Raw genomic sequence first — 72089 nt, 5'->3', positions numbered from 1 at the left:
AGTTATTGTTTTGAAACTAGAAAAATCCTTATTTTTGCCCCTTTTGGGCCCTACTTCCTAACATTTTGAGGCAATTACCCCAAAATCAATCCCAGTCTTCCCTTTGTGGTATGGTACCTTGCAGTATAATTTCAGAGAGATCCATACACTTGAACACAAGTATTTGTCTGGAAACTAGAAAAATGCTTATTTTTAGCCCCCTTTTGGTCCCTTCTTCCTAAATGTTTCGGGCAACTACCCCCAAACTCAGTTCCAGCTTTACATTTGTAATATGGAACCTTGTAGTACAATTTCAGAAAGATCCATACACTTACACACAAGTTATTGTCATATAACTAGAAAAAATCTTGTTTTTGGGACCCTAATTTCTAAAATTTTGATGCAATTACCCCCAAAATCAATCCCAGCATTCCCTTTGTGATATGGAACCTTGTGGTACAATGTCAGAGAGATCCATACACTAACACACAAGTTATTGTCTGGAAGTTACAAAAATGCTTATTTTTGGCCTCTTATTCCTTAACTGTTGGTACCATAACCCCTAAAACCAATCCCATGGATTTTTCTAGCATTCCACTGAGTCCGGTATTCGGACCCATTCCCAATGGCAAAACCCCTATATTTTTCCCAATTTCAGGTGTAAAAATTCCCAAACGTAGTCAAAAAGTCCGGATTGAAATCTGCAATTTAACCTTTCCAAAACTACGCTCTTCATTTTAAAGGTAAAACAAGCGGGAAATCCTTGTCACATGTGCGCTTTAAGAAGCCCCGAATTTTGATAATAAAATAAAATATTTTTTAACTTCTTTCCTTTTGTAAACATGTCGTCTCACAATAGTAAATACTATGTGAAGAAATTGAAAAACACCGACCGCAACAAATCCCGTAAAATCTTTTCTTTTTTTCAAACCAAGAGCTGTTATTGACGATGCCGCAACTGCATGTAATGAGTCAGAGGCAGCATTATCTGAGACTGAATCAATTGAAAATGTTACCGATGTTGTTGATGTTTCTTCCAATGACAATTTAATTTCAAATGATGATCAAAGTCAAACCAATACCGATTCGCTACTGATACAACCTGAGGAAACGATCCACGGTACCCGTAAAGCGAGTAGTTTCCCGAAGACTAGTGTTCTTGAAATTCGAAAAGAAAAAGGATTATGTTATAAATATTCTATAGGAGAAAGGAGAACAAAGAACGCAGAAAGGAGTAAGGAGAACAAAGAACGCAGAAAGAAGTACAGAGAAAGAATTACGGAGAAAGGAGAATCGATAAAGGAAAATGAAGAAAGGAGACAGGAGAATAGAGATGGAGCATTTAAAACGGAGAAAGGAGAACAAAGAACGGAGACAGGAGAATCGATAAAGGAAAATGGAGAAAGGAAACAGGAAAATGGAAATGGGGCATGCAGAACGGAGAAAGGAGAAAGAAGTACGCAGAATGGAGAACGTAGAAATATGGAACATTACGGAGCTTAATTTTGACATTGATTCTGAACAGTTAAATTTAAAATGAACTATATTGTTGCATTTTTTGTGTATATATTGTATATATGTTCTATGGTTAAAAATTGAGTGTTAAATAGCAAGTAAGTTAAAGTTAATGTTAAAAATAGATAGAATAGCAAATAAGTTTAAGTTAACTAAAAGTTAGAATAAATTAAATAATGAGTAGGTAAAAAACTAGAGGCTCTAAAGAGCCTGTGTCGCTCACCTTGGTCTATGTGCATATTAAACAAAGGACACAAATGGATTCATGACAAAATTGTATTTTGGTGATGGTGATGTGTTTGAAGTTCTTACTTTACTGAACGATTTTGCTTCTTACAATTATATCTATAATGAACTTTGCCCATTAGTAACAGAGAACTATATTTGGTAAAAATTTACATAAATTTACCAAATTAATGAAAATTGTTAAAAATTGACTATAAAGGGCAATAACTCCTAAACAGGTCAACTGACCATTTTGGTCATGTTGACTTATTTGTAGATCTTACTTTGCTGAACATTATTGCTGTTACAGTTTATCTCTATCTATAATAATATTCAAGATAATAACCAAAAACAGCAAAATTTCCTCAAAATTACCAATTCAGGGGCAGCAACCCAACAACCGATTGACCGATTCATCTGAAAATTTCAGGGGAGATAGATCTTGACCTGATAAACATTTTTACCCCGTCAGATTTGCTCTAAATGCTTTGGTTTTTGAGTTATAAGCCAAAAACTGCATTTTACCCCTATGTTCTATTTTTAGCCTTGGCGGCCATCTTGGTCGGTTGACCGGGTCACGCCACACATTTTTTAAACTAGATACCCCAATGATGATTGTGGCCAAGTTTGGTTTGATTTGGCCCAGTAGTTTCAGAGGAGAAGATTTTTGTAAAAGTTAACGACGACGGACGACGGACGACGACGGACGACGACGACGGACGCCGGACGCCAAGTGATGAGAAAAGCTCACTTGGCCCTTCGGGCCAGGTGAGCTAAAAAAACATACTGCCCTTGAATGAAGGTTTTAGGGTGATTAACGTACTCGGTGAAAAAATATCAACCGCGACTTCGTCTTGGGTGATATTTTTTCCCCCTAGTTAGTTAATCTACCCCAACACCTTCATCCAAGGGCAGTATGTTTATAATATCAGAACGCATTTACAACAGAAAATTTAACCAGAAAGTGGACCACTTTGCAGGAATTCAAGATATGACTTCTATTTCCTCATTAAATTAAAAGCTTTCAAAATCTAATAAACATATTTTTTTGGTAAATTAAGTGATATAGTTTTATATTTTATCAATATGTCTGAAAAAGAAAATTGAAAAGTAAAAAAAAAAATGGATATTTTTTCTGTATGTGATTAACCCCACCTAACCCAGGGGCGGGTTCAGGTGAGGGCGTAATGGGCGTACGTCCCCCTCCCCCTTCAAAAAACAACAAAAAACGATCGTAATCTACTAATATTGTAAAGAATATGGCAATTTATCAATTTTTAGCAAAAAAAAGTCCAATTTTTTTCATTCTAGAGGCCCCTCATGGGGGGTCCTAGTAATCACATAATCACCATTTTTTGCCAATATAATCACATAATCATTAAATATTTGCTTATTTTTAGTAATCAAATAATCATAAACTAAAAATACAGTCCTAGGTAATCAAATAATCATGAAATATTTGGCTTAATAATCAAATAATCATTAAAAAAACGGCCAAGTAATCACATAATCAAAAACCCCATGAGGGCCCTCATTCTACGCCCCCTCTTTCAAATATCTTAGAAACGCCCAGTGGTGTTACAGCTCAACATTATAGTAGAAACTGTAAACACCAGGTGGAAAGGGTTTGTCTTGTCCACACAGGATTTTATCGCATTACTGCGACAGTTAATTTCTTCTATCGCCTTTTTACAAGCCTTTTCATGATTTTTCATCTGGTCTTTCATCAGCAAAAGTGAATTACGACTTCCCTCATGTATCTCTTTCGAATAACTCTCTAATTTTTCCGACACTTCGACTTGCAATTCTGATATTTTGGCAATGTTTATATCCTCCAATCCGTGACCTTTATGGTTCTCAATTATGCATGTCTTACATGCGAGTGAATTACATTTCTCACAGTATAAAATATATCCCAGATTATGTTGGTCACACAAGTTTAATTTAACTTCCTCATGATCTACATTTTTAAAAGTATGATTTCGCGATATTTTCATCCTTAGGTGCATCAACTTGCAATGATTGCAAAATGTTTGTTCGCATTCCTCACAAAAATCAATACCCAATGCTTGGTTGCATATTTCGCATGTTTCTACAACAGATTGAGCCATCATTTCTGTACGTTTGTAAAGAGCAGTTTACCTTTAATTTATCAATACCTTTATCGTACAACGGATATACGTCAGTTCATGTGACCACATTATCTATAAGGTTTTAAGCGTAATTTTCGAATAAATACAAACATTAAGATAACTATATTTAAAAAGAATCTTTGGGCCATGCCAATGCCAAAATATCCTACATATGTCTAAGGACGTTATTAGTGATTGTCTTAGGACGCGTCTGAGACATGCCTTAAGATGTAAAAAGCAAAATAACAAAAATATCAAAGTCCGAGGAAAATGCTAAACGAAAAGTCCGTAGTCACGTGTACTTTGATTGGTCAATGAATATTAAACTTGTTTCCAATATAATATTTATTGTCCAATCAACTTTTTTTTTATATAATATACAAACTGTTACTCCGCCTCTCCGTTGAATTTAGGTGTCAATCTTAATTACAATGCATGAGCAAACAACCAAACAAAGTTGGTAAGCAAGGCATTTAAACTCTTGGATTGCATGCTTTAATATTTTAACTGTAAAAGTTCTGCAATATAGTTGCTTAATTATATGATTCGTGTTTATATCCAGTTTCTCCTATACCATTATTCTCATTGGTATTTATAACAACATTTCTATTGTTGCACATTTAAGTGGCTAGCTCAGTTATTTCAAAGTACAAATGTAGTTGTTTCCAAATCACAAATTGTGTGCAAAAACGATCCATTTCTAGTTTAAACATATTTATTTATAGTGGATTGGGAAACACGTTTTGCAACTTATATTAATCCATTTCCCCTTTGCGGGTGCGAGTGCTGCCTTGTAGCGGCATTAGCATGCTCTTTTTCGAAATCTATAAGGGTGTCTTTAACGTGCAAGAGATATGGCTCTCTCTTAACATGGGTCAGCCATTTATTGTCCCCTTACGACGGACTATCATCGTTTCCTCCAGACCATACTCGCAAATGGTGTCAAGGGAGATTTCAGTCCCTGAAATGTTCATCCCGGAACGGGAATCGAACCAAGAACCTTTGTGTTAGTAGTCCGATGCCCTAACCACTACACCACGGCTGTCATGTCTTTACTTAATGAATGTCGAAGCGGATTGTGTTAAATATGAAGAGTCAACAATTAATGTTATGGTTCAATAAATTATTGCCATTCATTATCAACGAATTTCTATCAAAAATAAGGCTTACAGAACTTTTCATATTGTTTATATTAACCATTACAACGTACATACATGTTGGCGTATGAATACACCATGTCAGAGTGAGAGTAAAAGTACGCGTGTCGCCATAAAATTGACAATATGGAAAATAAAAGTAATGCTATTAACGAATCAGAAGTTAAAAAGGCCAAATAAAGTACGAAGTTGAAGAGCATTGTATTACAGTCTAAAAATAATTTTTTGTTATTTTGTTTATCAAATTATTTTTAAGTATTTATCCATTTGAACATTTTGTAAAATGCCAGTCAGAATCTTGTCACAACAGGCAGTAAATGATTAAATTGAATTATGTTAATAAAAGTACTTGGTTCTTACTATATATTGAAGCATATCTGAAGAGCAAATCTTTCCGTCATTTTTTTATAACAAAATTGTAAAAAAAACAAACTCCGAGAAAAATTCAAAACTGAAAAAAGAGACAAAATGTACAGGTAAGTTTTCATAAGGCAAGCAGAATTTGTATCATAATCTGAAACCTGCCACAGGGACATTCACAACAATCCTCATTCTATACTAACCACCTGAATCAAAGTGATTTTTTGTTCAACTTGTACAGACATAATTCGCCTTTTCAGAATCTAAAGGACTATGGGTAATCTCATTGTTCGTACACCAAAATCAAAATAGTGATTAGATAACGCATTTGCATTTCAAGTATAGGAAAGACACAATCGTTTTGAAAGTGTTGTTCCTTTTAAAAGGTAGTGTATGCTTACTCTATGCTTTACAGAACAGTGTGAATGTTAACATTTCTGGATACTCAACTGCCTATAAAAATTAAGTTAAATGATCGGGCTGCTTTCAATGTGGAACACACATTATAAGAATTTATTTGCATGTGTAATAGAACTAGACGCATTTTTACAGTTTTTTTTTAGATGTTTCATACTTGAGACTGTCGTACAAGTGAGAGGTTTAGCGCTATAAAACCAGGCTCAATCCCCCATTTTCTACATTTGAAAATGCCTGTACCAAGTCAGGAATATGAAAGTTGTTGTTCATTCGTTAGATGTGTTTTGTCATTTGATTAGGGACTTTTCCTCTGAGTTCAGTATTTTTTTCTCATACAGCTCCCAAGAGCATCCCAACTTTTTGTCTGAATTGTTTTCTCTCAAGACCATAGAGAAAGGTAGATCTCTTTGTAATGACATATGTGGAAGAATAAAGCTGGTGAAAAAATATTCAAATTTCTGTCTCTATGAAAGCCTTTTTGATATCTTGACTTATATTGTTTACATAAACTTTAAGTATATTGTGTTGTATAACGCAATAATAACTATCGAAAACAAAATACTAATATGTGGGTTAAATAATTAGCCAAATTGTATGATAGAAACATACGTTTTTGAATTTTTTTAAATACTAAGGCTTTTCTACCTCAGACATAGATTACCTTAGCTGTCTTTGGCAAAACTTTTAGGAAGTTTGGTCCTCATTGCTCTTCAACTTCGTACTTTATTTGGCCTTTTTAACTTTTTTGGATTCGAGCGCACTGATGAGTCTTTTGTAGACGAAACGCGCGTCTGGCGTATATTCTAAATTTAGTCCTGGTATCTATGATGAGTTTTATTTATATACGTACAATAAATGTGGTCTGTTAATATTAGATTACTTGATTTATAATGATTTAAAAATACGAAAACGTCAGTAAAAACACATTGTGATTGTTTGCATTTTATTTAAATGGATATTATGAGAACACCGAACAATTATATGTTTTTGTCAGGATTGATTTATCAAATTTAAAGTTCACAGGTGAAATACTATAAATATCCATATCAGTAGTGACATAATCAGGAAGTTTAAGGTACAGGAGTATAATATATATAGCCGTATCAAAACGTTTTGGTTTATTTTTGTTATCCAGTGTGTTCTAAACCGCTAACATCGTCCAATGAACTGCCATCATTACATAAATTGTGTGAGCAATGTTTTAACGAATTTTGTCTACAGTTCGGAACAAGGACATTTTACAAAAGGATTTCGATTGTCTCGTGCGTAAAATAGTGTTCAAACCAAAGATGTTGAAGCTAAACTAGTACAAGGGTTCCATCGCTATTTGATAACTATATCATGGACACCGCGTTAACCATGGATAATGGCAATGATAAATCATTTCAATGCAATCCTTGCAAGAGACATGAACAAAAATCCGAGGCGAAATTCTGGTGTGAACAGTGTTCTGAGGCTTTTTGTGAGAAATGCAATTCAATGCATAGTTGGATGAAACTTCTAATGACTCATGATGTTGTTTCTTTTGAGGACGTTGGGTGTAAAACAGATGGGTTAGATCTAAGGGAAGTTTCAGAATACTGCCGTATGCATCCATTGAAAATGGTCGAAGTTTTTTGTTTTCAACATAAAACTCCATGTTGCGGGTTATGTGCAGGCATTGATCATAGAAAATGCGATAATGTGAAGCAAATCGAAGAAATTGTTCACAGTAGCGAAATGTATACCGGTAACTCATTGCTTGGATCACTAAATGATATTAAAGAGTCAACGAAAACTGTTTTGCAGGCAAAAGAACAGGAAATGGCCAATATCAATGTAATAGCAGAAAACACAGAAGAGGATGCAACAAATTTTATCCATGGGATAAGATCTAAGTTGGATATTTGCTTTGAAGTATTTAAGAAACAATTAACAGTGTTTCGTGATGAACAAAATACTAGACTAAACAAGCGTATACGGTTACTAGAACAACTTATTCAAAGCATCGAACAATGGATTAAAGTTATCGAAGTTGTCCAAACATCGGGTAGCATAATACAACTTTTCGTACATGTGGAAACAGTTAAACAACAAATCGAGGCAAGCGTCAAAGAGATGGAACATCTATGCAGCAGTGACACCGACATTCTTGTTCATTTCAAGAAAAACGAGACACTTCAGAAGTTGGAGAGTGTTGATCAAATTGGTTCTTTCAGTATGGAAGAAAAGGAAATAGAGATTAATCAGCTTGGTGACGTTTTTAAAATGTGCTCAAAAATAGGGATATGCGTCCCCAAATTTGAAGACATACGCATTCAGCATAGCAGAACAATGCACTTCCCTCGGTCAAAATTAACGTGTGGCGTATGTATCGCTGATAAATTCATTTTGTTGGGTGACGCTACTACCAATCAAAAAATGCTTCATTTGGTTGACAGAACAACAGGTTTGACCATAAGTAAAACAGGGATAACTGGAGATGTTAAACGACTATATTTCGATAAAGACCTCAATCGAATTTTTACATCATGCTATAGTAAGGGACTATTTTATGCTGATTTGAAAGGCGAAACCATTGCTAAGATAATTAAAATGTCGTTCAACACGGATTTTGTCGGAGCTTTATGTAGATTCGACAAGCATATCTATATAACGGTAAATAATGCAATAAAGAAATTCATTCCATCAGATTCACCCAAGGAAATGACGAAATGTTTTCTGACCAACACCAATTCAACAGAACTGAATGGTGTGACCATTTGGAAGGAGAAAGTATTTTACACTACAGTTGATAAAGAAATAAAATGTGCTTCCTTGGATGGCCGTGAAATATTCACATATAAGAGTGACAAGATGAGACAACCAGTTAGTATTGCTATGTTGTCTGCCGACGTGCTCTTAATTCTTGACAGAAATTGTACTTTACATGCTTTATCTAGCGATGGAAAGAAACATTCTATTCTATTGCAAAAATTCCAAAAGGTGGCTGATCCTTGTGATATGTGGATTAATATTGACGATAACACAGTGTATATAGCTGGGGGAGAGCATATAGATGTATATAAGATAGAACTAAATGTGAAATTCTAAAACAATAATTCGAACTTTTAAAAGAGTTTGTCCATTCTTTTGTCAAAGTTATCTGATTATAAGATGAGTTATCTGATTATAAGATGAGTTATCTGACTATAAGATGAGTTATCTGATTATAAGATGAGTTATCTGTTATTATAACCATTTGAGTCAAGTCTTTGAGATAGGATCTCTTGCTCTATAACTGTACAATATATATGTTACAGGTCTTTTCGTAATTTATGCACTTTGAAAACTGACTAAATTTTCGTCCAAAATTATAAAAATGCTGAACCTTTACAATCATTAATAAAATGTGTAAAATACCTTGTCATTACTTTCGTTTTAATGAAACTATATTACGAATTTCCCCATTGTATTACAGATAGTAATTGTATAATGATATAAATGACAGAAAGAATTGAAACAATATTCTTGAAAAGAACAAAATTGACAAACCAATTTTTCAAATATCAGATTAAAAATATAAGTGTGTAATATGAAGCAGAGATAGAAGACTTTCTTTTTTGTTTGACTTATTATTGATTGTTTACGTTTAGTATCGCAACATCATGCATAACTAGGACAGGAAAAAAATGATAACAAATCAAAAAGGAATATTCTGCAGTTGATCGACCCGGCTAAAGGACAGTAGTTTCAACCGTCGTTTGAATGAAGGTATGTAGGGTATGGATAGAAAGGTTACCTAGCGGCGGAGTTTTAGAAGCACACAACAATACGTACAGTAAAACTAAGTTTAAAAGACGTATTGTCTTAATTATATTGTAAAAGTAAATTTACAAAACAATTCCCAGTTTAAGTTTTAAAAAGGCAGTAAACATTGCACCAAGGTCATGACAATATCCAATAGATGCATACATTTGTGTGTAAAAGTACTTAAAACTAATGAACATTATGAACCTGATGTTCATTAGTTGTCGTTTGTGGATGTGGTTCATAAGCATTTCTCGTTGATATATATATATATATAATAGATCGTTGGTTTTCCCGTTGTAATGGATTTACACTAGTCATTTTGTGGACCTTTATTATAGCTTGCTGTTCGATGTGCGCCAAGGCTCCTTGCTGAAGACCGAAATTTGATCTATAATGGCTTTCTTTTACAAATTGTGACTTGGATTGAGAGTTGTCTAATTGGCATTCATGCGGTAGTCATACCACATCTTCTTATATATACTAAATATACAGCAAGAATATCTCTCATGAATTTAAAGTCAAATGGTACTTCAAATTTAAAAAAAAAAAGGAAGATGTTGTACATACTTGAAAGTCATTAGATACATTGGACAATTTTATTAAAAAGTAGATGTTTTTGTACGCTTAATAGTTATATGATACTTTACATTTAAGGAGGATGACTATGTTTTAGATACTTGAATGGCTAAGTGTAACCATAAAACACGTGTACAACGACTTTCTTTTTAAAGAAACTTATTTTTCATCACAATCTTCAGAAATATACTGCTTTTGAATTGTTGTCTTCCGTACTCAAATTTACCAACAGATTCTTCGTATGCAGTGACCTTAACCATGATACCTTAGAAATTCGACCATCTCAGCGCAAGTGCGAAGGGGAAATGCAAAGGAAGAAAGAGTTAGTAATCGTAGAAGAAATTTAGTACTATCCGATAAGACAGAATTTAGAACAAGGACTTAACATTTGACCTTTACCTCATTTTCAAAGTAAGGACCCATGGACCTCTATTATAAATCCCCATGTCTATACGGCTTAACATACCGACAATTAAAGTAGTTAATTTAATTAATAAATTTTATTAAATATATCAAATATAGGATTAAGACTGGTATTATCCTTAAACTTTTAAAGGGGTTGGTAAAGGGTATACAAATATTGTTCTCACTGGTTTTTGTCTGCCGGTAGTATTGTATTCTAGAATGACAGCTTATGGTCAAACTAAATAAAAAAAAATCCATAGTTAGGTCTGTAATGAATTCTAATAAATAGAAAACACTAATAACACTATGAATTTAATTCGTTGATTATCTCGCTTTAAATAATATATGATTTTCTCTCAGTGGTTAATTGTATTGGTTCATAAAATTACATGCATAAGATTTAACGTCCCCATCAAAACTGATCATGATTATGTAGTTATACACCTGGAACAAACAAGTTGACGGTCTTCTTTCCCTTGGGGTTTACAATACAGAATACGAAGTATCATGAGAACCTGCAAGTTCATGATTCGGCTCTGAGTGTCCGTATTGTACAAAGAAGAGTTTGTAATCAGAGGTAAATAGACGCACCTTGTGAATCAATATTATGCAGATATCCAAACGGTTATTTAATTTATAATACGAATTTTTAATCAAAAGTGCTCTGGTGAATTTCTATAAATATCCATATATTAATAGTGGATGACACAAACAGGAAGTGATATGAACAAGCGTACAATGGCTTTATCAAAAAGTTCTGATTCATTTTCTTGTCCAGTCTGTTCAGAAACGTTAAAATCGCCAAAAATATTGCCATGCTTACATGTAAACAGTGCTATGAAGCTTTTTGTGAGAAATGCATTTCAATGCATAATAGGATGACACTTCTCATGACACACGATGTTGTTCCCATTGAAGACGTTGGGTGTAAAACAGGTTGGTTAGACCTTAGGGCAGTTTCAGAATACTGAAAATGGTCGAAGTGTTTTGTTTTCATCATAAAACTCCATGTTGCGGGTTATGTGCAGGCATCAATCATAGAAAATGCGATAATGTGAATTCAATCGAAAAAATTGTTCACAGCAGTGGAATTTATAAGACACTACTTGAAAAACTTAATGATATAAGGGAATCAACAACAACGCTTTTGCAGGCAAAACAACAGGAAAAGGCCAATATCAAAGTGATAGCAGAAAACACAGAAGAGAATGCTACAAATTTCATCCAAGGGATTAGATCTAAGTTAGATATTTGCTTCGAACCATTCAAGAAACAATTGACAGTGTTTCATGATGAACAAAATACCAGACTCAACATACGAATACGGTTATTAGAACAACTGATTCAAAGCATCGAACACTGGGCAAGAGTAACCGAAGTTGTTCAAACATCAGGAAGCATAACACAGCTTTTCTTACACGTGGAAACAGTTAAAAAACAAATCGAGAACAGCACCACAGAGCTAGAACAAATTTGCGGTAGTGATATCGACATTTACCTAAGTTTCAAGAAAAATGAGACACTTCAGAAGGTTGAGAGTGTTGATCAAATTGGATCTTTAAGTATTGAAGAAAGAGAGAAAGATACTAATCAGATGGGTGATCTATTCAAAATGTGTTCGAACTTTGAGATATGTATCCCGAGAATTGAAGGCATAAGAATTGAGTATATAAGAACAATGCACATGCCTGGGACAAATTTAATATGTGGCGTATGCATTGCTGATAAATACATTTTGCTGGGTGACACTTCTACTAACCCAAAAATACTTCATTTTGTTGACAAAACAACAGGGTTGACGATAAATAAAACAGTGATAACAGGAAATGAAAAACGGCTATATTTCGATAAAGACCTCAGTCGAATTTTTATATCCTGCTTTACTAAAGAACTATTTTCTGCTGATTTCAAAGACCCAATCCTTGCTCAGATAAATAGATTATCATTCAATACGGACTATGTCGGAGCTTTATGTAGATTCGATAAATATATCTATATAATAGTCGATGATTCAGTAAATAAATTCATTCCATCTGATCCGCCAATGGAAATGGCAAGAAGTTTTCCGACCAACACCAATTCCAGAGGACTGAATGGTATGACCATTTCCAAGGAGAAAATATTTTACACTACAGTTGATCAAGAAATAAAATGTTCCTCCCTTGATGGTCAACATATATTCACACACAAGAATGACAAGATAAGAGATCCAGTTAGTATTGCTATGTTGTCCGTCAATGTCCTCATAATTCTTGACAGGAACGGCGCTTTACATGCTTTATCTAACGATGGCAAAAAGCAAGCTACTCTGTTGAAAAAGTTCGAAAAAGTCGTTGATCCTTGGGACATGTGGGTTAGCACTGACGACAACACAGTGTATATAGCTGGAGGAGAGTATATTGATGTTTTTAAAATAAAATTTGACTAAAAGTGAATCTTTAAAACAATAATTCGAACTATTGTCAGAAAGTATCCAGTTTTCTGTCAAAGTGATCTGATAACAATATGAGTAATTATACGAGTCAAGTCTTTGAGATAAGATTTTCTACTCTAAAACTGTACAGTCTATGTGTACCTTTTGCAGGGGCGGTCCAGGTAAGGGCGTAATAGGCGTACGCCCCCCCCCCCCTTTTAAAAAAAAAAAAAAAAAAAAAAAAAAAATATCGTTATAATCTGCTAGTATTGTATTGAATGATGGCAATTTATAATATTCATTAATTAAACACATACTCTGATTTCTTCTTATATTTACCCAATTTGATGGGTCATCATCAACCGTAAAATTTCGTTTCTCGGAGTCCGGCGTGTTCGACTCTGCGATTAGTATCCATTGTTGTTGATGTGATAAAGAATTCGCAAAGATGTCGATGTCAAAAACAAAACGTCAAAAGACCTTAAAATCGTATCAAGGTGTCTGGGACACCTTTTTTAAACAACCAAAACGGTAAGTAAATCAGTATAATACATGAATTTAAAACCCGAACTTAATCAAAAATAGAGGGATTACTTCATAATTTGATGCTAAATTGTTGAAATTCAGGAGCTTCTGAGCTTCCCCATGGACCCTCAACCGTAATCACGCCTCTCGTTCATAAAATTCTGGCCTAGGTATTGAAATGTTAAGTTACTCCTTATACCCTTGAGTTTTGAATTTCTCGTTATTTGTCTACTGCTGTTAAGATCCATCCAATCATTTTAATATACCATAGACAATTAATGAAGAAAACTCGGCATAAAAAATGTCACACCCTGACTCTTTAACTATAAAATATACATGCTCCAAGTCAGGAACCGTTACATTAGTGCAATTCTCTATTATTTTATTTTTTTGAGCCAAAAAAGGTCCAAAAAAATTTTCGCATCGCTTCGCTCGGCGAATTATTTTATTCTACGCCCCCCCCCCCTTTTCAAATATCCTGGACACGCCCCTGTTTTGTAATTATTTGTACTCTGTAAAATAATTGAACTTTCGTGCAATTTATAAAATGCTTAACCTTGAAAAGCATTTATAAAATTATAAAAATACTAGTCACTGCTTCATTTCATATAGTTATTGCATGATATTCTTGTCATTATAACAGAAAAACGAAATGTTCTTGATTTTTACAAATTTACAACCCAAATTTTTCAAATATCTTGATTCGTAAGTTAAATGTATTATGAGGCAGAGATAGAGGATGACGTTGTTTTTTTTGTTGTTTTTTTTGCTTAACATGTTGTTGTTTGTTTGCGTTCAGTCGTAAAAATGTCATGCATACTAAGAACTAGAAACAATTATAACATATCAAAAAGGTATGTTCTGCAATTGATTCACCCAGATAAAGGACATGAGTTTCAAATGCCGCTTGAATGTAGGTATGTTGGAAATGGATAGAAAGGTTGCCTTCCAACAAGCTTCCTACGGAACTGTCAAAGGGGTCTGACCGTGCAGTGACCGTGGCTGTCTCCTTTAGCGAGGCATTACATCTAGACAATAGAAGGTTTTTCACCATACAGAAGTTTTTCACTGACTCAAGAGAATTCTTTTGTTCATTTAATCTGATACATTAAGGCAATAGTAGTTATAAAATGGAGAATGTTTCAAAGAGACAGCAAACCAGACCAACAAACAGACACCAACCGAAGACAACCAATGAGTCTTTAACATAGCAAGAAAATTCCGCAACCGGAGGCGGCCTTTTGTAGTACCTAAACAACAATGTGTACTAGTGCAGTGAAAATGGATGTCAAATAAACTCCAAAACATAAATGAACTCAAACTTAAAATCATACAAGACTAACAAAGGAAAAAGGCTTCTGACTTGGGATAGGCACAACAATGTGGCTGGGTTAAACATGTTTACTGAGATTTCAACCCTCCCTCTATACCTCTAACCAATATAGTAAAACAAACACAAAGCAACACACACAGTAAAACTCAGTTAAAAATAATTCCGATTCCGATGTCAGAATATGTACCAAAAGAAACTTCTGTAAATTGAAAAATATTTTGATATGAGCGTCACTGATGAGTCTTCTCTATACGAAACGCGCGTCTGGCGTACTACAATATAATCCTGATACCTTTGATAACTATTCTTATTGCTATTTTGTAATTTTTTACTAAAATGCGGTTTTAATTTTTTCGACATTTAGAGAAAATCCTGTTTGATTCATATAAAAATTATAACCCTGTCGCATTTTTCGCAATAATAAAACATTGTAATAATTTCTGCATTTACAGTAAGCAAAATGACTATGTTACTAATACATAACATAAATAAAGGACAAAGGACAACTAGCAGTAAACTTTCAAAATATGGAGAACCGATTAAAGAAACTAAATCAAGGTATGATAATTATGTATGATGGTATCGCACTAACATTACACGAAAAAAGACCGGGTGTATAAACATGGAAAGTGCTTCATGCATTGTATGCACCATCCGCGTTACGTAGATCTGTGTCAGGCAACATGCATACATTCAAGCGGCGGAATGAACAAATATACAGCAATACGCACAGTAAATAGAACAGTAGTATACCGCTGTTCAATAGTAAAAAAAAATCCGGGTCAAAAACCAAAACTGAGTTTTAAACCGATTATAAAAATCTGGGAAATCGATCAAGAAAACACAAATCAAGGTGAAACTTTTGAGTGAACTTAAGAGAATATCATGAACTCCATGAGATCCAAGACCACGTGCGTTGAAAGGATTGGCGTCTCTTGCAATGCATGCATTGCTTGCCCTGCGAAGATCTGAATCAGGCATCATACCTTCAATTGAGCGGCGGAATAAACTAGCATACAGCAATAAACACTATAAAACTCTGTTTAAAAAAAGTATTGTGTTTATTTCATTGAAAACGTACATTTAAATTTGCAAAACAATTCTATATTTAAGTAAAAACAACACCAGTTAACATTGCAGCAAGGTCAGCGTAAGGACAGTATCCAATAGACGTATGTAAAAGTTTAAGTATTCAAATGTATAACAAGAATATTTTACATTCAATTTAGATTTAAAGTCATTAGATATTCAAAATTTCATATATAAAAGAGGAAAATGTTGTATATACTTGAAAGTAACTTGATATAAATTGAATTAAAAAAAAGAAGGAATATGATACCTTAAATCAAAGAAGGGTGAATATGTTTTAGATACTTATTAAACACTTGAACAAAATATTTTTCTGGAAAATCGGTAATTTTATCGAAATCTTTAGAAAAGAATTTGCTCTTGAATTATTGTCTTCCCGAATTCAAATTCACCAACAGGTTTTCCGTATGCAGTGTCCTTAACCATGCCACCTTAGAAATCTGAAGAACCTTTTGAATATATACACATGGAAAAAAGTATTGCAACACCTTGATTTGTTAAAACTTGAAAAATCAGCCTCTTTTTTTGGATGAAATATCATAAAATATGTGTATAATATTATTGAAACATAGTTTATGATAACATTGGCATTGAAACGAACAAAAAATGTTTGAAAAAAAAAAGATTTATATAACCACAATTTTAATAACAAAATGAAGTGTTTTTTGTACAAAAAAAAATGCATTTTACAACTTTTACTGTAGTCGAACTTTACAATGTCAGACATTTCAAAATTAATTTTCAGATGACTGTTCACATCATGGTTGATCGTTATATGCCAAAGAATTAATACTTTGTGCGCAGCCTCCATTCAAACGGATAACCGCATCTTAACATCTTCTGATTCCTGCCATAAATCGTCTAATTTGTTGCTAAGGAAGCAGCAACCATTTATGATGAAGGGCATTGTTTATTTCATGATGTGTTTGAACTGGGGTGTCCTTTCGCGCACTTTCCGCCAAATAGTGGCCCATATATGCTCGATATGGTTCAAAGTCGGGCTACGATCGGGCCAAGGAAGATGAACCAAATTCCATTTGAACATTGGATCTTCCTCCACGATGCTAATTTCCAACCTCTGCACTACATTAGATACGGAAAACTGTGTGTCTGTTCGTTAGCAAAGGTCTCCAAAATGGTCTTATCGCACGATAACCAGTAGCGATGAGTTGATCTCGAACAGGTCTTGTTAAAAGGCTCCTGTATGGCCACCACTCTTTTTTTTAGGATTGTCTTGTATGCAATGGGTTACCTTCTGACCAACATTATGCTTGATTTTCTCTAGCAAATGGTATAGGGGGTCTTCATTATCTCGGAAGGTCTTTAACAGCGTTTATTGCCTGATTTTTATTCTCAAAAAGACTTATAGTGGAATGGTGATGACCAACAATACGCGCAGTTGTTACAGCGACATCCCTGCTTCTCTTATGCTGATAATCTGCCATCTTGCTGCAGTTAAGAGTTGTCAGGGACCCATTACAAGGTGTCAATCACATAACTTTAAAAACTTGGTTATTTAAAGTGTTGAAAACAATGAGGGTAAAAACATCTGTTTTGCTGTTTACGGGTACAGTAGCTGCATGTGCAGATAAAAACTTATCGAGTCGATATTTATTGATTAAACTCAGGTGATACTTAAATAATGTTTAACTAGTTCTATTTTACCAAATTATATCACAAAAAAATAAAGAGTGTTTTTTTAATTTCAATTTCAATTTGGTGTTGCAATACTTTTTTCCATGTGTATATATATTGCAAGACTTACTTTTCATTCCAAAATGTACAAACGATCAACTAAGATTTACGATCCTGAAAATAACTAAAAAAAAAAGCATTCAATTCTTGTAATCACATTTATGTTATATGCAATTAAAATTTATATCAAGCTTTTCTTCTATTATTACTAGACTCTTGTGCTAAAAAGAATTCATCTTATTGGAAATCTTTGAACATGTTTGTGTGGGTTTAATCCAATTCATTGAATGGTTAAAACGTTATCTTAAATAGGTAAAAAGATTCAATATACCACTATACATTTAAATTGTTTAAATGTGTAATGGCTTGATCGATAAAATCAATAGTATATTGTGTATAATTTGAGTACGTATAAACAAATTGGAAGGGAGATAACTATAAAAACTTTAAAAGGAGTTTTCTGTTTGTCAGACATATTCAATACAAACATGAAGCGTGTTAAAACTCTTCCATTTATTGTAAGCTCACAACCAACAAAAGTTGAAATTCGTTGTTGTGGATGCAAATCCTTTATCAATTCAGATCAACTCCGACTTGGTGTACGGGAATATAAATCTAGTTCCTGGTTTCATTATGTTTGTTTCTGGACAAATTGTTACTATAGAAACCATTTGCGGGGTGTTGATGGAAATACACTTGCTGAACTAGTGGACGGTTTCATTGGTATTTCTCCGAGTGATAAAAGTAGACTTCTCACCGATGCCAGCTCGGCACCCTCCATTGGTCGACGAAAATCTGGATCTAAATTAGAAATTCCTTATGAGGGTTCAGAAGCGGATGGTGATTATGAACTTGATGACAACACTTTCGATTTGACGAATTTAGTGTGTTGCTCTGTAACCAAAGTGCAGACGAACCTGCACGTGAGCATCCGGAAGTACTTTATTCCTAGAGGACGCACATGCGCGAAACCAACGAAGTACGGAATCAGTCTAAACTGTGAACAATGGAATAAATTAGAATTACAGGTAGCTGATATCAATAATGCCATTGCTACTACACAGAAAACATTGAAAGATAAAGAAAAGGAGAAAGATAAAAAAGATTGCAAAGATAAAAATAAATTACCGGGAAAAGAAGAATTTCCAGGTAATGATTTTGTTTGTCGTGCTTACTTCTAATTGTACTGAATATGCTCACCCTTACTGCCTATAAGTTTTTAATTTAACAAAAAGTAAAATAAAAAACCTCAAAAAATAAAATATAAAATGCGAAAAAAACAAACAAACATTACTCAAAATTCAATGGAAGAACCATTCCAGTTCTAGGCAACAGAAGATGAATCAGTGACGCTTGAACCAAAAAAGTTTAAACGACCAAATTAAGTACGAATTAAGAGACTATTGAGAACCCAAAATTCCAAAAGGTTTTGCCAAATACAGCTAAGTTTCATCTATACCTTAGTATTTCGAAAAAATCGTAGTTTTGGATACAGATAATATATTATAATTATTGTAACTAATGATAATTCATGTCAACATTGAAGTATTTGTTGTCTTTTTACAGTTTTCTATATATTTAGTGTTTGTTGTCTTTTTACAGTTTTCTATATATTTAGTGTTTGTTGTCTTTTTACAGTTTTTTTGATATATTTAGTGTTTGTTGTCTTTTTACAGTCTAAATATTTCAAAGTAACGTTCATGGTTTAAAGTATATTTTCTCTGATTATAAAAGTTTCTTTTTTCTTTTTTGTAGACTGGATATTGTTTTCACTGTCATGGAAACGTCGTGTTGGTGTCTTCGCCTCCGGAGAAGTTGTGGTCGTTGATATTCGCGAGTTTTCGGAAGAAAAAGCCTTTTCCGAGTCGGACCGAGGTATTAGACTTAAACCAGATCAATGGAAACAACTACAGGAAAATATAAACAATATAAACAAGTCATTACGCAAGTTGTCTTGATGGTAAAAAACTTCGACACTATTTAAACGTAATTGATTAATGACGACTGATGCTATCGTCATCTGAATGTAAAGTGTGGATTTTATGCTTGAATCGGGAACTTTGTTTGTTTAGAAAGCCCAGGACAGCTTTGAATCGAGATACGCTATTAGCACTGTAGCTAAATGTCTTTACCAATAGACCACACTAACCGTTGGACCATCGAACCGTAGGACAAAAAAATCGTCGGACTATTTAACCGTCGGACTATCGAACCGTTGGACCATTGAACCGTCATACTATTGAAACGTCGGACTACCACTACGTCCCACCATTATACAATGTACTTAACATTTATGACAGTCACGATCACCGTTACTTCGAATTCCTGGTAGTGTGACCGGATTCTTATAAGACAATGTATAAAAAAGAAGATGTGGTATGATTGCCAATGAGACAACTATCAACAAAAGACCAAAATGACACAGACATTAACAACTATAGGTCACCGTACGGCCTTCAACAATGAGCAAAGCCCGTACCGCATAGTCAGCTATAATAGGCCCCGATAAGACAAATTGAATGGAAAACAATTCAAACGAGAAAACTAACGGCCTTATTTATGTAACAAAATGAACGAAAAACAAATATGTAACACATAAACAAACGACAACCACTGAATTACAGGCTAATGACTTTGGACAGGCACATACATAAATAATGTGGCGGGGTTAAACATGTAAGCGGGATCCCAACCCTCCCCTAACCTGGGACAGTGATATACTGAACAGTACAACATAAGAACGAACTATAAAAATCAGTTGAAAAAGGCTTAACTCACCAGAGTGACAAAAATATGTCGTTTCAAGAATCGTCATGTGTTGCTAAATATGAAATAAAATGTTGAAACTCAAGTCTGTTTCCCTTTAGTCTGTAGAAATGATATCTCTTGTAGTTTCTTTTACAAAACCGGTTTTATTAGAGCATTAAAAAGGAACAAAGCCTAATTAAAAAAAGAAAAGAAAAACTACAATCAATCCTCATTTTCAAAACACAGAAATTCGGTGCACTGGAATGTATAGGGTTCTTTCTCAAATGAAGGGTGGTCGGTATGTCATTTCGGGAGTTGTGGGTTTGATATGTTACAAATCTACCGTGACAGTTAAAACGTATTACTCTGTAATCTTTGTCAAATGAAACAATTTACACAAAGGTTTTCGATATCACAAACTGGTAAACCTATTTACAAAATTTCATCATTCTTTATTTATTGTCCATTTGAAAATCGATTTCTCTCTTCGAGATATACTCTCGCTTATTTTTCTTAACATCTTATTTTGGTGTCAATGGTGTCTCCTGGAACACGTCGTTCGAGGATTTCATCAAAACAGAACTCAGTTCAGTTTAAATCTTGGGGAAAGGTGTTTTACTGTGATTTTCAGAGTCTTCAATATCAGTTTCGCTTATCATGTCACCCGAAGTTTCATCAAGAAACGAAACATGTTCTCCATTTTCAATGTGATTATCTTACAAGACAACAGAAGATATCTGAAACTGTCCGCACATCAATAATGCATTTAAAGCATTATAAATGAGGAAATGACCACGTCCTGCTCTTGCAATTGGCTTTCCGGCTAACATATGCGAAACAGCGTTAGATGCGTAGACAGTTTCCATGAGCTCAGCTAGTCCAGATCCGCTCATAATGTTACCAATCGATCACAGGAATCTCACCTCGAGGTGAAAAACTCCTACTCTGGGAACTATAGATTTCAAATCCACGGCCGACACTCGGCTAACCGAGAGATAGTCGGTTAATCTATATTGAGTATGCGGCTATATCAGCGGTGGGTCTGTTAATCGGGTTGGCTAAAGTCTGTTAATCAGGTGTTATCGTGAAAATCAGTGCAAGGTCAGCATGTTTCATTGTATTACTTTTTAATTATATTTATATCATAAAAACTATTCATGTCTGACAAAATGATTTGGAGTACTGAATACAGTGGTGTCATTATTTTTTTTCTAGCTTCAATAAACGATCTATAAAATGAAAAGGCGAGTTACTCATCAATAAATTTATACACATTTTACACGCACAAAATGTACACAAAAATGACAAGTTGGTTGAGTTTACTTGCATGCAATCTTTTGAACATCGAAAAAAGACTGACATTATGTTTGTTTACCATATTAACATCAATATGTGAAAAATCTACACGAAAAACTGTATTTTGGTGACATAAATCAATTTTTGATAAAAATATGGTCTGTTAATGGGTCGGATGTATAAAACTCGGTCTGTTAATTGGTCTGTTAAGAGTTATGAATGACATTACAAGTATAATTTAATTGCTATATGTGATGTTATCTGAATAAAGAGATAGGCCAAAGATTAGTGGCTAGAATAAATGGAAACAACACAAGAACAATGAAACATAAGTTTAGACAATGGAATCTGAAAATTGATAGAAATGATTTTAAAAAGTGTAAAATCAAAGTACTATTAATTTCATCAAAGAATGGTCGCATATATCATGTGGATTCTGTTTCATTGATATAAATGGCACCAATTTGTCATTTACATAGTTAACAAGTACATACATCAGAGATAAACTTCGTAATGTTTTGATTTTTTTATCAAAAGAACTGAAATATGTTTATAATGCAAACAAATATAGACAAACCTTTCAACATCAACCTTTCTCTACACCACCTTGAAGGTCACTCGATAGAAAAACAAGCACGTTTGCGGACTGCGAGTCGGCTAAATGACTTACGATATCATAGGAATACATCATTACTCGAAAAATAAAATTAATATTATGCATTTATTGTGATTTACAGGAATATAAAATTGTCTTGTTGTTACACATTAAATCAGCACCCAACACTAATATGAAAAAAAACTTACTAATGTCTATTTCTTGTTTAGAACCACGGTTTAGAACTTGGTACAGACATTTCCTTAGGCGGCAGAAAATGAGAATGATGACTCGGTACAAAGGAAAATACATACCGGAAATAAACTTCTCATAGATACCAGGATTGAAATTTGATATTCGCGCCTTATATTTACGCCAGACACGCGTTTATCTGGCGTTCAAGAAACGTATATTGGCGTATGTTGTATGTTTTTTATGCTGCATACACATTTCCTCGGGTTGTAGCGTTCATCAAGAGTATTTACTTTCCTTCAGTGGCTAGAGGTATAGGGGGAGGGTTGATATCTCATAAACATGTTTATCCCCTCCGCAATTTTGCGCCTGTCCCAAGTCAGGGGCCTCTGGCCTTTGTTAGTCTTATATGATTTTTAATTTTAGTTTCTTGTGTATAATTCGGAGTTTATTATGACGTCCAATATCATTGTACTAGTATGCATATTTTTTAAGGGGCCAGCTGAAGGACACCTACGGGTGCGGGAGTTTCTCTCTACATTGAAGACCCATTGGTGGCCTTTGTCTGTTGCCTGTTCTATGGTCGGGTTGTTGTCGCTTTGACACGGTCCACATTTTCTTTCTCAATGTTACCTTTGTTTTTCGACGTACTTCAAACTTATGCAACGCGCTTTGAACGATTGCTAAACGTTCCTATGGCGTGCAACTAACGTATACCGACTTTGTCAGTTTTCTCTGTACGTTTGATGCACGCTGGTCTATCCGCCAATGTGTGACGCCGGCATAGGGTAATCTATTCCTAAGGTAGAAAAGCCTAAGTATTCCAAATAAAACGCATGGAATTTAACCAGCTGAATTGCAACACATGACAGATTCATAGATGTTACAGACTTTGAAAAGACAAAAAAATAAGGCTGATTGATAACTTGGCGTAAATGATAAATTCATGCGAATTCGAGCGGCCAATCAGTCCATATAACGCTAATTTGAAATGACACACCCTTTTAATGAAATGCAGAGATTTTTTTTTTTTTAAAAGTGCTCTTTCTATAAGGATACTGTTGCACCGTATTGTAATTTTTTCGTTATAAGTACATCTCAATTTTTTTTCAATGTGAAAATGTAAACTCAAGGTAGTAAGACTATTGTCGTGGCTAAATAACTCTTAACTGACACGATTTAAATTGTCCAACCCATTAACAGACTGTATTCCCCTAATATTCATTAAAATGAGGTATAACTCAACTTATATAACAATTATGAAATATTTATCAATGACAATTGATTTTTTAGAACCAAAGTACTACTTTGTGTCCTTTAAATCATATATAAAAATGGTTTTTGGCCTTTTATCTAAAATATTGCTATGCGTACAAGCATAAAAACCACATACTTGCGCGACGCCTTTTCGTTTTACTTAAAATTGCGCAGACTATGCATTTTTGTTAATGGTGGAAAATGTTCTATGATAGATATCATTTTGTCAGACACTTTTCTTTTTTTTATGTGATTCTCATAATGTGCCAAAAAATCTGTATATTTAACAGAGTTTAACATTAAATTGTGAGTTTTACTCTTAACAGACGTATAACCAACCCGATTAACAGACCCACCGCCGATATAGCCGCATACTCAATATAGATTAACCGACCTATCTCTCGGTTAGCCGAGTGTCGGCCGTGAAATCGATAATCGTGAGTGCATGCTTTCCAGTAACGCGGTTGGTCAAATGTAAACATTGTATAGGAACTATTTAAAAAAAATCAGTTGTTGGCATGACACGGGTTATGTTCTTCTCATATATTTTTATGATAGTATGATACTTTACCCCTAGCGGGAGGGATTGTGCCTGATATTCATATGATGAAGACATAATCTTTCAATCAGTTCAATTGAAGTCTAGATCTGGAGCTGGCATGTCAGTTTACTGCTAGTAGTATTTATGTATTATTGTCATTTTGTTTATTTTCTTTTGTTACATCTTCTGACATCGGACTCGGACTTCTCTTGAACTGAATTTTAATGTGCGTATTGTAATGCGTTTAGTTTTCTACATTGGCTAGAGGTATAGGGGGAGGGTTGAGATCTAATAAACATGTTTAACCCCGCCGCAATTTGTGCGCCTGTCCCAAGTCATGAGCCTCTGACCTTTGTTAGTCTTGTATGATTTTGAATTTTAGTTTCTTGTGTATTGTTCGGTGTTTAGTATGATGTCCTTTATCACTGAACTAGTATACATATTTTTAAGGGGCCAACTGAAGGACGCCTCCGGGTGTGGGAGTTTCTCGCTACATTGAAGACCCATTGGTGACCTTCGACTGTTGTCTGCTCTATGGTCGGGTTGTTGTCGATTTAACACATTCCCCATAAATTTCCTTTCTCAATTTTATTGGATCAGCTCTGTACTCAAACACTTCTTTGCATACGAACTTCATGATCGAAAAGATACATGAAAGGTTTCCGGGATCAATTTCAAATATAGGCAAAAATGCAATTGTCGATTAACCAGGGTATGCTCCATCGTGCGCTTAATTACACATTGCTGACCACCTATTTTTTTTTTCTTTGGCCAAAGAGTACTACAGAGAAGACTGAGGTTATCGGGTAACGAATCCGAATGATTTGTTGCAAGTGATTCGAATTTTAAACTAAGTTTTGCTGTTCGGTAAAAGTATTGATGAAGATAGATTTTCCCTATTTGTTTTATATCGACATTCGTCAAGCGAAACATCCAATCTCTGAACAATATTTTTTGTGGTTATAACCAGGTGTGAATCGTGCTTTTATCCCCATGACCGTCAAGTATTCTGATATTATAGTCGACATTATCTGTCACGTATTGAATACATCGCCCTTTAAGTTCTAGAGGTGAATTATTACCCTGGAGAGCAGAGTTCACGACTTGTTTTTGAACTTCCTTAACAGATGACGAAAAGCCAAGTTGGTATAAGGTTTTGAGGAGGAATTTTGATCCAAAATGGCGATGCATTTGAACTCCTATACCTAGCTGCAAAGGGGCAATCAGAAATCTTGGTCTTGTCGCTTGCATGATAGACTGGCAATGGCAGCCACTTTATGATCGAAATCTTTTTTCAAAAAATATTCCACCAAGTAACTGTTTGAGACTTTCAGGTAAGTATGAGATGTTTAAATTTCCTAACACGATGCTATTGTAGCTGGTGATGAATACACCGACCTTGAAAATTCCATTGATTTGATATAAGATTTGATAAGATTTGCTGCTGTTTTGAATTTTCTCTTTTTTTCTGTTTCAGGATCGGAAGTTTTTTACTTTAATGAAATTCTTGCAGAAGAGCAGATGCAGTTTTACGAAGAGTGACCGTATTTGGTTTTCCATAGACGTACGCGTCGGTAATAAAAGCTTCATCACCAAAATGTGTTTCGATCTTTGAGTTCATTTGTACTGTTGTGTATGCCAGATCTCCACACAAATGTGTCATTTGAAGAACGAAGTCTTTCACGGTCAATTGGTCCTCTTCATTTTTCTTTCAAATAATCCAAGGTCTTCAGAAAAGCTGTATTTGACTCATTGTGATTTAGTCTACCTTGCTTTTTTTGTTTTTGATCTGGTTTTCCAAAAGGTATATTTTCCCTGTCCTGAAGTTAACACAACATTTCTGATGATAAATAACATCTAGTGCAGGTAAGTCTTGTGCATACTCAAGTCTTGCAAAAACGTCAGCAGTCTATGAATCCTTTTGGTCTTTGCATATTGCCTCAATTTTCTGTTAGAATTCAAAATTTCGAACTGGATATACTTCTATTCCATATTTTCTATCAGACATTAGAGTTTACTGTCCCAAAATAAACAATGCTCTGTAAAATTAAATACTGTGATGACCGCGTGCCTCGATTAAATCTGTCGTTGTCAGCATTTTCTTTACCAATTTTCTGAATCTCTGTACATAACATTCATGATTTGTATATTTTTTTCAACATTCAAAATTTAAATCATTTTAGAAATGGTTTTCGATTTGACATATTTAAGATGTCAGTCACCAGTACAAAAGATGTTGTTCGACGTTAGCCGAGACATTCACCTCAATGTGAATACGACTAAGAACTATAAAAAAAATGTTTTTATCTCCATTATTTTTTTGTCGGCCCCCTCTAACATGTCTAACTGCCTTCATGTCTCTCATGATTTGAAGCCCTGGATTTCCAAAAGAATAGAGGGTATTTGCTTTGACGACCAGCATCCCCAAGGAATTTTTACATCTGCTAGGACGATCAAATATCTATTGACAATATTTGATTCAACTATACAAAGTACACGACACTTCATTTAAAAGTTATATATAAGCATGCTATGTGTGCATGCACATCATTAAATCTATAAATATATTATGGTACTACATAAAACAGATAAGTTAATTCGTAAATTATAATTAATTGCTTCTTCATATAAAACTTTCGGAGAATATTTCAAAACACTCTTGCAATATGGAAATAATATATTAATATCTTTAAAATAGTCCGGAAAGCTTGTTCGGCTCCGTGTTGACATACTATTTTATAAACTTGACCTATTTTATTAGATATACATATTGACCTAGATAAACAGCTGATTTACGAAAGGTAAACATGGTGCAAGCGTGGTTGATGGACTCCTCTGAAGAGGATCAAAGAGCCCCTCATCACAGGGTCCCTCCGCAGTACCTCACACTAGATGACTTGAAAAGTTTAGGAGTTTTATATTGGAAGGTAAGTCGTAGTGAAAGTTTGACAATTGATGATTTCAAACTATTCAAAACATGATTGCCAATCAAGGACAATTTAATACAGTACACATTAGTTGTTACCTCAAAGTTGTATCCAAAACTTAGTTTATTTTTACACCTTCTGCAGGAAACGCAAAAAATGTCCATTAAAAAAAAAATTAAAAAAATATCTTTCTTAAATGCAATATGCATATATATATAACCTTTATATATCTAGTAGATGTCAGGCCTTAATTAAGACTTTCCCAAATGGACAGGTAAGTTTGTCATGTTTGTAGTATTTGAGGTTTAAATATTGTATCATAGTATGTAAATATAACTTTGAGACTAAACAAATTGATAAAACGACCTTGACATTCTTGTACACACTATTATTATAACATGACTGATTTTGACATGCTATGCTTATTTTTTTAACAATATATTTTCAAAATTGATGTTGAGAAAATTAAACTGAATTGGTCTTTTTTATGTTATTTGTGAATTTAACACCTTTGTTGTGTGTATTGACTTAAATTCGCTTACGTTGCCATGGTTGGCATTGGTTGCCGCCAGTGGAGTTTTTCGTTTGTTTGTCAAACAATGTCAAAGTGAATTTATCGCATAAAAAAAAGAAAGTTATAGAGGACACTTTACGACTTATTGCAGTGACGGATCTATAAATTTTCATAAGTGGGGGTCCACTGATGACTGCCCAGCTAAGAGGGGGGCCACTCCGGTCATGCTTCAGTGATTCTCTATTAATCAACCAATTTTTTCCCAGAGTCCCTTACCCTCCCCTCTAAATCCGCCTCTGTATTGTATAAACTATAGACGGTTGTTTGTTCGTTAGTCACTTTTAGAATGTGTTCATGTTGAGAGCTAATTTTCAGTGTTCTGTACTTATTCTGAATATTCAATTTGAATAAAATGAAGTTGGAAAAATTGCTCTCGAGATGTCAGCCTTTCCAGTTGCATACATTTAAACTTTGATAACCTTAAAAACTCTAAAGCGTAAAGGTCACCGATACGGTTTCTTGGTTGAGCGTTGTCGATTGATAGTTCAAATTCACAGGCACTTGTTTCAGAAAAAAAATTCCTATTATATACCTTATTATAACAAGATATATAGGAATTTTTTTTCTGAGACAAGTGCCTGTGTTCAAATTCCGGTAAGACCAAACCAGACTATGTTAAGCATATATATGAAATTTGGTGTTGAAGGAAGGATGCTATAGTATGCTGAAAATTTGACAGCATTGGGTCCCAGTCGGTTTGCTGCAGTACAGCAACTATGTGTGTTTCTAAATTAACCCCGAACTTAGTGCTGGATAGTAGGCGACTTGATAAGTTAAACATTTAACGTTAGAGTAATCGACCAAATTTAAAAAAAAAAAAAATTTTATCTCATCTTTCAGATACCAGTTCAAAATGTTGACGAATTAGACAAATTCCGAAAAGAAAGAGGATACTCCTATGAAGATCTTATTGAGTGTAGCAGAGAAAAATTGCCGAACTATGACGAAAAGGTAGGAGAAAATGATTTTGACAACTTTAACTTACTAATCTGAAGATGCCGAACTCAGACTAAATGGTAGGGAAAAGAAACAAGAACTATCTTTAAAAAAGATATCCGACGTATTTAAATTTGAGTATTATGTTTAAAACTATCTTTTCGATAACCTTCAGAAGCACAAAGATACCATTTAAATAACGTTTTCTCTGATTGTGTTCAGTATTCTCGGTCCTCGTATCTCTCTGTTTACATTCACCAAAACCCCGCGGAAATCTCACATGCGTAGGTGCGTTCTAAAAGAAATGTACGTTCGCACAACAAAGTTTACATTAAAAATTATATAATTGTCCTGAATAAACAGCTGTCACGGATGCAAAGAGCTATTGGAGAAACAATTATTTTAATAAAAATATAAATCTTTGTAAGATCTAGTCAAATATTTATAGTTTTTCACTGGCTTTCCATCACGATATAATTAACGAGACGTTTTTTCAAACACAACCAAATCACCCACCGTGACAGCATTTTGTCCAATCACAGAAAGGATTTTCGAGCATGCTTATTCTGTTGCCATAGTTAAGCGTCCTTAAGTTCAAAGGGCACAAACCGAAACTATCAGTGGCGAATCCAGAAATTTTCATGTGGGGGCCCACTGACTGACCTAAGAGGGGGCCCGCTCCAGTCACGCTTCAGTGATTCCCTATATAAGCAACAAAATTTTTTCCCAAAAAAGGGGGGACCCGGGCCCCCTGCCCCCCCCCCCCCCCTAAATCCGCCTCTGACTATACCGACTACGTCGGAAAAAACAACATTAACTTACTCATGTGAAGATGTTATTGTTGTCTAGAAAAGTTGCCGAACTACGACGAAAAGGTAGGCAAAAGTAAACTACAACGTAAACTAAAAGATTAAGAAAAGAAAAGACAAAACTAACTTACTAATGTGAAGATGTTATTTTAATATAATTGTCTAGAAAACTACGACGAAAAGGTAGGCAAAAAGAAGTTTAACAAATTTAATAACTTACTCATGTAAAGATGTAATTGAGGTTGTTTTTTTTTGATAAATTACAATTGCCGAACCACGATAAAACAGGTAGGCAAAAAGAAAAGATAACATTAATTTTCTGTATTGAAAATGTCGAGAAAAGTTGCCAAACTACAACGAAAGTATAAGCACAAGTAAAAGACAACATTAACTTACTCATGAGAAAATATTATTAAGTGTAGACGAGAAAAGTTGCCTAAGTTCGTCGGAAAGGTAGGCAAAAGTAAAATACAACACAACCCCACTCATCTGAAGATTTTATTTAGTGTTGTCAAGAAAAGTTGAAGAACTACGACGAAAAGGTAGGCAAAAGTAAAAGACGTTCCTAAGTGTAGACGAGAAAAATTCTTCGGAGAGGTACCCTAATATAACAGACTACGTTTTACTTACTATTGTGAAGCAATAACAGTTCTCTAACTGCGAATAAAAGGCAGACACAAAAATAGAAAACAAGCCCCGAAATGACAAATTTACAAAAAAAGAACGAAAAACAAATATAAAACACATCAACAAACGACAACCACTGATTTACAGGCTTTAATACCAATAAAAACAATATTCATCCCGTAAATGTTTTGTTTTTGTTGGGTTGCTGTCTCATTGGCTTAAACTCTACGTCTACTGTTATTCAAACAGACTGTCTTTAACTACTATATATCAGCAATCATAGTTTAAAATAGTTCTAATATTATAAAATGAAGTGCAAAATATAAGTGGCCATGTATTTAATAACTTTGTTCAATAGCACGACATATTTTTTAAGGGATGCTTAGGAGATATATCACTACATAACTTATATTCAGCGTTACATTACCTGATCTTGTTCAAGTTTTTCTACTTGAAGGAAACTTGGTCAATTTTTATAAGACTGGTATTTTATATAGTCTACTGTTTCAGTTGAAACACGCCATTTTTTTTTTTGACTGACGCACATTATGTTTTATATATATAAAAAAAAGAAGATGTGGTATAATTGCCAATGAGACAACTCCCCACAAGAGACCAAATGAAACAGAAATTAACAACTATAGGTCACCGTACGTTGTTGAATTTTCAGCCGAAAATCATTGTTTTGTTTTGATCTTTTAGTTGAAGGACTTCTTTCGGGAGCACCTCCATTCTGACGAAGAGATCCGATACATTGTAGACGGAAGTGGATATTTTGACGTCCGGAACAAAAAGGACGAGTGGATCCGAATTAGCTTGGCACCAGCAGATCTTCTCATATTACCTGCCGGTATTTACCACCGCTTTACACTTGATCAAAATGTAAGAAGACATAGGATAGTACCGAGTAATTTAAACTAATAGACAGAAGGGGGGGTTTAGGGGTTGTATAGGGAATCACTAAAGCCTGACTGTCTGGAGCGGGTACCTCTCAGGCAGCCGGGCAATGCATTTCTGGATCCGTAGCTGAAATGGGACTTCAGGAAGCCATAAACCCCAAATATTTGATGTGGTCTCTGTCTGCCAATTAATTGATTCTTCTTTGATTACTTAACCTTGAGTGGCGAACATGTCATGCATTTTCAGGACAATGACCGGGCTCTCGGTGATGAAGTTTTCGTAATTATCGAAGAACCTTGATCGACTCATTCGGATAAGATGATAAAATAAATCATTCAATATCTAAAATTTCTACAAATCACGATGGGGTGGAATCCTATGACGAGAGTTGGTTACTTAACGTTGCTTTACATTATAATGATGGAGTTAAGTTTGAAAAGTAAATGCTTTGCCCAATATATCATGAATGATAAAGAAACACGCCCTCATCCCTTAAAAAACTTTCATTTCTTTTTTGTAGAGTTCGAATGTTACTTTTAATATGGTAGATCATTGGCGGATCCAAAGGGGGGGGGGGGGTCCGGGGGTTGGACCCCCCCCACCTTTTTTTTGTTTGGACGTACAATGCATTTGAATGGGAGTATATAGTTTGAACCCCCCCCCCTTTTTTGCTCGAGGTTGGGAAACCCCCTTTTTTAAAATGGCTGGATCCGCCCCTGTACATCTAGACAGGTTATATGTTCATTTTCCTCAGACTGTTTTAGGTTTTAGTTACTAGTAATTAAAATAATCCTATTTAAACAGTTGAGTTTATAAAGTTTAAATAAAAAAATGGGGTATGATTGTCAATGAAATGACTCCTTCTGAGACCAACTGATATAGAAGTTAGCAACCTTCATAATTCGTTGTATCATGTTGTTCTCATCATGAATATACGTGTAATATTTGTCACTAGCCATGAACCAATGAAACAACATTAACATGATTAAATTCATATCATTGTTACTTGGCAAAAACATTAAGAGTTATTGCCCTTTTCCCAATTTTCCTTGTTTAAATTTCTTGTTTAAAGTCGTTTTTTTCCATCAGAAACCAAAACAGGTATTCAGGGAACCGTTTTCAGTAGCAATTCTTATACAGTCTTCAAAGGAACCAGCAGAACATATTTGATTTACCATGTCTTTCCGGAAGTCCTGATTTTAGTTGTTTTACTTCCGGAAAACTGATGTTACTATATCAAGGGCTATTCATCAAGATAGTGCTCGTGAATATTCGTCAGAATTTTTGTCATTTTTATCAACGAAAAACTGTTTGCCAATAACTGGGTTGCTATGACCTATTTTTTTTGGTGCCAGTTACTGTGTGTATGTTTTGTATTTCTAAGAAAAACCTGTTGTAATTTGACATGAAAACGGCAATTGTCAGTAATCTTTATAAGTCAATTAATTTGATATGACCTAGACCTCTACTGTGGATTCATTTATTTTCGTTGCTACCAATTTTCGTGGATTGAGGAAAACTTGCATATTCGTGTATATTTGTCGCTAGTAAAGAGTTTTCTCATTGGTAATCGTACCACATCTCATATTAACTCGACGACTGAAATAACCACACTTAATAGCTGAGGTACCGCAAATATATTACTACTAGTAAGCATATTTACGTCATGTGACAACATTTTCACTTTGTTGTTCTAGTGGCTCATCTTTTTCTTGTTCACTCCTCGTTCAAGGTCTGCATTTGTTTTGGAAATGAATTCGATTATAACTTTATTTTTTATTTCATAACGTTTCAGAACTACATCAAGGCAAGACGATTTTTTGTTGGAGAGCCCGTGTGGACCCCTATTAATAGACCAGCAGACGAGCATCCTGCCAGGAAGGAGTATATGACCGCCTTGACAGTTGAATCATAGTACTGAAATCAATCATCCATGAAGTTATATTAATCATCCCCTAGAGAAACATTTCAGCTTTTTTTAAAAGCTGCCTTTTGTATTGAAATCGTTGTGATCATTGATTTAACTAAGGACATTGCAATAAAGATTTATGATGTTGATTTATATTCTAATTTTACACGCTAGCATATCGTTGTGAATAATCAATAATCGATTAATCCGAAACAAATTCGGGTCTCAAACGGAAACGGAGAGTAGCACATAAACTGTTAGATGAAAATAAGCCCAAACCAAAAACTAAAGAAGTAATGGCAAAATTAAATTCTCTTAGCTAGAACGAGATATGAAATTGGGAACATGTCTCGGACAGAAAACAATATTTATTATTAAGTACAGATTAAAATTGATATATGGGTATTCAAGACCAACTCCGATACCCGATAAATGAATAGCATCATTTTCAAAAATGCTTAATCCCCCATCCCTGTTATTTTTTTTGTAAAATTTTTGTTCCTTGATTTTTGTGTATGTATTTGTTGTGAGCTGTGTTGTGCATTACTCGTGATTTTTCATTTAACTATAATAAAGTGTGACTTTCTGCGACTTCTGGGTTTAGACGGTTCCATTGGCATCTGTTTTCGTGTTGCTTATTCTTTAATTTTCTATGTTGAGTCATGTGTACTATTGTTTGTCTGTTTGTCTTTTTCATTTTTAGCCATGGTGTTGTCAGTTCATTTTCGATTAATGAGTTTGAATGTCCCTCAAGTATCTTCCGTCCCTCATTTTTCGTAACAACAAAAACTGCCGCGTTTTCAGAAATTGTTTTACGCAGCATTAATCAATTCACTTAAAAAACTTAACATTTTATTTCAGATAAATTAATGGCTATCATGTTCGTATAAGAGGTTTAGATGTAAACCTTGTAGATTGTGTTTGTCGTCTGCATGACAGACGCGCACCTTCCGGTATTTCTAAATTTATAATTGATTGTCTCTGTGGTACCTGTTGTGTCGACATGCCTCGAGAAAATTGTTTATGTGATGATACTTGTTTTGTCGACATGCTCTGAGAAAATTGAGGCGTTGTTGGCCTTCCGTTTCCCAAATTTGTAAAATAGTCAATTCGCTCCAGCTTTCTCGATATTGAATTTAAAATTATGCCATTTCCTTGGTTTATTTTACTCTTATATCCTGACAGTACGCGTCCTAACGGTAAAACGCTTTTATAACCATGATGATGATGTGCTAATCCCGGTCGTTCAATACTACCTGTATCTATAGTGACACTTTTTGCTAAATCGACAATTTTCATTTCCCCGCCGAAATTACTTCTCGGTGAATTTAAGTCGTAGTTTTTCCCGTACACAATGTTTAATTTTTCGGCTTCTCTATACGTCATAGCAGTCTGTGGTCTTTTTAACAACATTCGTAAAGAGGTCTGTTGTGATGAAAAATTCGTGTTTGATAACACAGCGTTTTTACTATTATATCTTGGGTTCATTTTTGGTTTAGGAGATTTCTGACTCTCTTCTTTTTCAACGTTCAAATCAAGACTTATGTGCGTACAATAAAGTCCATTCGTGTTTGTGTTTTGTTGTTTTGTCTTTTGTTCTCGCACAAATCTCTCGTTAGCTGCTTTTATGTGTTCAACATTCATTCTAGGATCTGTGTTTTGTCGGACTAAAATGGCCTTTTGAATTTTCTTGAATGTTCTCAAACGTGTAGCAGATCTACTTCGTTCTAGAATTGGGACTGCCTTTTTATGTTTTGATTTTAAAAGAGATAAATTCACTCGCGGAGTAATTTCATTTGGGTCATACTGACTTACTGATTCCAAATCTAAAGAATCCTCATCACTACTAAAGTTACGTGGTTCAATATTTTCTACCTTTCTTTCAATCCCCAGTTGACAATATATTTGTTGTTCTTCCCTTTGCTTTAAAAACACTAGTTGCCTTTCCGTCAATGGAGTATCAAACTCACAGTCATCTGCGATTGCACTTTCTTCGTCGGACTCGTTTTCGACATCTGCAATAGTGCTCCGAGAAGATCTGCGTCCTAACTGATCACTTCCGTTTGGAAAAAGTTCATTACTTTGTTCACTATCCTGAAAACTTTCTTCAGCAATACTTTTAGCTGTGGACGGCCTGCTAGAATAATGGCTTTTAGCAGACGATATTCGGCTTTTATCGTGTGTTAATCTGGATCTTGCCGATGTGGCTCGGGAACAAAATCCGTCGTCGGTAACGCTTTCTGACTGGTCATTTATATGTGACTGTATGTCTTCTGCATCCATAGCATCGAATCCCGAATCCACACTTGTCATAGCTGAAAATGACTGTCTTCGTAATGCGGCATTAGGTTGATTCTGATTGGTTCTTGCGTGTTCGACAGTGTCCGTTTCTTTCACTGATTCTAAATAATTTACAGTGACTGATGTCACGGGTTTTGGTTCGGATGCAATTTCGCTGTCATTATCAACGTCCTTCTTGTCATCCTCTTCAACTATATCGGGTTTCTTTTCTTTTTTAATTTCCTTTATTATATCTGGTATTTTAGTTTCTACTGGTTTTTCGTATTTCTGAGAGGCAAATGCCCACAACAAACTTTTACGTTTCGTCACTTCCTTCTGCGCACGCATCTCCTCCTCCTCTTTTGTTAATTCCTCGGGCTTTTCCTCTTCTTCGGGTTCCTCAGGTTTCACTTCATCAGCTTTATTGTCGTCTTCAACTTCAACTTCCGGTTCGACGTTTTCAGTTTCATCGTCAACATCTTCATTTCCTGGTTCAATGTCCTCTTCTAGTACTTCGCCAGTCAAGAAAAAACGAAAATCTGAAAAGTAAAATTATAACACTTCCATTGGTCTGGTTTAAAAAAAACATGTTCGTTTAACCAAAGTGTAAAATTACCTTTTCTCGAGTGTTAGATTACATCACAGATTGCAGAATTTAGTCAAATTAAAAAGAAGCTACGTACCAAAAGTAGAGATGAAGAAGGGAAAGGGCATTATAGATCTAAATGTTAAACAGAGGACTAGCTAGCTATACTATATACGTTTAGACGGTATAAGTTTATTTATCGTATTATTGCTAGATATTATTCTGATTTTACATGTGCTTTTTGCTATTTAATACAACGCAATTTTATAGTAAAGTGACGTGCCTTTCCTGATTTTATAGAGATATTTTTTTTTCTTATGTGTCCATTTATCGTTATAAAAAAGTAAAAGGATGAAAATCTTTTTAAAAAATGCGCATATAAGGCAAACTCGATATTGGATGTCTGACTGCTGTCAAGTCAAGGAATTTGGAATAGATTGATGATTTTATTCTGTATATATTAAATTATCAAATATGTATATGTTTTCTGATCTTTGGTCGGGTTGTTGTCTCAATTGACACATTCCCCATTTCCATTCTCAATTTTATGTAGCCATTAATTACTTCTATAAATATTTTCCGCACACCTGTCAAAGTACTGATTGTAATTGTCAAATGAGCATACTCCGATTCATGCACCACCACCTGGCGTATTATCGAACACTATTATATGTAATGGTAAGCAACTCTTCTTTGTTTTAAAAGGAGGTTAAAAAAAACACCGGATGTATTACCTTTGTAACTAACTTCTCCATCTCCGTCAGCATCGGCCCCTTTGAGGAGTTCCGAAAGTTCGTCGTCTGTTAACATTTCACCAATACCCATCATTAGTTGGTACAAATCCTGAACCGAGATGATACCATCACCATCTACGTCAATCAATCTGAAGGCGGACCTAAAGTCATCGTCAAACTCCTCCCCTGTCGCACGCTTCCTTTGTTCCATTATAGTTTCGTCAAATTCATTTATATTGATGTTTCCAAAACCTGTAAAAATAGCACTTTTTCGTGAATTTATGGTAAAATCTTAATTAAACCCAGAAACTTTTTCCATGTCAACAGTCGTAAAAAAATAGTTTGAAACTTTCATATGGAGAGGCTAGCTGGTATAGTGTATTTTAAAAGGGATGGGTTATCATAATTAGGACGGACATTCAAGTTATATCTGATTGGGGAGTAAACTTTTATTTCGTATAGGGATATATGCAATCTATAAACGGAGAGAACATAACATTGAACTCGAACCTGCAAAAAGATAAGACGAAAAACCAACATAAGAGTTATCTCAAATTTGATACAGCAGATTAAATTAAATGGTAGCTTCTTTATATTACAATGGCTATCTGTATCGTGGACAAAAAATATTCTGTACACGTTTTAAATAGCAACAGGGGACACAGATCATATTCATGATATATGAACATTGTCGGAAAAATATTAATTCATTTGTACGAGCTTTAGAAACGAGAGAAAACTTTATCCATACAAGAAGGGTTCTAGAGACGCCTATGTGTGCCAGATCAGGGGCGGATGCAGGAATTTTCGAAAGGGGGGGTGCTAACCCAGGGCAAAAGGAGGGGGTGCAAAGGGTGCAAAACATATGTCCCAATACAAATGCATTGATCGGCAAAAATAAAGGGGGGGTGCGCTACCCCGGAACCCCCCCCCCCCCCCCCCTGGATCCGCCACTGCAGATTTCTCCCGATGTGTTGAAGACCCATTGTAGGTGTTGAACTATGTTTTTCTCTTTGGTTCAAGATTTTAAGATTTTATTTATAACCTCAGACACATGCTTGTGTACAAGAGGACAATATATACAAACATATTAAGATAATACATAGCGAGACAGGACAAACGAAACACAAATACATAGTATATTATAAAAGACAATTGGTATAATTAGATTAAGTATTTTATTGATAATTTCCTTTAAACTTGTACGTTACATAATTATAGACAGCAAGCCAGTATTTGTTCTTGCTTGGATTCATTACATAGTAATTTGGTATAAACTTTGACCTAAGAGCAGAAACATCAGCATTTTTACCGATAAACAATTGCAATATATGAAACTCATCCCCTATTCCCTCATTACATAATGTACATATTCTATTATCCCTCGCGATCCCCTCCCATCTCCCCGTCCCAATACGTAACTTCAAATTCGATATGTAATATCTGTCCTATTGCTCGATTTGTTGTCTCTTTGACACATTCCCCGATTGAATTCTTAATTTTATAAAGTGTGCACCTGTTGACCTCTACATGCCAGATTGTAGATTATCTGTACCAAACATTTATTATAGTGGTCATTTATTAAATCCTAAATTAAATAGAGTAAATGAGACTTAATCCTTCAATGGGGGATATTGTCTGTCCAATTGAAATTTCAAATATTAAATATATCGGTCAGTAAAAAAGCCTGAGAGATCAGATGTACTTAAACGCGAGTTTTATAATAAATTGGATTGCACTTAGATTTATTATTTGCCTAATAACCACTGGTCAATTTTATAAAATATACTTGACCAGACCTTTGTTCGGACGGAGCAAAAAAAGGAGGGAGGGGGTATTTGAGATTCCCAAGAACTACACAAATTACTTTTTACGCGTCGAGTATGTATGAATAAATAGACTAATATATACAAAAAATAAAGTTTCATTAATTGTGACTCTGTTTCCTTCCTTGAAACAATCTATCTAATGGGTCACCATCTAATGATATCAGTATGCTTATTGTACAAATATAACAGATAATGACTAAAAGGAGATGAAAATTAAAGTGTTAAATAAATTTCAATTTAAAAAGCGGTTCCTTGTAGATGCCGGGTAAATCTTCTATTACATAACTTCTTAAATATTTATACATATATCATCGCCCACGAAAAAAGACTTCTAAACACTTTGTGATTTAAAGTCTATTTGTTTACATTAACAACCAGTATGTGTGTACTTAGTCTTTACACGAATGAGAACTTCATTTGATTTAGATCAAAGCATCTCTTTAATTTTTATTCGCATATTTTTTTTTAATTTATATAAAATATTTAAATGCGCAGTCACTGTTCCTTTTTTATCAACAGAGTAAACTTCAAAAAGATATTATGCATTTGAAATAATATTTCTTTAAATATGAGTAAGATAAAACTGTTACCAAACAATACAGGTCAACTACAATAAAATAATGAGCAGGCACCAAAGTCATGTTTATCAACAACTAGCAAACATTCAAGACAAATTAATAAAAAACAATCATGCAACCAAAATTACCTTTATTTGATGCAAACATCAAATTATCAACAGACAATATCAAAGGGTGAGGGTTAACAGATCTTTAATAAATGTGTTTAAAGCCAATGCATATTTATGTGCCTGTCCCATGTTCAGGACACTCCTCTAGGGTTGTCTTGTGAAACATCATGTTGAAGGGAAAAACATACAATCTCTGACCATGCCAATTTCTTATGCAAACATTTCCAATAGAGAATAAGCAAACAGAGAATAATTGATTGGTATAGAGGATAACGTAACGTCCAGTGACAAGTATTTCACGCTTATTCGATATGGACGATGAAAACAATGAAATGATTCAGTTTAGCTTAACATATATGTTGTAATTGATATTTATAAATTGAAAAATAAAGATAGAATAGTCTACACAGATTTTATACAGTAAGTGTTGTTACATTAGTAAAACTAGAGTTCTTTAAGAATTCGGCACTATTTTAACACGGTGTTTGGTTTAAACATGATTTGTAAGTCGGGACGCTTGTTGTGCACGTTTAGCGGAAGTACAAGTATGACCGTAAACACAAAAAAATAGAAAACATTTTGACTTTAGGATATTAAGGTCATTTTATGAAAACCTTAGTAAATTTGTGGACCATGGTAGTTTTAACGCCTTTTACAGCTCAGTTTTCAGTACAAGGCTTCCAATTACATGCCTTATTTTGACAAATCAATTTTATTTTATATCACTTTTTAGGTTTAAATAAACTTTTTCAATAAAATGATTTAAACTTCAGGAAGTGGTATATTAAAGATTACTCAAAAATAAACAAACTTAGATAATGTAAATATAAGTCAAATTCAACTATTGTACGCGTTTGTCATTAAACCGTGGTCTAATTGAGAAGAAAACCGCAAAAAAGTTAATAACAAAGATTACTTAAAAATAAACAAACTTAGATAATGTAAATATAAGTTATATTCAACCATTGTACACGTTTGTCATTATACCGTGGTCTAATTGAGAAGAAAACCGCAAAAAAGTTAATAACTACGAACTATGAAAGCATAAAATACAGGATATGTGTTTTTAAGACTTAATTAACTCAATTTAGTGTATATTTTCCACAATATAGACTGGTTGAATGGTATGCATCTTCAAAATAATATATCGATCTTCAAGAAGACTGCATCGTCTGCTCAGAGTAAACACTATCTTGCCTCCTTTGAGCTTCTAGAAATATCATTGGTTAAAAGAGAACACTTGGGAACCATGTATATTCAATATAAGTTCAATGGACGTGTTTTATTTTCAGAGGCAGATTTAGGGGGGCAGGGGGCCCGGGCCTCCCTTTTTCGGGAAAAAAATTAGTTGCTTATATAGGGAATCACTGAACCGTGAATGAAGCGGGCCCCCTCTTAGGCAGTCAGTGGGCCCCCACTTACGAAAATTTCTGGATCCGCCAGTGATTTTAAATATTACTCACTCTCTATGCAGGCTTCGTGCACCATGTCAATGTAGGCTTCATCTTTGGTGTCCAGTTCCAGTGCTTTCATCAGTGGAGTGACGTTATCTATATTCACGTTTATGTCACCATCATCACGTGCTGTAAGGCTGAACACGTTCTTCAGTGCTGCAAGTCAAAATAGAGTTATGCATTATGGGAAAACCATGTAAAAAGCAAAATGTATATTTGACATAAGATGCAATATGAAATTTAAATCATTTTTAATGTCTCAAAATTATTAGTAGCGTATGTCAGAGTAGACTGAAAAGGGGGGACTTCTGAAAGGTACACAACAAAAAAAGCGGAAAAGGGGGGATTGATAATTTAATTTCATTGTTTTGTGTTATGTCTTTTTTTGTATGTGTTGATTTTCACTTTTTATTTTAGATTTCCGAAATATAACACCAACCCTATAAAAAAAATATAAAGACAAAACTCGGAGGAGGAAGGGGAAGGGGGCAATGAGAATCTAAAAATTAACTAGCATTGCCTAATTACAATAGCATTAATTGATTGACATTACTTTGATGGAAGCTATTCCAACTGCAAAGTTATCGCAATAAATTGTTTCATGACCTTGCACAAACGTGATTTTTGTTATGTGAAATGATCTTATGATTTATTCATTGTTCATCTGATACAAACAGCATTAAAAGGTACCATCAGATATAACGAGGGAATCTGCTGTCATTCTTTTTTTATCAAAACCGAATTTCTCTTATGCAAGCTAGAATTCGCTTGGATCGGCCTTTAATTTCTTTGGTCAACCCATTTTCAACAGATTTTCAACGATTAGTTTTATGTTGTGTTGTTAAACCAGTGTTCCATGTCGGGATCATTGAGCTCTCACACATATGTTTAACCACGGTATATTCTGTTTGTGCCTGCCCCAAGCACGAGCCTGTAATTCGGCAGTTTTCGTTGGTTAATGTCTGTTATATCTGTTTTCGTTTGTTGTTTTGTTAAAAATTTTGCCGTTGTTTTTTCATTTGAAAAATTTCACATGTTGGCATGTGAGTGGCTTATATAGCTGACTATCAGGCTGGTGTGGGTTTTTCTCACTGTTGAAGGATGTCTGATGAAGTTGCTTAAATCTACGTTAAATCTACGTTATTGGTTGGTTAGTTTTGATAGATGTTTCATTGGCAATCATATTACACCTTTCATTTTAAGATTAACGCATTTGGTGGAAATAAACTCATTGTGACTTTGAGATGAAGAACAACAATAAACGCGCAGTTCCTTTGCTTTTTGTATAATTTTTGATGCGCATTAACTGATATGGCGTCATGGATGAATACCCAATATATTTTGTTTTTCTATCAACATAGAAGACTCATCAGTGACGCTCGAACCAAAAAAGTTTAACAGACAGGAAAAGATGAACGAACTGACTTGACACAGTTCTAGACCGCGCTGGTTTTCATATTTTACATCAGCTTAGTTTATTCCGTTCAAAAGACATTTACAGTAATATGTAACCCCCGTAATGATTAGCCTTATTGAATTATTGATATATTTTAACCTTTTATCAAAAATTCCTTTTCATCTATGTAAAAATTGAAAAGATCAGTATGTCAGTTATTAAATCCATTTATTAACATTTTAATATCAAAAAGACGTAAAATTGAGGCTTGCTCATAATAAATGATTTCTAGCCTTTGTTGAAGTGGTTGAATGTATAACTACATGTATATACTTCTCAACGGCAAACCACACACTATAGATTTACACTGTGTGCTTAACAACAGAAATAATAATTAATATTTCTATTGTGAAAAGGCATTCCCATGTTTGGTACATTATGAAAGCTGTTTCGTAAGCAAATGGTACAATTAAACTATATAAATGAGAAGGAATTAACGTTCAACCGAAGTTACTTTTATCAAGAGCAGTTATTAAAAGAATATCTCAAAACCAGATATTGTTTGCGAATAGAATGATTGAAACACAGTCAATGAAAATGTATTGATTAATTGAATGATTGATTGATTGATTGATTGATTGATTGATTGATTGATTGATTGATTGATTGATTGATTGACTGAGTGATTTACTACTTTTCTGAGGGAGTATCTAACTGATTAAAGAATATCATAATTAAATCAATGACTAGTTAATTCAGTAATTGAAAAATCAATTGATTTACATCTTGTGTTATGAATAATTAACTGACTAGCTTTGATTGCCTGATGAATAGTTAACCGACTATCTAAATTATGGAGTGCATAATTTACTGTCTAGTTAAATAAACTGAAGAATTGAGTAATTAACTGGCTTTCTTACTGTTGGATAACATATTTAACATCTTGGTAAATTGCTTAATTGAATAATTAGCGGACTTTCTAATTGCATAATTGAATAATTAGCGGCCTCACTAATTGCTTAATTGAATAATTAGCGGACTTTCTAATTGCCTAATTGAATAATTTACTACTATTCTAATTACTTGGTTAAATAATAAACTGACTGACTAGTTGACTAAATAATTTTCTGAATTTCTTAGTCTTTGATTGAATAATTTCTGAATTTCTTAGTCTTTGATTGAATAATTTCTGACTTTCTTAGTCTTTGATTGAATAATTTCTGACTTTCTTAGTCTTTGATTGAATAATTTCTGACTTTCTTAGTCTTTGATTGAATAATTTCTGACTTTCTTAGTCTTTGATTGAATAATAAATGACTGACTAATTCCCTGAATGAATGATTTACAGACTAATAAGTTGACTGATGTAATAATTATATGACTATCTAATTACTTGATTGAAAGTCTAACTGATTGACTGCATTAATGGATCCTTGACGTTCAGTTGCCAATATTACAATCCTTACTCACCAAGACGAGAATACTGAAAACTATCAATATATAAAGGATACTTACTGTCATACACAAATGCTCTGAAGGCTTCCTTAGCAGATAATTTTGGAGCGTCATCTTTAACTTTCTCCTGCAAGAAATAACGAAAAGACATTCTAAAATCACGTCAGTTTGAACACTAACATGGACTTCATTAAAGACTCCCAAACCGGTTAAGTATCTTCGTTTTAGGACACTGCCTATATGCTCTGTTTAAATCCAATACACTGAAGGATACAACAAATGTTAACTGTGTTGATCAATTTCATTAACTGTTATGTTGACATAACACACACTTGACAAAAATCCATCTACTGCTTAACCAAGCTAACACAATATTTCAAAGTTAAATTCACGTGTCCATGTGTATATTCAGCAGCTGAAAGTCTCGTCAAAATGCATAATCAATGTACATTTTACTTTTCTTTGTATAATTATGAAAATTAAGTAGTGTCATTGTCACTTTCAATTTAAAAGTTGAGTAAACTACTCTCGTCAAGAGACTACGTCACCCTCTACAAACATTTTTCTATTTAAAAGCTGTAAAAATCATTTGTATATAATTAGGTATACAAATGTTTCCTCTCCTTTATAGTGTATTCATAAAAATCAGTTTAAATTTCACACGTCAGGGAGAGCCCTACTTGTGAATGAATACTGTTTGAATCATTTTAATTCCTCAGTTTTTAAATTGTCCATTTAAGGGCCTGTCAAATTTGCATTGATCGATATATAGGATGTATATTGTCAAATTTATGATAAAGATAAACTTTTCTATTGAATTCCTGATATATGTTCATCCAGTTATAATACTTTATTAAGGCCAAACAAATAAATATGACATTGTCAATGTGGCGGAATTGCTTCCCTTGAAGCGAATAAGTTTTTAGTCCAGACGGTCAGCGCGAAGAGTAGACCCCGGAGTAAAAAATGGGATTTTCTAAAAAGAACGTTGCATTCAGGTTACACAAAAAACGTCAAGGCAAACTCTTAACTTTCGTATTTCAAGTTTTGGTTATTTGACATTAAAATAAGGTATACTGATTGACTATTGGATTATTGGTGTTTAGTGCCACTTTCAAACCATTGGTTTGATTTTGGCGGTCAGTTATATATGAACGGCGACAGCCGGAGTTCCCAGAGAAACCCGCAAACCTTAGACAAGAAAACTCAATCCTAGTCAATTCGGATTGCTGTCGAACGCACCGCACCCACAACGTTATAATAAAGTAGTTAGCACCATTTTATAGACTAGTAAGATGCTGTAAAATGCCAGGAAAAAGGAAAAGTAACAGGGGCGGATCCAGCCATTTTAAAAAGGGGGGGGTCCTAACCCAGGACAAAGGGGGGGGGGGGGGTTCCAACTATATGTCCCCATTCAAATGCATTGATCGTCCCCAAAAAAGGGGGGTTCCAACCCTCGGAACCCCCCCCCCCCTCTGGATCCGCGCCTGAGTAACAATATCTTAACATCGTTAAGCTTTTCTTCAGAAGATGGAAAAGACATTCCTTCAGACAGTTCAAAGAACAAACAGTTTGAATATGATTAGTCAATATACGTATGATGTGTATAAAATTGAGAATGGAAATGGGGAATGTGTCAAAGAGACAACAACCCGACCAAATAAAAAACAACAGCAGAGGGTCACCAACAGGTCTTCAATGTAGCAAAAATTCCCGCACCCGGAGGTGTCCTTCAGCTGGCCCCTAAACAAATATATACTAGTCCAGTGATAATGAACGCCATACTAATTTCCAAATTGTACACAAGAAACTAAAATTAAAATAATACAAGACTAACAAAGGCCAGAGGCTCCTGACTATGCCTACATCTCGTACTTACCTCAGCAAACAAAAGATATATATATAAATTGGGAATTATTTCAGTGGCAAAAATAACGTGAATATGAGAGCGCTCAACAATTCCACACTACGAAAATGTTACAGCACAATATAAGAAATAAAAACATTATAGAAGTAAGAAGATAGGGGTCATAAACTTGAAATAATTTACTTGGCCTTCCATTTAAAACTCTATCATCTCAATGATCAACTTTGAATTAAAATCAAACTCATAATTTTGACATCAAATTTTTAAAAGTTAAATTTATTCATGTACAACGTAAACGATAAGTGAACCGGTGTTCCCATTACAAATAGTTTTATTTCACTTCAATATCAATTTTTAAAAGTCTTTTTATTTCCATATTAAATCTCGCCACCTTTGTAAACTTGTGTACAAAAGATTTAATAGACGAAATCCGAGTTTTTAATTTCAATTAAAAGGGAAGTTGGAACATTTGAAGTGAAAGTGCACATTAAATAACATGAAATAACATTTATTCAAGAAAAAATTGAAAAGATTTCTTGAGAAAATAAATTTATAAAAATTTGATATATATGTGTGCGATAATTAAAATTATCAGCATCGTAAATCTAATTCAAATCTAATTTTTATAAAAGATATATAAGAATAAGCAATATGGACCTTGGTTTCTAAAGCTATAAAATTATTTATGATCTAAAATTGAAATTCAAAGTGCAAAAAAGTGAGTGAGAGAACTGAAATGAAACAAAGAAAAGAGAAGTAATTTGGAGAAGGACGAGAAATCATGTATTGCAGCAGTAGTATTGACTTCCGAACGGATGATACGAAACAGTTAAACGTTTATGAAAAAGTTCTGTAAATATGATAAAAAATAATATTGTAGATCCGCAGAAACCCATGTAACAATCTCAAACCCATATCATATAACGGACCGGCTTAGTGCCGGCCCATAATAAAAGTCTTTTTATTCAAAAACAATACAGCTTAGAGAATTTACACATAGAAATATATGAAGAATGCGTCGAAAATGGCATTTTCTTCTTTAAACTGCTATTTCTCTTTAAAAAAATAACTGTCCACTAAATAGGTCATACAAAAAAGAAAAAAACATGGAAAACAATCAATAGGCGGTACGACACCATCATTTTGAAGCGTCACAAAAAATATTGTCAATATTTTTTTAAAGAAAAAATTAAATGATTGTAAAACATTTGAATTTGTAGGAAAATATAGCCATATTTAAATGGTACTTAAATTGTCTGACAAGTTTACATTTTAAAATCAGAGATGAATTTGGGGCACGTTAAGTCATCGACACCAAAACAGTGACACTTAATTAAAATTCAAAACATGAAATCTCTTTTGAATTAAAATAATGATAGCGCTTTTTCATCACCTGTTATTGTATCATAAAAATCTAAGCTGCACAAAAAGCTTGTCTGTAGAAGCAATAATAAAATGTGTAATTCCTAATGAATTAAACGAATGATTGCGTTTTTTATCACTTGTTTATATTGTATCATAAAAATCATAGGTTTACAAAAAGCTTGTCTGTAGAAGCAACAATGGCCCGTAAAATAAATTCAGTCAACAAATGCAGCAATGATAATAAGTCACTACTGAAATAATTAAGAGTAGAACTACGTGCATTGAAAAAAATTATACTAGAAAATGAAACATTCTTCAATAGAAAAGCAGCACAACGACAAATTAAAACACGATACTTAGAGTTTATTTGAAGTTTAAATGTAAAATCATCAATCCCAGATACTTCAAGATAGATATAAAGCTGTAGTTATACCAATTGGGTTAGTTCAGTTCTTTCATTCTGTACGAATTAATCTAGAAAGAACTAGCCGAAGATTGACGAAATATCGGCCAAAGAAATAACTCAATAACACAGAATCAGTTTCGTAAATGCATTAGTGTTCTAGCTTTTAGAATATATAGTTTAAATCTAGTATGGTATACCTATGATTTATCTTCTAGAAAAATAAATCTCACTGGAATCGACTTAATTTACTACTAGTATAGATATTCCGTTTTTAGAATCCGGCTATACAATAAAGGTTAACGTATTTATTAAATGAGGTGTCCTGGTATCTTTTTTATTTATTAAAGAATGCTTTCTTATTTATTAAGGTGCCAGTTTCAGTAAACCATGACATTATGCAAATAGTCTTATAACTCAAGCGATCTGAAAATATGTGGTAAATAATTTTTACGTTATATTTCACAAGTTAATTTCAATGCTTCTTCCTCGTTGAAGCAATTTACAATCATTTGAAAAACAAAAAGGCAACATGTAGCTGGGAGTTTTTTTTATATATATAAGCTGCAATTTTATCGAGCTCATATATTGTTTTGTGTTAGTGTCATCTTCGAAGTCCGCGATAAAGCAATGCCGATTGCTATAAAAAAAAATGCTGAATAAAAGTTTTAGTTGGAAAACTTGAAATACATGTTCGAGAGCTGAATATTGTGAAAAACGTATGAAAGCCCTTTTCATGACACTGAAACTGATAGATTGGTTGTTTTTTTATATTCATTTATTGTTTTGTGCTTATGTATAAGCCCACAAGGCAATAATCAATATTTTTCTTGTGAAACATTTACTTTGTACACTATTATATTCTATCATTTTATTCTGTGTATCAATGTATTAACAATGGTTTTAAAAGATAATCACTGTCTTGTTTATCTATCTATCAAGTAACTGAAACGCATCATCCTGACAATGAGTCTGTCAGTTTTTGCTCTTATTCTTTTTTTTAATTTCTTTATTTCTTTATGGCTTATTCCTAAATGCCACACGTCACTAACTTATTTAGGAAGCATTGTGGCACCGTTAAAGTCGGAAATTTGTTGTGGACTTTAGCGGTGTTGTGGACTTTAGAGGAATTGTGGACTTTAACGGTGCCACAAAGCATCAAATACCAGTTTCAAAGTATTTAATTTTGACAAGGTTCCCGCGTCTGAGTATCGAAAAATCATGCCTGTTCAAAAAAAGTTTTATTCGATGACAAGATCATTCAATTATACCAATTATAAAGTTATACTTAATTAAAAAAAAAAAAAGACTGGAGCCCTCTGCAAAGAATACGTAAAATATTATAAACATATTTATATTTTTTTCATTTCATCTCACGCCACTACTGTATTATATAATTTAAATCTAATCACATTTTTGTAATTAAATCTTAACTTTTAAATGTAGTTTAGAAGTTATAAATCAGATAAGTGACAACAAAGTGGTTTAATGATGTATGAAGACGGATTTAAACATCTGTTAAAATGACGAAGCTAAAATCATATCTTAGTAGGCATCAAATGAAATAAAATTTTCGCGGTCATTTCAGTTAAAGAGTACTATAGTACTAATAGGAACTAGAAGAGTGTATTAGTTCTACCAAATTGTGGACTAATAGAGTACTTTATGTTTTGATTATAGTGCCACAGTTCAGTTCAGTTCAGTTCTACCAAAGTACAGTTCAGGCTCAGTTTTACCAAAGTATGAACTAGTAGAGTACTTTATGTTTTGTTTATAGTACCACAGTTCAGGCTCAGTTCTATCAAAGTATGAACTAGTAGAGTACTTTATGTTTGGTTAAAAGTACCACAGTTCAGGCTCAGTTCTACCAAAGTATGAACCAGTAGAGTACTTTATGTTTTGATTATAGTTCCACAGTTCCAGGCTCAGTTCTATCAAAGTAGGAACTAGAATAGTGTTTTAGTTCTACCAAAGTATGAACTAGTAGAGTACTTTATGTTTGGTTTAGAGAACTACTGTTCAGGCTCAGTTCTATCAAAGTATGAACTAGTAGAATACTTAATGTTTGGGTTATAGCACTACAGTTCGGTCTAAGTACTACCAAAGTTTTACCAAAGTTCTACAAAAGTAGGAACTAGTAGAGCACGCAATGATCAGTTTTATAGAACTATAGTTCGGTCTACGTTTTACCAATGTAGGAATTCGAAGAGTGTATTAGTTATATCGAAATAGGAACTAGTAGAGTACTTTATGTTTGGTTTATAGTACAACAGTTCAGTCTAAGTTCTACAAAAGAATACTTTATGTTTAGAAATTCTCTAATTCAGAAGGCAGGGGCGTAGCTGGGCCAAAATGATGTGTACGCAATGCCGGGGAAAGAAGTCATACGGCGAGGAGTCTGGGGCCGCTCAAGGCCCACAGAAGCTCTAGAGTAAATGGTGCAAAATCCTGCATTCTCGCGATTTCCTGGGACTGAAAATGACCTCATAGAAATCTTATTTTCATGAGTAACAAGTCAACTTTTGAAAATAATTAAATTTGAAAAAGAAAATCTTATGTGTAGTGGGTAGAGCTTATTTATATATTAGGTAACAATTAAAATATATAGTCACCACCATATATTTTAATTGCTACCTAATCAGTCTCAACCCACTATACATTCACTGAGAAAATCCAAATTTCTAAGCTTTAAAGGGTATTTTTTGTATTGAGAAAATACATAAATAAATCGAATCACATTTCTCTGTTTTATTTTAATTTATAAGAGAACAAGCAGTCTTTCTTTTAGCTTTTAATTTTCAAAGTTAGTTCTGAAACAATGACCATTGGTCCATTTCCTTTCCAGTTATCCAAAACCGTGTCTGTTAACATTTGTTTTTCGTAGTATATGTTCAATAGAACAAGCCCAGATAAACGAATGGATTTCATTGTATTTCGTTAGTCGTCTCATGGTACTGAAAGAGTGTTCTATCGTTGTCGTCCATACCGACATACATGCATATTATATGTTAAGTATTTTAAAGATTCCCGGGTATAAATCCTTGTTTATAACATCATAATTTGGAAACCTTTAACTTTACATTTGTATATAAATACTTTTAAAGTACCAAAATCCACAAGGAAAAACTTCAAAACTAAATCTGAGTTCTTTTTATCAACTTCCAAAAACGATTGTTTAGTTTTAACAAAGCAAGGAAAACAAGGACTTTAAATTTTGCACATGGAGAATAAGCACTTTTAATCTCAAGACACGTATAATTAAATGGACGAGGCACCCATCTTGCACGACCGAACATAAGATAAAAAAGTAAAAAACACGTTGATCGTAAAAAAAATCGGCGAATAGGTTGCAAAAATATTACCCTATTAATAGAACATCACGTTTTATTTCATCAGTCATTTTGAAATCTTCAGAAAAAATTTCAGGGTAAGGAGGCATAGCGGTAGACACACTTATTGTATTCTGAAACCCCGAGGACTCAGCTATTTTAATTGTTTGCATCAGCAGCACACTCACGATGCTGGTCCCGAAAATGTAAAGAGAAAACTAGTTTCCGGAACGAAAAATAGTTACAAAGTGACTATTTACATATTTTTATAACACTTTATAATTAATTCTATTACTTAAGTTTTATTCTAACTAGATTTACCATATTTTTATTTTTGTCATATTTTCGATGTGTACGCAACTGCGTTTTTGCGTACGGGTTGCTACTAACACATCGAAAATATGACTAACTAGGAATTAGTAGAGTACTTTATGTTTGATTTATAGTACTACAGTTCAGTCTCAGTTCTCCGAAAGTAGGAACTTTTTTCAAATGTACTCTGTTCTTTGGTTAATTTAAACATATTTATTTAAAGTGGATTGGGAAACAAGTTAATCCCTTTCCACTTTGCGGGTACGAGTGCTGGCTTGTAGCGGCATTACCCTAGTCTTTGTTCTTTGGTTACTAGTATAACTTGCAGAGTTTTCGCCGAATTTAAAAGACAATTTTTTAGTTTATACATTTTGCGCGAAAATTGGAATTACAGTTGTCTTACCTGTACTGATCTCTTTGCAGTAAATTTCAATTTAATTCTTGAATCCTTCCTTAAAATTTTATTTCTATGCATTCTTAGTGTAGTAAATATAATATAGTGCGAGTTCGTCAGATTCCGTTCATTAGCGACGTAAAAACAAATTGTAAATGAATCTGCTTTTAATGTGCGTGTTGTGTTTTATACAGAAGTTATTGGATGCAATATAACCATGAAAGTTGTATTATTTGTTACACAATAGCTTCGATGTGAGTTGCGTAAAATTCAATGTTTATATTATATTATAATTGTGTTACGGAGTTTTTCGAAAAGGACTATTGATTAGAGATCTCGAAGGATACAAAATACAAACACTACATATAGTTTTTTGTTTAAAATCAATTTTTAACTAAAATCTCATGTGTTTGTTTGTCAGTATAAGTACCGAGACTATTGTTACACCGTTTTATGTTAAAATGGGATTAAAAATTAATATTTCATAGAAGTATTTGGTCTCTATTAGTGCACTTATTAACGTATTGACTTACAACATGTGATAGGGATGTAACATTGATGTACGAATGCTGTCATTTGAAATTACAGCTGATTGCATTGAGTGTGTAGGGAAAGGTCGAATCCTTGGTTAGCTTGCTTGCTAGCTGAACCGTGAATTCATTATTAGGTAAGGTATACTATCCTCCTTTCGAATAAGTCTAGTCCTATAGACAGATAGATTGGTCGGACTTGTCTACTTTTAAAGGAGGGTAGTTTATCTAACTTAAAAATGACTTCACGGTTCAGCCAATATTACAAGCAAGCTAACCAATGATTTTTACCTTTCCCTACACACTCAATGAGATCGGCTGTAAGTAATTTCAGAAGTTGATGAAGCGGTTTTAGTATATTATGTAATAATATATAATAAATAACCAAGGAGAAAGACAATATTAAGGGGGTAGACCTTGGTTCAGGGATATAACTCTGTAAATCAGTTAAGCGTTTGTTAAAGACAAGTTCATCAATGTATTTTAAGCATTTACCTGAAACAGATTGAAAATAATCTATGTAACCTAGAAGCTTAGAATATATTTTTGAAAATGGTTGACACAAACGTACTGATGATTTTAAGAGTTATTTCCCTTAACCTAGGTCTACCTCCTTAAACTTAGAATAGTCAGAAGCCACCATTTTTTTTATTTATCTTTAGGAATCATTTTCAAACTTTAAAACAAAACTGAGAATTTGCAATTACCATTTTTCATCTGGAACAATATTCTCAGCTTTGCAATTGCTTTTAACGATACATTATAAGTATACCATATGTGCATACAAATATAATATACGTAATTCTCATAAATCTAAATTACCTAACAATATAAATTTAAATCGATATTTTTTTTTTCACCAAAGAATGATTTTCTCCTACACAATCTATATAAAATGATAAAAGAACACAGTGCGATAGGAACTTATTTGGCCTAGTTTTTCATTTAACTTTTTAACTTTTGGTCATCGATTTTACATATATATCTATTTCAAGGTTGAAATAATGGAAATTTAAGCTAGTAAGATGGTCAAACTTTAACCTTCTCGAACTTTGTACTGGACAAGGTGGTGTTTTTTCTTACTTCAGATGGTACCAAACACCTTGACTAAAATTAATTTGGCTTATTAAATTTTCACAAAATTTTTACACAATATTTACGTTTACCCTTTGACAAAAATATAAAAGTTATCTTCCTGTACTGTTATGAACCACCTTAAATTACCATGTATTGAGGGAAAAGGTTTTTCATATAGACAAACAGACAGACAGACAGAATAGTTTGTTATAGTGTCACATACCAATACAGAACAATAGTATTTTTATCTCAAAATATTTACCCATTTAATTTAGTTTCTAGTAACTTTTAAAATTACGTATATTGTGATGTAATAGCCATTTTGAGCTAAACAACTATTAAATCACTGTAAATATGACTGTGACGTCAATGAATATACATTTCCTAGCGTTTGCGTGAAATTACGTTGATTTTGATCGGATTATAAATAGTTTTGGGAACTGCAAAGGTCAATATGTCGACACAGAAAGAAATATATAAAATAAAAGACGACAGACCGTCACGTGAGCGAGTTTCACCTACGTGTTTTCAACCAGTAATTGTCAATATGAGCAAAACGTAAATCTGATATGCATATACATGTTCGCTTGCGTAACGTCTAACTACAATTATGTAATTTTTTATATATATATATATAAATGTAAGTAGAAATGTACTTGAAGGACATTTAAATATGTGCCATCTTTTCGACCTTAAAATCTCTGTGAATATCATACTCATAATCTGTTTGAGACATAATCTTTCTGTGACCTTGCAGTTCAAACATAGAAAAAAAAGTCAATTTATCTTTTATGGAGCTTCCATTGAAATTGAGGGGGGGAGGGGGGGGGTTGAAAAAAAGACAAAAGTTTTGAGTAAAAAAATGGTAGGATGAGCAACTTAAAAAACAATCACAAGGCTGGATGTCCAGGTACTAGAACAATTTGGTTGATTATTTATGGAATCACTGAAGCATGACTGGAGCGGGTTCCCTCTACGGCAGTCAGTAAACACCCCTCCCCCCTTTTTCCCCAGTCCCTTTATGAGAATTTCGTAATCGGCCAGTAGAGCTCATGTGTGTGTATTTATCAATTTAACGAGTCGGATGGAAACAAAACACGCTGCTGGTCACAAGCCGACAAACATCGTAACTTATACGAACACCACTGATATCCGATCGAAAATGCTTTGAAATAATTGCGCTCGCTTTACCCGAATGTACATGTATTATAAATAGATGGGGTTGTTTGACATTCACATATCTATACATGACTATCAAATGACAGATATACCCTTGCACCTTATATAATAAGTTTAAACTTTCAATTTTTATGAAAGTCGTCTATATAAAAATAAGATCTGTTAAAATGATTTCCAATGACTATGAGTCCTCATAGATCGGTACGGCCTTCCAACAACGACAAAATTCTTACCGCATAGCAAGTTTTTTGTTTTACGAAATGCCAATCTGACAGAGCAACCAAGCAATCAAGACGCCAATTAGATTAAAGTAATTAAATTGATTATGTCATATATTTTGTAAGATCTGGCATACAACTTTATAATGATCAGTTTTTGTATCGAAGAAATGTATATCATTATATTCCGTTGCAGGGGCGGATGAAGCCATTTTTGAAATGGGGCATCCGAACCCAAGATAAAACGGGGGAGTTCCAACCATATGTCCCAACTCAAATGCATTGATCGTCCAATAAAGGGGGTAACATAAAGGGGGTAACAACCCCCGGAACCCCCACCCCCACACTTTCTAGGGTCGCAACTGCGTTGAATGAATATTTAAATGTATGCAAATTTGTTTTGAATAAACGTAAATTTGGGGAAATGTTCTTCGAGAAGTGCCTTACACACGTTTTAAAACATTCTCGTTTCTTTCTTATTTGTTTTTTTAATTGATACATTTTGATAGATATTTATTCGTTTTCGCTTATAAAAACCGTTGTAGTTTGTGATGCGATGCAAGCATTTTAAACAGATGTTTTCATAAGAGCATCAAGCAAATACAATGTATCAAAGAATTGTAATAAAAGAAACTCACCTTTCCCCTTTTTTTTAATATATAGTTAGACGACTGCGGAGGTTCAGAACAATCGGTTAAAACCATTTTAGATTTGAATGCTCTCTTCAAAGTAAAACTTCAAGCAACTCTGATAGGAAATACATATGGTACGTTTGCTTTTTTTAAGCAGAAGACTTCAATTCAGCTTCAATGCATATTTGGTGATACAACAGGTTTAAATCCAGGAAATCGGTAAACTTTTGGTGAATATTTATATCCAATGGCACATTTAACAAAACTTCTGGTTTGCAATCATTGGAAACTTCTGAGCTCGGAATACATGGTATCCTTTTATACACCCCGAAATACGCTTATAAAACTATAACGTTCGAATCCAAGTTGGTCATCGCCATCGATAATTTACACAACGAAAATGAAAAGTAAACTTCAATCTTGTAAAGTAATAAATATCTAATAAATATCTTATTAACCAAATATAAACAAAGGCGACGGTTACAATTGTGTCAATATTGTATTCATAAAATATTAAGTTATAGAAAGCATAAATAGTTCCATTGTTTGCAGAAGGCGGCGCAAATTCCAAAACGTCGATCGTTCAATGTGTGCAAAATATTTTACTAATTTCTTGATATTTGTATTTCTTTTCAGAAGTCTTGAAGTTCACTTGTATAAATCCAATAAAACTTCATTTGTGCAGTTTTGTCATTTTCCTTTGAAAAAATACGTTTTTTTTTTTAGATATTTGATCTTTAGTATAGCACAATTTGAATTCGAAAAACCACACGTGGAATTTTGTAATAATTAAATTCAATCACACGACGAAATTATCCACTAGTTTTCCTATCCTTGAAGTGATTTCTATTTTTTATACATGTATCCGGTCCCAAATTTTTACAAAATACACTAAGCGCACAACGATTTCAGTTGCATGTTTCTCCCTTTCCGTCTTACACTTTTAATGGCGAGTTTATTTTCAATTAAAACTTCTTTGAAAACATCATATTACTAAGTTTCTATGGACATCAAGCAAACGTAGACAAATAAATAAAATAGAAAACACATCCCCCTAATTATTCAATTGTGTATAATTTTTATATAAACCCCGTTAACTGAATTTCGATCAATTACAATACAATACAATACAATGTTTTATTTACGTCTCACCATTTATAAACAAACATATAACAAATTACATAATGTTTCAAATCGAATTGAAAATAAAAGCTTTTAATTTCATTTGTATGTACTACATATTTATCTTTTAAACAAAGTTTTATACCCATTCATAAAGATAAGAAAATATTTAATTATTGAAAATGACGTTGTTTCTCGTTAAATCAGTGTTAATCCGCTTTTATTTCAAAGAATTTTAAATCGTTTTGATATATGAAAAAATTAGGGTGACATTTCGAAGACGCTAATGCCTCGCAGTGGCGCACTACTAGTTCGCATGCTATTGTACGTCAACTTTGTTTGAGAAATAGAACAAAACGTTTCGTTAATTAGTGCATGGACGCATGGTTAACAGAGAAAAAAAGTCCAATCTTTTAAATGTGATATTGTACCCATTGTTAATCCGCTAATATTTCAAAGAAATCGTTTTGATATATGTCAAAAATTAGGGTGACTTTTCAATGACGCTAATGCCTCGCACTATTTGTCCGGATGCTACTTTGCGCCATATTGTTTGAGAAATAGAACAAAACATTTTCAGTAATTAATGCATGGATACATAGAATAGGGTTCCTAGATATTGTCCAAAGACGAAAATTATGGGTGTGTTTGGGTTTACGCCTGAGGAGGCCTATGGTTACCCAAAGGTACCTATGGTTTGATATTTTGTGTATAAAATATCAAACCATAGGACGCCTCAGGCGTATATCCAAACACCCCCATATATAAAGATGTTTCAATTTGTAGTATTTTCAAATTTGAGTTAATAAGTCGTTCTACTCCTGTTAAATTTAGAGTGGTTCTGAAATGTTTAGAGTGGATGATTTCCAAAACCAAGAATAGAGAAAACTGTGCAAAAAAAAATAAGAACCGACTGCCGAAAACTGTACCAGAAAAAAAAAGGAATACTGGGGAAATTGTACAAAACCAGCGAATAAAGAAAACTGTGCCCTAGAAAAAAACGAAAACTTTGTCAAAAAACAAGAAATAGAGAAACTACATGTCAAAAAACAAAGAATGTTCAAAAATAAAGAATACGGAAAATTGTGCCAAAAAAAAGAAAGATAGAGAAAACTGCTTTAAAAAAAGAAAAAAGAAAACTCTACCAAAAAACAAAGAAAATAGAAAACTGTGACAAACAAAAAAGAAAGACTTAATTGAAATGAATAGAAAATAATGGACAACCTCAGAAATTAAATGGTCTAAAAATTGAAGAATATATAAACAGAAACCCCCCTTTTTTGCAAACAATAACTATGGCTAAATGTATGTATTCGAAATATTAAGATAAAAATACAAAATTCCATATATTAAAAAAAACATCGACTATCTTCTGATTTGAATTTCTCTGACCCACCGCGTAAATAGCATTATGGTCAAAGTCAACTAGATACAACGTCCAAGCTCGTAAACTCCGACAATTAACGATGGACTTCGGAAAAGTTCGGAGAGCCGACGAGCTCACTTCCGGAATTGAGAAGGATTAGGAGTTGTTTCAGTCATTGTGAATATGAATTTTTATGTATCTGTCTAATTTGTAACCAAAACAAAATGTACTTTCTTAATCCAATTTTAACGATAATCTTGTTAAACCTTTTTTAGGGTTAAATATAAATTCAATTATCCGAATTAAATACTGGATTAATCCTGTTTATTAACTAATTTTTTAATAACAGTCTAAAATAAGAACGAAAGAAACTTGAATAGTTACGCTCAGAAGTTTATGATATCACTTAAATACGAAAACTCGTCTAGAATCTAAAAAGATACAATCCTAAAATTGGAGAACACGAATCCAAAAAAGTCCAGAGTCACGGATTAACTGAATCGTCTCGCTATCATGAACTGCACAATTCGTCATCGCAAATTATAATTCGAAATCGCGGATTAAATTCGTGATAAATAACAGTTATATACGTATGTAATTTCGAGTCAAAGGATCAAATTCGTTATCACATATTTTTTATAAATTAATTTGGATAATAAATTTTCAAAAATTTATAAAAAGAAACCACGTAATGAATCCAAAAATCTAACGGTAAAGAACTGCTTATTCAACATACAAGAAAGTAATATATATTTTAAACAAAATAGTTACTGCGCATATTTGTCAGAAGGTGCAATTTTTTGTATAACCTTTGTTGAAAGTTAGAACTATATGAAATTTTCATAGGAGGGCAAATTTGCCCTGTTGTTCAGATCAGATGTACCGGTTTTGCACAATCAAACTTCTGAGAACCAGTACGCTCTAGTATGCAATTAAAGGCACAATGTATGTTAAATTTTTCCCCACAAGTCAGGATAAGGTATAGTTTTGACAAGAAATGACCGACACTTAATTTATATTTATTATAAATATATACATTTATAAGATGACTTACAGAGGTGGACATTGAAGAAAATAGCGAGGTTCTGAAAATTATCATTGCCCATTTAAGGTGGTACCCAACACTTTTAATAAAATTAATTTGGCTGGTTTAATTTTCATAAAATTTTGACAAAGTATTCACTTTGACACTTTAACAAAAATAAAAAATAAATTTGAAAACAACTGTTTCGTCAGAAAAATTACTCTGGTCATAGAGCAATTTGACAAACACCAATTTTGATCATTGAGAAGCTTAATATTCCTTTTACAACACAACGTAATTAAAACGTTAAGCCGACTTTACAGAGTTATCACTCTGTAGTGTTAAAATTAATTTCATAAAGCACCGAAAACCAACATGCAACAGCAGAACTCCCAACAAAATAGTAATGATACAATGCAACTCGGTGGTTTGTGGCACCAAGTGTATGCTTCATGTGTGTGAGTTAGCCTTGTCGGTGTGTTTCCAAATCAAAGACTCAGTCATGTGTATCTGCTTCTCCACGGATCCTTACGTCGGAACTACGATCCCCTTCCCTTTCATGAATATTACCTACCGAATTAGACTATTTACCGGATTTGTAATCACATAAGCAACACGACGGGTGCCACATATGGAGCAGGATCTGCTTACCCTTCCGGAGCACCTGAGATCACCCCTAGTTTTTGGTGGGGTTCGTGTTGTTTATTCTTTAGTTTTCTATGTTGTGTCGTGTGTACTATTGTTTTTCTGTTTGTCTTTTTCATTTTTAGCCATGGCGTTGTCAGTTTGTTTTAGATTTATGAGTTTGACTGTCCCTTTGGTATCTTTCGTCCCTCTTCTTTTACAAGTTAGAGTAATTTTATTTATAAAAGTTACTTCATTTTTATTTGTTTAAGAAAAATACAAAAACGTATTTAAAAATATTTGTTTTTTATTCCAAGAATGTGGCATTTTATCTTGTGCATTTTTCTCCTATTGTAGATGGATGCCAATACAGGATAACATTCTGAACAGGGTCATCTTAATTAATATATATATTTGTTTCAAAACATATTTAATTTTAAATTAGACTATTGCGTATAGCAACCCCTTTTGCAATTTTCATTTTGATAAGATAACGCCAAAAATTCAGGACATCAATTGATTGCCCATTCAAATAAAATGTTTAAAGCTCCGAAAACCAACATGCAGCATCAGAACTAACAACAAAATAGTCAATGCAACTCGATGATTTTCGATCGAATCAAATCAAAGACTGGGTCATGTGTATCTGCTGGTTCTCCAATAAGCACCGATCATTTACAAGTTAAAGTAATTTTGTTTAAAAGTTTCAATTGGTGATCTGAAATTATGCGCGCAAGATTTGAATGTATTACTTTTGGATATACTGTAATATGTCGCCAACGAAACTCAATTTGCGATCATCAAATCTCTAATTGATTCGCGCAAACCTTCAAACTAGAATTCCTTTATCATCTATTAAGTATACTTGATTGAAAACTTAAAAATAAAAAAAATAGAAAGAAACCCTTGAGGCCATTAATGGGTCTTCAAAACAGCGAGAAAATCCACAATCTGGAGGCGGGCTTCAGCTGGCCCCTAAACAAATATATGAACTATAGTTCTGCGAAAATGGACGTCACACTTAATTCCGAATTATTCAAATGAGCAAAAAAATATATCAAAGTCCAGAGGATCCTGAATTGAAACAGGCGCTAAAATGCGGCGGTGTTAAACATGTTTTGTGATATATTAACCCCCCCCTCCCTTCCCCCTCGAAGACATCTGTGATAAATAAAGATCACGTGACTGAATAACTAAAAGATGTACATCTACTTACAGCAGCTTTTTTCTTCGCCACTGGCTTCTTCGACACCGCCTTCTTGACATTTTTCAGTGCTTTCCATGGAGCGGACATACTGATTTTATAGCGATATACCTATATTTATTGCAGACAAGTTTGTATATCGATATACGTATATTTACTGCAGACAAGTGGGTATATCGATATACGTATGTTTACAGCAGAAAAGTTTAAAAAATTATGCAATGAACAAACTCTCAAAATACTCAAATTCTGATATCCAAGGGACTGTTATATGTTTTTTAAATTGCCAAGTAGCAAACGGTAGTCATATGTATAGATCATCAAACGAATAGCTTAACTATAAACGAACTGGTCAAAGTATGATCGATCCACATGCAGCTCCTTTCCACCTGAGAAAAAATATTCCTTTATACCACTCTGAGGCTAAGTATCCTTACTTGTATGATTTTTTTTATATACTCTTTCTCGTGTGTAATTTGTTTTGTTTGGTTTTATTTGTATCGTTTCAATTATCAGAGACAACTGAATTTTATGTCGTCTTTTATCGCAGAAATTTTCCACTTTATATCCCTTTTCACTAACGAAAGTATAAACATATGAGCTTTCTTTGTTTCGATCAATGCATATCATACTGTTTTGATACATACAAAAATCAATTTGGCATTAAATAGGATTTGTTTCAGTAAAAATCAAGTTGATCCTCAAAGCCCAGATCAAAGAAAAAGATTTAACTTCAAACAGTTGAAGATGGCATAATAAATAGAAAATTGCTTTGTTTCCATGGCAATTTGCATCACATATGGTAGTTTCCAACACTGAATCTATAACAAATTCACATCCAAAAATTTTATAAATCGTATATCGGATATCCAAAATTTTGAAAATTTATGAACATCCGTTGCTATTCCGTTTATAACTTCTTGAAAAAAAAACGTAGCTTATGGAATTCAGACTCCGTATATTGATCGATTCCGTTACGGAGTCAGTATTTCCTTTCTTTCATCGTAGAGTAGAGTAGCATTGCGGATTGGAGCAAGAACTGCCGGATAGCTTACATAAAGCTGTGTTCTTTACAGAAGAATAAACTTAAAGTACCACAAATTGGCGCCAGTCTATGATATCCTAAAGCTTCAACGACACTCTGTAAACCTTTAAGATTTGATATACGGTGCTTTTGAATTGGTCAGTGTGTTAGTGATGATACACATGCGTCACAATTCCAATTTGTTCTTTTGAACTCGAAATCTAAGTAGCATAATATTCCATGTAATTGATTTCTTCAAGTTTAACTTATATAATTGATTAACTGGAAAATCTGTTCACTATTCAATTCCCGTATCATTTATAATTTCGACTCCAATCTCTTTAAATATAGCTCCCCCACCGACTAGATAGTTGATAATTAGTTCTAATAATATTTAATTGCTGTAAACATTGCATGTCAACTCCAAAACGTCCTTCTAGCAAAAAATAACTATGCAGGAGAAGTATGATTTAAATTTAAATAAAAAATTAAATTAATCTGTAAAGAGCATTACATAAAAGTAAATGGTTTCATTAAGAATGTGTATTCAATATTTCTTTGACTTTTGACCTCCGAGGAACTTAAGTTCGGTCTCTGATTATTTTTTGGCAAAGGCAAGAAAAAGAAGATTTACCCTAGGAATAAAGACTTAAATATCCTAACTGAAACACTTTTAAAAAGATAAAACAACATTTACAAGATTTAATTTTCACTGTTAAATTTTTGAAATTTTAATCAAATATAAATCGATTTATTGATTTAAACTATCTTTCGTTATTAAAAGATTCGTTTTCTTGTCACCGAGTGTCCAAAACGAAGGATTAACTATTCACTGTTTGAAACTTTACGTCAAATGAATGAGTTAGCTTTACTGGGATTTGAATTTGCGAAAGAACATGCATTAAAACGTTGTCAATAGAAATAAAGTATCAAGGAAATGAAATGGACAAGAAGCCAAGCGAAATTGACAACACCTACTTCTATTCGGAAGAGGTTTCATCCTGTTTCTCCATAAGGGTCTTGGGCTGATATACAAAAGATCTTAGTGAAGATTTGTTCCGAACGAACATATACAATAAAGTGGGTTTATCTATAGCAGCCCTGGCTGTATTACAGAAATACTACATATATCCCGCTCGCAGCTGTAGATAATGAAATGAACTCGATAGATGATTTGCATTAGAAAAAAATATAATCCGAATCTACAATCTACAATAAATTCGACCGTAAACATTTTCGTCTTGCTCTGCTAATCGTTATTTATTCTTTTGTCGGCAATTGTGTTCTATTTATAAAATAAATCCTAGATCCGACTCTGATTCCCTTTTTCGGTATCTAGAGCATGCTTACACTGGAAGAATTTCGATTGTAAAGGCGACCTCTGTGACTGTCGGACTATCGACATTTTGAAAGTATCAAATCTTCAGACTGTAATGCAATGAATGTACTTTCTTTCTCTCAATTTTAGGGTGTGTTTGGATTTACGCCTGAGGCGGCCTACGGTTACCCATAGGTACCTATGGTTTGATATTTTGTGTATAAAATATCAAACCATAGGTATCAATGGGTAACCATAGGACGCCTCAGGCGTATATCCAAACCCCCCCCCCCCCCCCCCCCCTTAATATTCGGTTATGTTAAGTCAACGGTCAGGGGTGTTTGGTAAGCATAAGTGTATCTCATTTCTATGTAGATAATTTGGGTTTGCACTTTCAGTCATGGTTTATTGACTTTAAATGTTTTGCAAAGTTTACAGTTTAAGGTAATGCCAAATTTTATTTCAAACAGCAATCAAAATTACTACAGGCGAGAGTTATATCTATGTCAACAGTTTGTTTAGTAATTATCAATTTCTTTGAATAATAATAACGATTTAGCGATATATATAATGATTTTATAATATGTTAAAACTGACTTTGAAATATTGAAATTAAAAGAAATTGATCTATACAAATATTTGTTTCTAAAGCTAAAGGGTATTAAGGTGGTACCCAACACCTTCACTAAAATTAAATTGGCTCGTTTAATTTTCATAAAATTTTGACAAAGTATTTACTTTGACCCTTTGACAAAAATATAAGAATTTCAAAAAATTTGAACCAATCATTTTATCAGAAAAATTACACTGGTTACATAGCAGTTTGACAAACACTAATTTTGATCATTGAGAAGCTTAATATTCCCTTAACAACGCAACGTTATTAAAACGTTCAGCTGATTTTACAGAGTTATCTCCCTGTAGTGTTAGGTACCACCTTAATTTATTTATAAAAACATATTTTTTTACAAGTAAGCGTGAAAAGATAATAAGATTAATTTAGTTTTCACTGAACCGTGAGATATATAAAGTTACATTACAAATATGATACATTGGTACCAACAACCACTAGATCTCTTAATTCCATAAAATATTGGTATTTGACAGGGGCGGATCCAGCCATTTTAAAAAGGGGGGGTTCCCAACCCAGGACAAAGGGGGGTTCCAAGTATATGTCCCCATTCAAATGTGCACTGATCGTCCAAAAAAAGGGGGGTTCCAGTTCCAACCCCCGGAACCCCCCCCCCCCCCTGGATCCGCCAATGTTTGATTTGATAAAAGCTAGCGTCAAAGTCAAACTAACAAACAACAATCAAACACAATCAATTTCAGCATCGGAGGAAAAAGAAGTCAGCTTTCGGTTTTTTATCAGTCTGGAACACATGATGAGAGTCAGTAGGGGGATTCTTCATTTCTGTATTCTTTATTTTTTAATATCAGTTTTCGAAACGCGCGTCTGGCGTATATATAAAATTTAGTTCTGGTATCTATGATGAGTTTATTTCCTTATTCTTAAAGCAATAATACATACTTGTAACTCTAAAAACCGACATTTTGGTAACATGTCAGCTGTTAAGCCGAGAGTCGTTGAGGAATCCCTTACAGCACAATTGTTTTGAAGTCATTTCATGAAAACAAAAATCATAAAGTGAAATATGTGACAAACTTCCTATTCCCGAGATGAATACTCACAACATGTATCATGTTCAGCAGTGGTAACTGTTTTAAAAAAAAATCCAATAAAGAGAAGGAAAAATTTCCCGAGCCGTTAGGCGAAGGAATTTCCTTTGAAACCTGGCATTACCTTAAAATACACTTACTGAACATGCTCTATCTGCTATATATGTTGAAGTATACCGAATACAAATAGACATATTGTTATTCCTTGTCAAATGATGAACCATCTCATTGTTGAAGGTTGTACGGTTGTCTTTTATTGCTTACATCCACTTAATTTGAACTTTGGGGGATAGTTGTATAATTGACAGTTATATCACATCTCCTTATTGTTACATATATACCAATAATGTAAATCAATTGTATCTGATTTTATGCCCTTTATGAGCCCTGTAATTTGGGAAATAAAAATATTCTATTCTATTCTATTCTATTCTATATACGTTTTGGCAAACACCACGACAGAGAAGGTAACAAAGGCATATTCTTGTGTGTATGCTCCGGCAATGATGAAATGTGATTAATAAACATATTTGAGAAGAAAATACATGAAAAATACACCAGCTATTAAAACTAATGAAAATCCAGTAAAAAAAAGGAAAAATGAATGGGTTAAACATTAATAATCCATGGAATTCCCGACTGCGCCGAAGACCAACATCATCGACGCCCAATTGTAACTACTCGGCCTTTCTGGTTGGGCGAAGAATGTATTGTACTGCGTAGCGAGACTGACCAAGTAGTAACAATGACATCGACGTCATAAATATCTCCGTAGACAACGTTAACGTCGAGCGGATACAGCTCAGCAAAATACGTTTTCATGAACACACGTTAATTCTGTTCAGCTTTATAAAAATTGAAGTAAACGGAAATTTATTGTGGTAAGTAAACTTTTGTTGTTGTCCTATAGAAATTAAATGATAATTTATTTATTTATTTATTTATTAATGAAATGCACATTTATACCCCTGGGGGTTGAAGGCATATACAAACAATACAATACAATATACACAATATAAAAATTATCATATCAAACATCATATATAAAGTGGTAAAACAGTAATATTTATGCAGGCGTTGTGTCCACTCCCCTCAGTGCAAATGACTTTTTAATGAACGGAACAGTAAGCTGCATAATATCAAATGAAGATAGAATTAATTGTAATTTATCTGTTTCAGACAAATTAAAGTATTCTGGACATATATTATTTATATCTTTTTCAAGCTGATTACGTAATAGAACTTCAAATTTACATGCAATCCACATTTTTCTAATGCATAATTTTTATTTTACTCAATATTTCTTTGATTTACAAAATATTTTTATCATCTATATTTCATATATATATTTCATATTTGAACTGAAACTGAAACTGAACAAGCAATTTGTCGAATTTCATAAGAAATTTCAGGCAATTTTCGGCATTTTAGAAATTGCTTAAAAATTTAGTTATTTTTCAAAAAATGACTTAATTAAGAAAATGTATGTAACATTTATATTATCAATTATTATTGATCTATAAGTCACGGAGATTTTTTTACCTCAAAATGTTGTTTTTTTATAGACTAAATATGGAGATGACACCAAAAGAAGAAGAGAACGCCCCAAGAGAAAGAAAGAGAACGCACCAAGAGAAGAAGAGAACGCGCCAAGAGAAAAAGAAGAGAAAGCGCCAAGAGAAGAAGAGAACGCTCCCAGAGAACGCACCAAGAGAAGAAGAGAACGCACCAAAAGAAAAAGAGAACGCGCCAAGAGAAGAAGAGAATGCACCAAGTGAAGAAGAGAGGGCGCCAAGAGAAGAAGAGACCGCACCAAGAGAAGAAGAGAACGCACCAAGAAAAGAAGAGATCACGCCAAGAGAAGAAGAGAACGTGCCAAGGAAAGAAGAGAACATGCCAAGAGAAGAAGAGAATGAACCAAGAGAAAAACAGAACTCACCAAGAGAAGAAGAGAACGCACCAAGAGAAAAAGAGAACGCACCAAGAGAAAAAGAGAACGCGCCAGGAGAAGAAAAGAAGGCGCCAAGAGAAGAAGAGAACGAGCCAAGAGAAGAAGAGAACGAGCCAAGAGAAGAAGGTAACGCGCCAAGTGAAGAAGAGAACGCACCAAGAGAAGAAGAGAACACGCCAAGAGAAGTAGAGAACGACCAGCAGACCCATTCTGAGTATTGTGATGCAATTCTAAGTGAAACAATAATTGCGATCATCCATGACGAATATAAAAATAAAGCTTTAAAAAGGAAACTTGGTATGTATACGACAAAAATGAATTATAACATTCTCGTGTAAATTGTTTTACATTTGTCATTTCAAAGTCTTTTAAGGGTTACTATGCGGTATGGGTTTTCTCATTGTTGAAAGCCGTATGATAGCTTTATAAATATCAACTTCTACGTCATTTGGTTTCGGGTGGAAGGTTGTCTCATTGGCAATCATACTTCATCTTCTTATTTTTAATCATAACCAGAATATACATTTGGTTTGTTTATGTTGTTTTTATGTGATTGACAAATTGATGTCTAAACGGCCACGTGATTCATTGCTTTGTAGCAGCCACAGATAAAATATTTCAGTCAAATTTAGATCATTATATAAAAACTCAGCCTTCCTTATCATAAAAGTGCGAAAAGTCTTCAAGCTGGATGTCACGTATGAAACAGTTTCCACTGGACATTAGGCAACAAACAATTATTCAATCAATGGATGTTAAAACAATAATAGAAATCGGTCAATCGATAATTGTATTATTAAATAAGCGATTCACAATATATTATATACGTTACGTTCAAGTCCTTTTTTTAATTTTTCAGGAGGACCAGTAGTTAAAAAGACATTTGAGCAGAAAAAGGCAGAAAATTCACTTAATGAAGCTGTCGGATATAAGGTAAAATACACAAGAGGGTTAAGAGGGGTGTCCTTCATTTCTTTACTCTTTATTTTTTTCAACCCTTTTTCTCCTATGTTCTATTTATTTTGACCATTTTTCTCTATTCTTTAACCTATTTTCACACTATTTTCCTCTATTCTAATCTTTAAGCCTATTTTCACACTATTACTCTCTAATCTTTAACCTATTTTCACACCATTTTTCTCTATTCTTTAACCTATTTTCACACCATTTTTCTCTATTCTTTAACCTATTTTCACACCATTTTTCTCTATTCTTTAACCTATTTTCACACTACTATTCTCTATTCTTTAACCTATTTTCACACCATTTTTCTCTATTCTTTAACCTATTTTCACACCATTTTTCTCTATTCTTTAACCTATTTTCACACTACTATTCTCTATTCTTTAACCTATTTTCACACTATTATTCTCTATTCTTTAACCTATTTTCACACTATTTTCCTCTATTCTAATCTTTAAGCCTATTTTTCTCTATCCTTTATTCACGATTCTATAGATCCTCTCAAGACCCTCATACACGCATTGACACTAAACTTTGATAACTGAAAGCATGCAAAATATTTCCGACAAATCAAAGGTGATATGTCATACAGCACAAGGAGAAAAACTTACATATTGTGCATTATTTCACTGTAATCATGAAAGGGTCAAATGCAGATTGCCACCGACTTCTGCGATAGTGTCACATTTTCAGTATAATTCGTATTAATTAATCTTAAGTTGTCTTTGACTGATTTTGTTTTTCTTTGTTGTCTGTTTTTGTCTTGAAGTTGTCTGTTTTGTCTTGCTGTTGTCCGTTTTATTTTGGTGTTGTCTGTTTTGTCTTCTGTTGTTCGATTTATTTTGGTGTTGTTTGTTTTCCCTGGTGTTGTCTGTTTTATTTTGGTGTTGTCTGTTTTATTTTGGTGTTATCTGTTTTGTCTTGCTGTTGTCTGTTTTATTTTGGTGTTGTCTGTTTTGTCTTGCTGTTATCCGTTTTGTCTTCCTCATGTTTTTTCTTGATGTTGTCCGTTTTATAATGGTATTGTTTTGTCTGTTTTATTAGACAAATTGTTGGTGTCTTTTTCTTCTATTTTTTCTAATAAATGGCGTTATACATACTCGTGAGCTGTTTCTAGCTTGTAATAATTCATTGCTGTGAAACTGTTTCCCCGAAGCTCTTAAACATTTGCTCCATATTCATTTCTTTTTAACAGTAATATTTGTTTATAATAAGCTTTAAACTTTATTCATTTGACATACGAAATACCTAATTTTTTATTTGTAGAATCCTGTCCAGAGTTCTGAACGGGATAGGATAGTCAGTGTAGAGAAAACGAGGGAGAAAAATGCTAGAAAAGAAAAAATGATAAATAAAAATTACAAAGCAATAGACGAAATAATGAAAAGATATACTAAGGATTTAAAAATACAGCGAGAAAAGGAACTAAAGTGGAAAAAACAGATGGCAAAGATTGAGAGGAAAGGGAAACAGAAATTAGAAAAAGGTATCAACTTGTCATTTTTTCTTTGTTTTTTTTTTTTGCATTTTTTGTGTTGATGACAAATCTGTCTTATTATCTGCTTCTTTATAACCTCACCATTGGAGACTTCATGCCAATCAGAGCATGTATATTGTAGGAGTGGATCCAACACTGTATTTTATAGACACTTATCTATTTTCAAAGGCTGTACATTGCCTTTTTTTGTTTTGATATCTAATGATTTTGCAAGTGATGTCGGCACAGTTATACTCGAAAGGATGGTCAGTAACCCCCACCCCCGGAGTATGATATACTAAATATGTTAATCAATCAAATCAACATGATATTTTCATATATATTTACAGAGATGAAGAAAACAGAAAAGATCATGATGAAAAACTTGAAAGTTTTTGATATTGAAAAGAAGGATAAACAAGACTGTGACAAAGATAGTGAAAACGAAGAAGAAAATAAGAACACAGTTGGTTTAAGGATTTATAATTTCTTCCGAAATCTCTCTTGTTTAACAAGACAGAAAACAGACGTTTAGTGATGAACCATCAATTACTGTTTAATAAATGTTTACATTTAGATATGTGTTTTTCTATAATTTTGCATGTTTTCTTCTCAATAAGAAAAAAATATCAGAATATCCAGATCTTACACCATGCAGGTAATTACTCCCTGTAGGGTAAAAAAATTACCAAAAGAAAGAACCCTTCATGTTTGATCGTAGAAGATTTGAGATTATTATGGAACTATTGTTTTAGAATAATGGTTCAATAAAAACTTATTGTTGATATCTATAATAGTAGTATTAGCACATTGTATTTATGGTAAACATGGCAGTTTATTCAAACCTGGAACTATTATAATAGACTAGTCTCGATTCAAACAGTGGTCATTTGGTTTGTTAAAGACTGTCAGTGGCGGATCCAGGGGGGGGGGGGTTCTGGGGGTGCGAACCCCCCCTTTATTTTTGCCGATCAATGCATTTGTATCGGGACATATGTTTTGCACCCCCCCTGCACCCCCCCTTTTTTGCCCTGGGTTAGCACCCCCCCCCCCCCCCTTTCGAAAATTCCTGCATCCGCCCCTGGACTGTGACGTTATATATAGCAGGTTCTCTCAGGAAAATCCGATTAAATTGGCAACATTTGGTCCAGTTGTTTCAGAGAAGATTTTATTGTTTAAGTTTATGATGCTAGATGAGCGGACGACGTACTTGACGATGATGAACCCCAATTGATGTCAAGAACATTTTTTTTTTACAAATTCCTCTATTGTGTATGCGCACATACCAGTGCAACAGTACTATGCCTTCGACGGTTTCAACTTCCGAAGCAAGGTTGTCGGCACTCCGAACTTTCCCGAAATCCTGCGTTTAATATAGATAGAGATAATCCGTTAACAGCAATAATGTTCAGCAAAATAAGATACACAAATATGTCAAGATGACAAAAATGGTCGTTGACCCCTTAAGGAGTTATTGACCTTTATAGTCAAATTTTCAAAACTTTTACAAAAATCTTCTCCTCTATAACTACTTATATATAAAAAAGAAGATGTGGTATGATTGCCAATGAGACATCTATCCACAAGAGACCGAAATGACACAGAAATTATCAATAAGAGGTAACTGTATGGCCTTCAACAATGAGACAAATTGAACCAAGCTTGTCCACAATCATCAATAGGGTATTTATTTTTAAAAAATGTGTCAAATGACCCTGCCGATGAACTAAAATGGCTGACATGGCTAAAATTAGTACTTAAGGTAGAATGCGGTTTTTTTCGTTTAATATTTCTGAAACCATTTAGAGCAAATCTGACGAGGATACAAATGTCTATTAGACCCAGATCTATTTGCCCTGATTTTTTAGGCCAATCAGGCAATTTTTGGTAGGTTGCTGCCTCTGAATAGATAATTTTAAGAAAAGTTTGCAGCTTTCGGTTATTATCTTGAATGTTATTATAGATAATACAAATACTACATATAAGTCAACATGACCAAAATGGTCAAGTGACCCCTTGTTAAGGAGTTGTTGCTCTTTATAGTAAATTTATAACAATTTTCTCTTCTGGGCGAAATAAAGGCATCAGTAGTACTGTATATCGCTGTTCGAAACTGACAATTGACTGAGAAAGTAAACAAATCCTGGTTACAAACTAAAACTTAGGGAAACGCATCAAAAAGAGAACACATAACAGAAACACAACATAAACATTGTGTAACACACACAGAAACGAACTATAATATAACAATGGCCATTTTCCTGACTTGGTACAGGACATTTTAAGAAAAAAAAAATGGTGGGTTGAACCTCGTTTTGTGGCATGCCAAACAACCAGCTTTAATGGCAATGTTCATTATAGATAGAGATAATTGTAAGCAGCAAGAATTTTCAGTAAAGTAAGATTTACAAACACATCACCAACACACATTTTTTGTCATGAATGTATTTGTGTCCTTTGTTTAATATGCAAATAGTACAATAAAAAAATAGTCTTTTGTTTAGATGCTACAAGCAACTTGCTAACTATATTTAGTTGGATAGTTTAAATTTGACATTTCACTCTTTAAGAGTATCATAAAACATCTTCCTACTAAGCAATATTGCCGTAAGATATGAACAATCATCTTTGGCATATCTACATTTATCACTTGTAAATTGTCCCATATAAATTTCAAGTAATGCAGGTATGCAGCTTGTCTATAAATTCACAATATCACTGTGTATCATCGCCACCGGAAATTGGGTACTAACGAAGCGGAGAGAAATAGAAAAAAAAAGTAAACAAGTTAAGAATTCATTCAATTTAAAGCATTTCCACTCATTTGATGAGGGTGCCGCTTAAGAAATGGTTTTCGAATATATAATTCTTTAAATTATAAGGCCGATAAGTACAAAATTAATACAAGATTTTGTGTAATACTTCAAAACTTGCCACTTAGTACCGGAAAATTTCGAGTTCGATCGTCCTCTATCGCCCCATTCTCAAGATATTGAACTGTTTGTCATTATTTTTCTAGACACGTTTTTAGATAATTATAGTGTGGCATCATATTTACTGAAATTTGTTGTCAAAAAGATGTATTTTAAAGAATATAGACCATACAAAATAAAGTCTAGGGTACGGCAACTTGCTCGTGTTGACAAATTTACTGTATGGCAACTTGTTTTCAACTGTATGGCAACTTGCTAATTTTAGAATATTCATTTACCGTCCTTTCAAAGAAAATAAAGTATTAAGTTCAAATATCTAAGGTGAGGGGATGTACCTTTTTATGTTAAACTGTTTTTGTCCTTTTCAAGGTTTTGTTTAAAACTGTTATTTGAGATAAATTTAAACTGTTAACTGTTTTCGATCCACTAGCTGTCTGTAATCTGTTCTGTTAAAATTTGCAATGTTGTTAACTGTTTATTTGAAATTGGGATTCCTGTTATCTGTTACTTAATACTTAAAGTGTTCACTGTTTTTGACATCATTTTCTCTGTAAACTGATCTTAACTGTTATTTACAAGAATCACATTAAAATTTGCTGTCCATCCCTTTCTTTACGTTGCTTCTGCAAAGGAAATACATAAACAGCATATATGTAACTGTCTTTAAAAGTCTTTGAGTATATTAAATCCTTGATAAAATTGAGAATGGAAATGTGGAAAATGTTAAAGAATCAGAAGCCCGACCAAATAGAAGAAAACAACCCAACGCAGA

The 72089-nt window shown here is 33.6% G+C and overlaps 7 protein-coding genes across 10 annotated transcripts; 6 read left to right on the top strand and 1 right to left on the bottom strand.

Annotated features, from left to right (window-relative positions):
• Positions 1–821: 821 nt before the first annotated feature.
• Positions 822–1482, top strand: LOC139497706 (merozoite surface protein 9-like). Its single transcript, XM_071285942.1, has 2 exons — positions 822–837; positions 1184–1482. The coding sequence occupies exons 1-2, from the start codon at positions 822–824 to the stop codon at positions 1480–1482; spliced, it is 315 nt and encodes a 104-aa protein (XP_071142043.1).
• A 5662-nt stretch (positions 1483–7144) lies between these two features.
• On the top strand, positions 7145–8857 carry LOC139497705 (uncharacterized). Its single transcript, XM_071285941.1, has one exon. The coding sequence runs from the start codon at positions 7145–7147 to the stop codon at positions 8855–8857; it is 1713 nt and encodes a 570-aa protein (XP_071142042.1).
• Positions 8858–11510: 2653 nt separating this feature from the next.
• On the top strand, positions 11511–12965 carry LOC139497704 (uncharacterized). The gene has a single exon (XM_071285940.1). It carries the CDS (start codon positions 11511–11513, stop codon positions 12963–12965), a length of 1455 nt encoding a protein of 484 aa, XP_071142041.1.
• A 4787-nt stretch (positions 12966–17752) lies between these two features.
• On the top strand, positions 17753–20443 carry LOC139498824 (uncharacterized). Its single transcript, XM_071287383.1, has 2 exons — positions 17753–18741; positions 19348–20443. Exons 1-2 carry the CDS (start codon positions 18081–18083, stop codon positions 19548–19550), a joined length of 864 nt encoding a protein of 287 aa, XP_071143484.1. The 5' UTR covers positions 17753–18080; the 3' UTR covers positions 19551–20443.
• A 6534-nt stretch (positions 20444–26977) lies between these two features.
• Positions 26978–33052, top strand: LOC139498809 (acireductone dioxygenase-like). Its single transcript, XM_071287366.1, has 4 exons — positions 26978–27148; positions 28563–28673; positions 30797–30976; positions 32790–33052. Exons 1-4 carry the CDS (start codon positions 27029–27031, stop codon positions 32907–32909), a joined length of 531 nt encoding a protein of 176 aa, XP_071143467.1. The 5' UTR covers positions 26978–27028; the 3' UTR covers positions 32910–33052.
• A 689-nt stretch (positions 33053–33741) lies between these two features.
• On the bottom strand, positions 33742–61360 carry LOC139498808 (uncharacterized). 3 transcript variants are annotated; one of them, XM_071287362.1, is made up of 5 exons: positions 59984–61360; positions 43386–43452; positions 40484–40630; positions 36504–36755; positions 33742–35722 (listed from the first exon to the last, which is right to left on the bottom strand). In XM_071287362.1, exons 1-5 carry the CDS (start codon positions 60059–60061, stop codon positions 33780–33782), a joined length of 2487 nt encoding a protein of 828 aa, XP_071143463.1. In that variant the 5' UTR covers positions 60062–61360; the 3' UTR covers positions 33742–33779. The 3 variants fall into 3 exon arrangements, with proteins under 3 accessions (XP_071143463.1, XP_071143465.1, XP_071143464.1); XM_071287364.1 differs by lacking the exon at positions 59984–61360 and adding an exon at positions 54638–54766; XM_071287363.1 differs by lacking the exon at positions 59984–61360 and adding an exon at positions 51005–51251.
• Positions 61361–64754: 3394 nt separating this feature from the next.
• LOC139498823 (golgin subfamily A member 6-like protein 22) lies at positions 64755–68962 on the top strand. 2 transcript variants are annotated; one of them, XM_071287381.1, is made up of 5 exons: positions 64755–64874; positions 65559–66241; positions 66804–66877; positions 68174–68393; positions 68735–68962. In XM_071287381.1, the coding sequence occupies exons 2-5, from the start codon at positions 65566–65568 to the stop codon at positions 68917–68919; spliced, it is 1155 nt and encodes a 384-aa protein (XP_071143482.1). In that variant the 5' UTR covers positions 64755–64874; positions 65559–65565; the 3' UTR covers positions 68920–68962. The 2 variants fall into 2 exon arrangements, with proteins under 2 accessions (XP_071143482.1, XP_071143481.1); XM_071287380.1 differs by lacking the exon at positions 64755–64874 and having other exon boundaries at positions 65482–66241.
• The last annotated feature ends 3127 nt before the right edge of the window (positions 68963–72089 follow it).

The sequence above is a fragment of the Mytilus edulis genome, chromosome 12 (assembly GCF_963676685.1).
Source record: "Mytilus edulis chromosome 12, xbMytEdul2.2, whole genome shotgun sequence".
Classification (NCBI taxonomy): Eukaryota; Metazoa; Mollusca; class Bivalvia; order Mytilida; family Mytilidae; genus Mytilus; species Mytilus edulis.
Note: the sequence above shows the minus strand (reverse complement) of the source record. Positions and strands in the feature narration are given on the sequence as shown.

Bases quoted from the DNA above. Each gene is read 5' to 3' on its own strand.
- LOC139497705 (XM_071285941.1), top strand. From the start codon at position 7,145: ATGGATAATGGCAATGATAAATCATTTCAATGCAATCCTTGCAAGAGA.
- LOC139497704 (XM_071285940.1), top strand. From the start codon at position 11,511: ATGGTCGAAGTGTTTTGTTTTCATCATAAAACTCCATGTTGCGGGTTA.
- LOC139498824 (XM_071287383.1), top strand. From the start codon at position 18,081: ATGAAGCGTGTTAAAACTCTTCCATTTATTGTAAGCTCACAACCAACA. The intron at 18,742-19,347 runs GTAATGATTTTG...TCTTTTTTGTAG, and splicing joins GGGAAAAGAAGAATTTCCAG to ACTGGATATTGTTTTCACTG.
- LOC139498809 (XM_071287366.1), top strand. From the start codon at position 27,029: ATGGTGCAAGCGTGGTTGATGGACTCCTCTGAAGAGGATCAAAGAGCC. The intron at 27,149-28,562 runs GTAAGTCGTAGT...CTCATCTTTCAG, and splicing joins TAGGAGTTTTATATTGGAAG to ATACCAGTTCAAAATGTTGA. The intron at 28,674-30,796 runs GTAGGAGAAAAT...TTGATCTTTTAG, and splicing joins TGCCGAACTATGACGAAAAG to TTGAAGGACTTCTTTCGGGA.
- LOC139498808 (XM_071287362.1), bottom strand. From the start codon at position 60,061: ATGTCCGCTCCATGGAAAGCACTGAAAAATGTCAAGAAGGCGGTGTCG. The intron at 36,756-40,483 runs GTGAGTAATATT...CTATTTTTACAG, and splicing joins GCACGAAGCCTGCATAGAGA to GTTTTGGAAACATCAATATA. The intron at 35,723-36,503 runs GTAATACATCCG...TTTACTTTTCAG, and splicing joins TGGAGAAGTTAGTTACAAAG to ATTTTCGTTTTTTCTTGACT.
- LOC139498823 (XM_071287380.1), top strand. From the start codon at position 65,542: ATGTTGTTTTTTTATAGACTAAATATGGAGATGACACCAAAAGAAGAA. The intron at 66,878-68,173 runs GTAAAATACACA...TTTTATTTGTAG, and splicing joins ATGAAGCTGTCGGATATAAG to AATCCTGTCCAGAGTTCTGA. The intron at 68,394-68,734 runs GTATCAACTTGT...ATATATTTACAG, and splicing joins GAAACAGAAATTAGAAAAAG to AGATGAAGAAAACAGAAAAG.